This window comes from Trematomus bernacchii, unplaced genomic scaffold (assembly GCF_902827165.1).
Source record: "Trematomus bernacchii unplaced genomic scaffold, fTreBer1.1, whole genome shotgun sequence".
Classification (NCBI taxonomy): Eukaryota; Metazoa; Chordata; class Actinopteri; order Perciformes; family Nototheniidae; genus Trematomus; species Trematomus bernacchii.
The window spans coordinates 4,231,062-4,291,324 of NW_022987607.1; the positions used below are offsets into that span (position 1 = coordinate 4,231,062).

A 60,263-nucleotide genomic window follows, 5' to 3' on the forward strand; every position below is an offset into this window, starting at 1 on the left:
TCAGCAGACCTTAAAGCTCTGGCTGGGGTGTAGCACTGGAGGAGTTCAGCTATATAGGCCGGAGCCAGCCCATTTAGTGCTTTAAAAACAAATAAAAGGAGTTTGAAAAAAAAAAGTCTTATTTAAAAAAAGCAGGATTTGACTACGGTGCTGACCTGCTTGTCGAATTTAAAAGTGCTAATGAAGGTCACTCCAAGGTTCATGACCGAGGGGAGGATGTTTTTTTTGAGAGAGCCCAGAATATCAACCGGATTGATCACAAAGACCATTAAAGTGCTTTCTGATCTCCCCAGAGTCTACTAGTAAAGATAATTCACCGCATTACAACCAACAAAACTGATAAACTTGAAGAAAATGAATGCCCGATTATTTTAACAATATACAAATTAGCTTATAAGGGCGTCTGGCAACTTGTGAAGCTTTTACTGCTAGCTACAGTTACTTTAGGTTGTTCCAACATCCGCCAATGGTGATAGTGACATTATTCTAATGCCAATATATTGTGCAATCAGTGATTACTTTATAATTGTATGTCAATGAGTAAAATCTGAGAGTTTAGGGTTAGGGTTTTCCCTTAATACAAATCATTTAGAGGGAGTGCTTACAGGATAAAAACTTCTGGCTCATGCTGGCATGAAATGTGAATTAAATGTATTGTATTTCCTGTTGTTTTTTGTATGTTTTCTTTCTTTCAAAACCAGGTTTGTTCTTGTATAAAAAGAAATATTATAGGCTGGCTCTCAGACAGAGTAGTTGTTTTCATCCTGTGAGTTCCTGTGTTTAAACACCAGTGTGTTTCCCTTAGTGGTGACTGACATTGAGAACGCCAGCAAGCTGAAACACTCCCATCAATAAATAATGAATTCAACTGATTTTGGTTTCTACCCTTATCTAAAGCAGATCCCAATGTGTTGAAGTAGGATAATGACACTGTCCTTTAGGGAGTCGAGCTCCACCCACAGTGTGAGAATACTCTTTCTCGATTACTGAAATGAAGGTCAGTTTTCTGGGCCAATGTTTCCCACAGTGACCATTGCGCCTAGGGAAGAGGAGATGGAGGATGCAACGCAACACGACCGCTGCACAGTTACGCAAGACCAGAGAAAGTGCAACAACAGCATTGAACCCTGGCTCAGAGGAGGGAAAGTGCCAACGGTACACAAAACACATAGGATAGAGGAGAGAGAGGGAGAGGGAAAGGAGAGGGGATGAGAGGAGGAGGAGGGGGTAATTCAATCACATCAGTGTCCTCATTCACAGGACAGAGAGACAGAGTTATGAACAACTAATGAAATAAGTAAAAGCTGAGTCAGATATTCGCCCCTGTCTCACCCTCGGTGAAACAACAGAGAGGTGAGACAAGGAGAGGGATGAAGGTGTGTGCAGAGAGAACACCAGGAACAAAGCGGGACAGGGACACAGTGCTTGTTTCTCTGCTATCGAGACACCTTCAGGTCAAAAGGTCTGGAGTATAAACAAGGGAAAAAATCTGTATTGCAACTTCCAAACCAGCTCATCCCTCTGAGCTGAGGAGTGAATGCATTATTACTCTCACACACACAGTATGGGGCTTTGAACACACATCTATCAAAGCCTCAACTTCAAGGCTGTGCTATCTTTCTCACTTCTTTCCCCTTGGCTCATCCCTCTGAGGCTTTTCTCCTGCAGATACAGCAACACTGACGCAGCGTCCACACGGCGGCGTGCGTTGAAGCTTGCCGGTGGGCGTGTCTGAAACTCGACCAACAACCAATCACATGAATCTCCCGCCCCGGACACACAAGCACGTGGTTTGATTGGCTAGAGCTTGTACTGGCATTTTATTTGATTGGCTGACGGTTCCGTCGAAGCTTCAAAAGTTGAACATTGCTCTACTTTTGAAGCTTCAGATCAAGCTTATGTCCAGAGAAGAACATCAGTACTGGACAGAACCTCAACCTAACTTTTACATCCATTGCAGTCTTTCTACAATATCTTCCCTTAGTATCTGGAAGACAAAGAGTACACAGCCATGCTAGTGTAGTGGGTAATGCTCTCAAAAAAAGTGCAGTGCTCTTGAATGCAGCTCAAGGCCTGACTCCTTCCCCAATCACTCCCCTCATTAGGGCTGCTGATAAAAGACACCTGTTGGCCTTGGGCTCTGTCTGTCATGGTCGCTGGTAAAGATAGGTTTGAATTCATGGATCATTTGTTCTCCTCAATCTCTGCTGCTCACTAGTGATGGCGAGATGAAGCCTTATGAAGTTCCAGACAATTGGTTCTCAAAAGGCTTCATCTCATGAGGCTTCATTTGAACACAAACCCCCCTGTTGGTCAACGTGTGTAAAACAGGCAGATATGACATCTCAACAGTGAGATCTTTCTTGTACCGAGTTCCCAATGAGTAAAGCCTTAGAATAACTCTAAACAATGAACATACAATCATATTCTCATGTAATACATTTGTGTAAATATTGTAGGCTATATATTCCTGTTGAATGATTGTGATTGAAACGCCTAAGGAGGCTGGGAAACATTGCAAAGTGGGATTTTTATTCCTTAATAATATTCGTAAACGTAATCATGTGCCTCAGAAAGGCTAAACAACATCAAGGAATACATGTGTTAACTTCATTACTACATTAAGCTGTAGGTTTTATAAACCAAATAAATACATATTGACAGGTCATTGAACCAGTGACCCTGTACTAGTCTAGTCTTAATATACTATATTCGATTCTCAACACGCTTCTGCATTTCTTTTTGTCACTCGTCGTCTCTCTTCTGCCTGTAGAATGCTTCAATTTGGATGTCTAGTTTGGTGCTAAACTTTGATTTAAAACCATGAAAAATAAGCAGGTTATGAAACCAAACTAAGTGATGTGTAGTCCGATGCGTTACTGCACACACACCACAGCACTAAACAGTACAAACATCAGCAAGTGACAAAACAAACAATCTTCAGAGGGGGTTTAAGTGTATGGAGGACGGAACATTACATAAGTATAAAATGCATAAATAAATATATGAATAAATACAGGAATAAATTAATAAAAGAATACATTAATTAGGAAAAAAATACAGAAATAAATAAATGTGGAAATAAATACAGGAATACATAAACACTAGAAATATTCTGTGGATACGACAACATTTATAACAATTGTACTTTTAATTGCTCTGAAAGTTGTGCATGTGTCTTTAACAATATCTTTGAGTTGCTATAATATTTTATATCACTTCCTCTGACCAGTCGCCCTTTTATTTGGAAGCTGTACACAGTGACTCTTCTCTCTTCAATACATGTTTTAAAAGAACCGGGAATCTCCGGTGTATTCATGTTCTGTATAAACTGTAAAGCCCCCTGAGACAAAAGTCTTGTGATATTGGGCTGAATAAATAAACTTTGATTTACTTTTATTGAGGTATTTGGCACTCGAAGTACTCTTCACTTCACGCTTACGTCGGAGGCGGGGGCGGGGGCGGGGGCGGGGGCGGGGGCGGGATCAACCTCTAACAACAACAAAAAGCCCGCATTTTATCCAGTTTGTACACAACGATGGAAAACCTCAAACTTAACAAGCAGCAGTGGTCCACTGAAGAGACCAGCTACCTCCTGGGAATCTGGTCTTCCGAAGAGGTACAGAGGAAGCTGGAGGGGAGCACGCGGTCCAAAGCAATTCTATAACAATTGCAGCAAGAGATGGCAACCGCTGGTTTTGACCGTACCGTTGAACAGATTGGCAACAAATTGGAAAAAGTCAAGAAGGATTATCGGGACCAAAAGCGAGACCTCGGACGGAGTGGCGGTTTGGCTTTATGAAGCAGGCACGCAAACGGTTACGTCATGACGCAAACGATGACGCAATGACGCAGCACCAGTCGGGCTCTGAGCGGCGTGAACAGAGCGGGAGCTGAACCGAAGAACCGGTTCCGAACCAGAAAAGCTCTAGCACAGAGCAAGGCGGGAAAAGCCTTGGTGTGAAAGGGGCATCAGCCACAGCCTAATCATGGGCTGTTTCTCTGTTGTTTGAATGGAGGGTTTTTTTTAATGGGAAAAAAAGTTTGGTCAAGTTGGAAAGGTACCGAGGCTTAATGCCAATGTTTCTAAGGGACATATTAAAGAAACCTGACTCCAGACGCCCTGGCAGCCTTGTGTTTTCTGAACAGATGGGAGGGATTGGACTGTCACTTCCCGTGATGAGTTTCAACAAATGTTTTTACAATATCTCCTCTGACAAGTCCTCTCCTCCTCATGTCAAAGTGTACAATAGTTAAAATGTCATTTTTGCATTGTAACGGACATGAACTTAAAAGGTAAAATACCAGTGAACAGATTATAAAGCTCGAAGGTAGAAGCTTTTAATGTAAGATAATGTTATAATGTAAGGTAATAGTAAGATGTTAATGCAATATGTGGGTGTGACTTTGGCTCAAGGGGCTCAAGGGGGTGTTTTCATAGTAAACCAACTGGGATCTTTTTGTTTGACTTTTGTTCAAGTGGTTCCCTTTTGATTTGAGTAGAGCTGAGTGCCGGTCATTAGGGGTGGCTAGTCACCCTCACTGTTTGTTGAGTGGTTTGCTGGGACTGCACCTAGTGAGTGTATGGTAGCACCCTAGTTTCACTTAAAGTAGTCCGCCACCCCATTTACCGGCCGCAGCCCACCTTAGTTCAGTTTTTCATACATAGACTTTTTAATATTAGATTTTAAGATCCTATTGGCTAGCGGTCCAACACTAAGGGGCGGGACATCTCTAAGCGGTCGACCAATCACAACAGAGCCGGCCAGCTAACCAATCAGAGCAGACTGGGCTCTGGTTTCAGACAGAGGGTGAAAAGAGGTGCTGCAGCACAGACAGTATGAGACAAATAAAGAGCTTTTTGAACATTAAAGGAGACATGTTCCAGTAGAGACACTACATACAAATATGAACCTGAACATTTGCAGGATAGGGCCCCTTTAATGATATTATGATTTAGGTTTCACTTTGGCTCTCAATGTCGAAGTTTCAAGGTTTCACAGTGGATTAAAACACAAAAAAGATCAGCAAGAAAATAAAACGACTGTCGCTGTCTTTCATTTATACTTTAGTCTTTTTTAACTAGACACCCTGTGAGCCATGCATACACATCAGAGACTTTGAACGCACTAACCTCCCCTTTGCACATGATAGGAAGCCCATGCTGTGCACAGACATTGTAATTCCATCTTCCGGTTGCTTCTAACTCTGCATTCAATTAGTTCGACCCCGCTGTGATTCCTTCTGCTCTCAGTGGAGCAGATCTTAGCAATAATCCATCTATGAATAATTCCTTCTCATCAGACACATACAACTTTTATCTTAGTATTTAAAACATCCTCTACCTTTTTTGGAAGTTTACATAGGTTGTTAATGAGGAAATGACCAATATCTACTCATGTACACATGTATCTACTTAAACACGCACACATATATATATATATATATATATATATATATATACACACACATGCACATACATAGATATATATATACATATATACACATACACCTATATATGCACACACACATACCTATATACATACATCCACATACATACATACATATATACATACATACATACATACATACATACATACATACATACATACATACATACATACATACATACATACATACATACATATATACATACATACATACATACATACATACATACATACATACATACATACATACATATACACATATATATATGCACATACATACATACATACTGTACATACATACATACATACATACATACATATACACATATATATATGCACATACATACATACATACATACATACATACATACATACATACATACATACATACATACATACATACATACACACATACATACACATTCAGGCGGTAGAAGCACAGTCAAACAAGAGATTGTCGTCTTTGGGATATCTAATTTCTCCACTTTTTCCACGTTTCCTCAAATGTGTTTTCCTGAAGCCTCATCATTGAGAAAGTGATTCTTTCCATAAAATATATCTCATGCATTTTGTCATACCAGCTGTCAAGTGAATCCTCTACCTTTTCATTCAGCACTCTGCCCTCTCTGAAGTTAACATTGACTGTGATTTTTGGGATATGGTATTTCCAATTGGCATGCATCTGGAGCTTTCTAAGGAGGTGAACGCGGTGAGAGCACTCACTGCAGACGTCATCAGAGTACGTGTTGCCTAAACAGCCGAAGGCCAATGAGACATGATCATCACATGCTACCTTGGCTGATTAAGAGGCTGACCATCCTTGAAACCTCTCTGCGTCACATTCCTTGTCTAAAAATCCATCCTGGCACACGTTGTCTGAGGAAATTGTTTCTGCTGCTGAACGCTCACATGCTCCCTTTAGGGTTGTGTCGTTTTAGATTTTCCTGTTCGGGCAGCGCTGGTTACGCAGGGCAGCTGTCCCTTCAATGAGCAATCAGACTTAGTCCAGTGAGACCACCGGCTGAGTCATCTACCTGTAGATGTAATGAAGAAAAAAAAACCTTGCCAAGCTCTCTAAAGTTCTGTGAGGTGTGACGAAGTCTGTGGCTGATGTCTGGCTCAGACGGCCAACCGCAGTGTGTGTGAGTGTGTGTGAGTGTGTGTTTTTAGGGTCTGGTAAGCTGCTCATCCCATCAATATCCACTGACTGCTGTCTGATGTCTGCAGGTATAAGCCCTCTGCTTCTGATGTATGTTGTCTGTTGGTGTGCTTCTATAATAAACTTCTATATGAGAGGTTGCCTGACAAAAGTAAAGAGTAACAGCTGCATTTACATCCACCTGTTTTATCCACATGTAAATTGTGCATTGAAAGTATGGAGTGCTAATAGTTCAAATGTTATTAAAAGAAAAAGTTCAAATATTGCAAACAACATGTTTTTATGCTTGGTTTGAAGTCACAATGTTTTCCCTTGCAGTGTAAACCCACCTATTGAAAAATATGTCCACTGAAGATTATGCCATGGAAGAAGCATAACAGAAAATCAGATCGACAGTATGTGGAGCAAAAAGCAGACTTACTGCACTCAAATACATCAAATAAACATAACGTAAATGCCAAATTTCTATCGCTATTAACCCTGTAAGGCCCACTGTTGTCATTTTACAACATTACTTTAAAGGTGGGGTATGTAATTTATTTCAGAAACACTTGTTGTTATATTCCATGGAATGCTCTTAACATCCCGATAGCAATGAATATCTGAAGTGCTTTGACAATAAATCCATAAATAAACATCATCTGTGGAAGCTGTAATACTGTAAAAAGCACGACCAATCATCTGAGCCGGCCCGGCTAAAATAACTGGATGGCCTACCTGCCTGTCAGCCTTCCATCTGTGCACAAACTTATCTCGTGCCCTCATTGGTCATGTGCGCGTTCGTGTGTGTTGGAGGAGGGGCTCTGTGAGGAAGTGGCAGATCTTTTCCGGTTGTGTATTTTCAAATTCTAGCACACTGGAGCTGGTTTCTCCAAAATTACCGACCCCACCTTTAAGCTATCCCAAAAAAGTTTTGTTTTTTTAAAGACTACATTTAGTCAAAAGGTCCTTTTGTTCAGCCTCACAATGCTATTGGGTAGCAAATGTGTTTATAGGTCCTGCCCTCTGGAGCATACACTCACACATCTTACGAATCCTCAAACGAGCAACATCTCTTTGTTTTATTGGACCGGATATGTCAGATTCAAGTAAGTAAAATGCCTCAAATATTTGTTGTGATTATTACAATGTCTAGAACATGTACATATTTGATAATAGTCTAAGCCAGACAGAATGAACACTTGTCCCACCACCCTATATATTCCTTCAGATAATCTATTACAATATAATAAGCATATGTATTATTGATACATATTTATTAATTACTTTGTCCACTTCAGAATGCCACCAGCAAAGAGAGGTCGTCGATTCAGTGTGCAGGATGGGATGCCATCCAAAACGGAGAAAGTGGGTGAGAACTGGAATCTCTGGAATGATCTGTGACTTTGAAGTGTACCAAGGCAGTGCCAATGGGATACGAGCCAAGTCTGAACTTGGATTGTCAGGTGACGTTGTGATGAAGCTTGCCTCCACTCTTCCAGAAGGTCAGAACTACAAGATCTACGCAGACAACTACTTCACCTGTGTCCCATTGGTAGTGAAGCTCCTTGATCGTGGGATTCATTATGTGGGAACAGCCAGGCAGGTGCGCTTACCCAACTGTAACCTTGAAGAGGAGAAGAGCTTGAAGAAAAAAGGGAGAGGAAGCTTTGACATCCGAGTGGAGGCCAACCACAACATCTGTGTGGTTGGTACCGTATGACAGCAGAGCGGTCACACTTGTGTCATCCTTTGCTGGACCAGACCCATGAAGTCCCGACGCTGGTACGTGTACATCTTCTGGCACACCATCATCCTTGCTGTGATCAACGCCTGGCTCCTCTACAAGCGGGAGTGCAACGCTCTAAAGATGCCAAAGCAGGAGATCCTGACCAGGAGACAGTTTCAGGCAGATCTAGCATCCTCTCTCATCCTGGTAAGAATGCATTTCTGCTATTTGCCGTTTGTAATATTTTTTTATATTTCACTGTAATATTTTTCCTAATGTATTTTTGACATTACTGTACATGTTACTTGTTAGACGCTTGTATCCAAAGCGACTTACATACTCAATACTGTGGGCAATCCTCACAGGAGCAATTTGGGGTGAAGTGTCTCAGGGACACAACGACATGCTGACTGCAGTGGGGTTTGAACCTGTGCTCCCCTGATCCGAACACCTACGCACAACCCACTGCGCCACACACCTCCCAATGTAGGCATGTATCTTGATTGATTCTGTTCTAATCAGGTGAACACAACTCCTCTGAAAACACCCAAGAGAGGACGACCATCTTCAGGCAACGGGAGCCCAGCACCGACGGTGACATCAAGGAGCCCGTTGAATGCTCACAAGAGACCATCCTCAGGTGATGGGATCCAAGAGATCACAACCTCCACTGGATGTACGCAAGGACTTAATGGCACATTTTCCAGTGAAGACAAAGAGAGGACGCTGCACACACTGCAGTAAAGGGTACACAAACACACAATGCACCAAGTGTGACGTCCGTCTCTGCTTTTCTGACGATAGGAACTGTTTTTGGGACTACCATTGTATTCATATTTAATAAATGACTATTCATAAAAAATATGACTGATGTGTGATTATTATTCATGCTATACTGATATAGGGCTAAGTAAGCAATCAATCCTGCAAATCAACCTTTAGTTGTTCAATATATTTATTTAGACAATATGAGTAGAAATACAGGAATTCTGCTCCCACCGAAGCCCAGCGTTGCATTATTACAACATTTCGCTAAAAACTTACAAAAATGTGAAAACTCTTTCATTTCTGCTCCATAGGCTCCCTACAACAACATCTGAAAGGTCAAAGACGGTGTCACAGGATTTTCTATAAAGTTGTTCACATCACAGGCTCCTGTTTTGGCAAATGCATAAAGGAAACTGTTTACAGCATTCGGGGCAAAGCCTGAACCCAGTTTGGCCCTACGCTAAATTGAACAGATATACAGTCATTTAAACGAGCATCCTTTTTAATTTCCAGATGTAATCGGACAGAATGATCGAACCTTTTTGAAATGATCGTGACACGTTTCCACTGATTTCCAGACTTCTCTTTTCTCATTTTAATCCATTGGATAAAATATGTGGCAGATCAAATCATGTGACTGTGTGGATTGAATAAAGTGAATTCTGGTGATAAGAATAATAACAGGCGTGTTTGTGACAAAGACATGTATTCACCAGTTTTACATCGGTTATTCTTTGACAATGTTTGTGGGAAATGCAAGGGGTTGCAATACCAAGTGGTGCCACTGGACAAAATTGCTTTGGAGTTCGATTTTTCCATCAATTGAGGTTTAATCTGTTTTTTTTTGTATTATTTCTTCTCACTGCATAACAAAAATAATTTGCACCTTATAGACATGTATATAAGATTTGAACTACAGTTAAATGAAAATAGAATAATATTAGCGTATCTTTTAACGTAACTTTCCTACAAAATAAAATTATTTTGGATATCTAGCCAAACTATGTAATATTCCAATTGTGTGTCAAGGAAAAAAGACAATGACCACGACTCCTATAATAAATAGATATTATACATATAATGCATACTACAGATAATTTATTCAAAAATCAGGACATTATATTCTCCACTGAGTCAATAAAGAACATTACTATAATCATGTTATATCATGTGCTCATCTTTGACATACAGTATGCATCATTAGGTACAGAAATATTGCGCAGTAAATTATAATATTACACACACAGCATGGTGCGCCATTGTTCCACGATGTGACACACGCACGCATCTATCTCTTGCTGAGAAGGAACAACAGATAGGGGAGGGAAGTAGGAGGAGGGCTGTGCGCAACCTCGGTGCCAATAGGCGCAGCGCTGTCTAATTAAAACCCTACCACGTAATCCCAGCGAACCATCCCCCCGTTTAAATTCACTCCACTGGCGCTCACCACTTACACACACACACTGTCCTCCGCCGCAGCTATCCTGTCCCAACCCGGCCTCTGGAGGAGAGAAAAAACCCGCCAGCACCAAGCACCAAAGCCCCGCACCGCACCGCAGCACCGTCACTGCTGCCTCTCGCCTGCACGGTGACATGGTTTGCAGGGATCGGCTGCTGTAGCCAAGGGCCACTTAGTCACTCTGAGTGTGTGTGTGTGTGGATGTGTGTGCATTAAAGAAGAAGCAGCAGCTGCACGGAGATCCAGCAGCACGACACATCAGGAACGAAGCGAGCCGAGCATCCGTGCATCTCTCCCCGGCTGTCCTGCACCCCGGCCCCGCTGCACCGGAGCAGGGACACGGTCCTCCTCAACAGAGACCCAGCATTATCGGGTAAGAACGAGAGTCTTCGTATATGTAGGAGTCGGAGATGTTTACCGAGCGTACATTAGTAATGTGTTTTGCAATGCTTTGGCAAATATGATGAATTCGGCGTCAGAAAAAGCGACGCTGACGCTTTTATTTACCCGGAGAAACTGTGTTTTTTCCGGCTGTGTGGGGACAATAACCCGGTGAGTAGTGTAGCATAGCACCGTGTGACCTGAACACATTCCCGTATACTCCCTGCAGTTAGTTTGATTAATTATAAGACTGATGTTTTGTGTGCATTCAATCTTGCTTTATTCCAGTTAGAATAAAAAACATCTTGTTGTTCAGCCAATAGGATGAGAGTGATATTAGCCTGCCATTTTTTTATGAATGATCTCTACTTGGGACAGGAGTGGAGGAAGGATGGTGCGCATGGTGGGGCTCTTGATTTCCTAGCTCTCCTCCATCTCCTCTGTCTAACTGCTTTGAGGTGCATTTATCTTCCAGAAACAGGCAGACAGGGACAAGAAAGAGATTGCATTTCATCCGCTTATTTCTTGCCTTATTTCTACCTTACTGATCATTGCCCAAGGCTGTAATATTCCTGTTGAGAGTGTGTGATGAACTACTCTGACTGGCACAGTTAATAACAACATTTTCTATAGCAACCAGAGATGCGAATGTCTATATATATATATATACATAAGTGTGCGTGTTTAAGTGGATACATTAGTCAATGAATTGATGTACTGAAAAACAATTGATAAGTCGTTTGATAATGATTATGATTAATCGTAAAATCCTACATTTCATTCAAATATGTCACAAAATGCTGAATACTATTGACATTTCTGGATTGATTTCCTATTAAAGTGAATATATTTTAGGGTTTGCAAAACAAGACATTTAAAGACTTCACCTTAAATAATTCACCATTTCCACATTGTTTACACCAAACAATAATAAGCGTATCAAATGATAATGACAAAAAAACATTAGTTCTATCAACATTATAGAGCGATTCTCCAATCAGGCAGTTGAAATGGGCTTTTATCCGTTCATTAGTAAGTTCACAGAGATTTCAATTGGATATTTACTGTAAGAATAGTAAGATTATAACAATATTCGTCGAGCAACCCTCTGCATAGTATAGTTATTGTCTCAAGTGAGTCTCAGGATACGGAGTATACAGTAAATAACTCAGTGACTGGTAATAGGTCGAAAGCAGCCTTACTTACCAAGCAGTGCGGTTATAATGGAGCTCCATCAGCCTCTTACAGCTCTCTGCTATAAAACCTCTGCATCTCATATATCAAGTAACCGTGATTTACAATTGTATCCATATTGGAAACCCCTAGCTGATTGATCTTAATGCTGGGGAACAAATCAATAAAATAATAGTCAGAGACCCAGGGCATGCCAGCTTGAATACACATATGTGTCGTATATAACAGCTGCTTGAGATAACAAGTCTGTTTAAGACTGATTCAGGTCGTGTCTTACAACACAGATTTGAAACCGTTGTCACCTGCATATATCTACAGAGGAATGTTCAAATGAGCCAGTTGAAGGGTCGAAAGGCACTGTGGTTACTCATTTAGGGCGGCTAATAGAGAAGAGAGTGATGAGAGGTCCTATAATGAGTACGGCGGTGGGTGTGACCCCGGGTTAATGAGAATGCGGTGGAGGAGTGGTCCGAACAAATTGATTTGTGTCGGGATATGTGTGCTAAGGAAACGTGCTAAACTCAATTTACTCCAGATTGTGAGACGGGCCAAATCCCTGCTGCTGATGTTTTGGTTTGGTTGAGCCTGCATGTGCTAGTACTTTTCCAGTTGTTACATAAGAAGATAAATGTGTGCTGGGGCCCTGCTGTCTCGCCTGCACACACACTCATGACATATACATATATATATTTATATATATATATATATATATATACAGATCAGACGAGGTGTTAACCCCAAGGTGTTACACACGGAGCATGATGCAGTCAAGGTCTGTTTCAATGGTGCAGGTAATGGTTTCATCATCTCTCTTCAATGGATCTTTCATGTATCTATAGTGTGTATTTCTCTTCTTGCAGGCTCTCACAGTAGCAGTGGTGTTGTGTCTCATATAGATGACCTTGCTCTCGTGCAACGCTGCTAGAAATTCTTTGCAAGATGCCCCTGACCGCATGTATGCATGGAATTCGTAAGCACGGCATCAAAGTCACTTTCAATTAAGGATTCAGTCTTGCCACGTGAGCACAGGTCAGTGGAGGATCATGGGATAGAAACACTCTGAGACCTCGGTGGTGCCTCCATGCCTGTGGTCGGATAAACTTCCCCATGCTGTTTGTACATCTTCTGGCAACATGATGGATGTGGAAGGCCAGAAGAATGTTCTCTGTGGATAACTCTTGAGGGGTTTAAGGGAACAAATAGACCATAATCATTAGGAGAAAAGCAAAGAGATGGACAGTTTAAAACACTTTCCCATTCAACTGTATCACCATCACTATCTGCTTTTAGGTATTCGACACAGGTTGAAGCACAGTTTACATTTCTTTGACATGCAACCTTCTTTTAGTCTGGCAAAATATGCAGTGGAAGTTGTACGGCGCTGTAATACTGCTGCAAGTGTGACTTTGACACCAAATACTGTAATGTGTATCCCTTCTTCTACTAAGAGTACACTTTGGTTTGGTTTTAAGACCCAGATTTGTCGTGTTTTACATACTTAAGACACAAAAAAACACGGAAAATCATTATTTGTATATCAATTACTCACCCAGTATGACCTTGAATTGTTTTTTTCTTTCTCGCATGCCACCACGGTAAACAAAGAAACTAAAAACCCTGCCCGTTTCGAACCAGTAAGAAAAGCAGGGACAAAAACAGAAATACAACAAATACAAAATTGGCTCAATATCTGGCAGACACTTTTGTATTCAGGTCAGAATATATGGCTCATTGTAGGGACCTAATTAACATCTCAGGATCATTAACTATGGCACAATCTTTCCCTCACCTTCACCAGGTTTACTTGGTTGCCTTAACTCATACAATATAAGGTAACACATTACCATTTGTGTTGCCTCTGTTGTGAAGACGTATGCATTAGGAGCAGATATAGGGCCTTAGCTAAATGCACTATTCACTGATCCCTGTAGAAGGTTTTCAGTCCCTTTGTTTGGGTAAAAAACACTGGATCGTTCGTTCCCATAATGCATCTCAGTAGCATCTTTCATCAGAGCCTCTCTGCATCCTAAATGTCCACCTCTTCCTCCTTGCTTTGTCACGCAATTTCTCAAGCCTGAGCCTAAAAATAATCCTGATGAAACCACTATGACGTCCGTGTTGGTTTTTTTTCTTCTCAGACTAGAGACACAGAGGACATTATACAACACAGGCTGAGTCTCATTCCTCATGACTAGTAAGGGAACTTAAGTCATGAAGCGAGGACACAGTTGCATATTTATCGTAGCCAAAAGAAACATATGCTTGGTAAGGCCTCTTTCTGTGTTTTCATGGGATGTGGGCTGCATGGTTTGACACGAGGTCTGTGTTTCCCATGTTTCCTATAATCTGCCCTGATCCTGCAGGGAGGGGCGTCTCCTGGCCGTCACACATCCATCCCATAAAGCCCCCAATAAGGCGTAGGCAGCAGCTGCTCTGGAGGTGGACGCTGAAACAAAGATATCCCAATCAATCCAGATGTGACGCTCCGTGTGACTTCACAGCTGGGGAGGAGTTGGTCCTTGTTAGAGCTTCCTGACTGTGTGACTCAACCTGAAGGCATGTTTCCAGTATTAGAGGTTATATCTGGATCATGAATCGTGGCTGCCCCTTTTGTTTTGCAGCGGTCCTGCCTGACACATGGTGTTATTTTTGGCAGCACCTGGAAGATTGGTGACATTTCATTTCATTTGTATTTGTTCCATTCATGGGGTGCACAACTTAATGTATAACAATTATTTACAAAACATGTCTCTATAAACACACCGTACCCGAAAAGCAGCAGGGAGAAGAAAATAATCTATATGACCTGCCCCTTTCTAAACAAATAAATAGAAAAATATGGTCTGTCTTCATATTTTCTTATTCACAGCCAATCATAACAGGATCGTAGGAAAATAAGAGAAACACAAAAACGTACAAAAACAATACTTAACATCACATGAACAAGGACACGTGCAACATCTGAGTTGACATTGACTCATATGTGCTGTCAATCGAATAATCGCGTCAATCACAAAAAAAATGTACGTTTTAAATACTACTGTTTACTTGTATGGTATAATATGAATGTATGGTGTTGTGGTGAGGAAATGTCTGACAAGCTGCTAAGAGAAATCAGCTGTTGTTTACTTTATTGTCACATGATTTCTGAATTATTGGCATGAAGTCTGAACATTTTCCAACACTTGGCAAAGCATTGACAAAGCTTCTGTCACGGAGAGCAGCTGTGATCACCCTCTGTGTAATGTGCGCTACTCATAAGCTAGTATGGTACGGTTGGTAGTGTTCTTGGTGTCTCTATCATACTGCGAGCACTATCTGTTCATACGGTGGTGACCCTGTCCGTTATCTCCCACTCATGTACAACTTCAAGAAACTAGAGCATGGTTCGGAAGAATGCCTTTTCACGGTTTTCAACACAAGTGCAGAGCATTTGTCATGGATCAGGTGTGTCGTTACAGTGAGGGTTTGCTTACTGATGTCTTCTGGTCTACAGTCAGTTCAACACATGTACGAGTCCTCTGCTTTGTTTGCCTTTTCACTACCATTCAATTGATGGTAAAAATTCACGCTGGAATTACAGGAGGAAGTTTTGCGATTGTTACCTCATTACAGGGTTCTTACAGTCATTAAAAACCTGGAAAAGTCATGGAAATTCAAAATGCTAATTGCAGGCACTGGAAAAGTTATGGAAACAATATTTTTCCCAAAGTTTTGGAAAAGTCATGGAAATGTAACTAAAGTTGCATCAAATATAATTTATATTTTATCTAATCGCCGAACTAGTAACACTATAATGATAATAAAAACTGTATCGTATAGTAATGAAACGTAAAATGGCTTTTAACTGTCGAGATATTTTGCTGGTGAGAGATTTTAGTGGCTTTAGCGGGTAGAAGCTAGTAAGCCTATTTGATTTGTTTCAGATAGGCAGAACATGTTTCAGACCTTATTTTCCTGTTCCATGTTCAAATAAACCATTTTCAGTGGTACCGCTGAGAGAGTAATTTCTTTGGTCATGGAAAATTAGGTAAAGGTCCTGGAGAAGTCATTGAAAATCATTGGTGAAAATGTATGAACCCTGTCATTAGCATCGACAGCCCTAATACCTTCACATTATCAGTGTTATCATTAGGATGTGTCTATGTTGTAAGCTTAATATATACATTTGTTTCTATGACAACTCTTGCACGTCTGTTTATCCTGGGGGAGGGATCTGTCCTTCGTTGAGGTCTCCTCCCTTCTTACCTCTGTTCATTGTGAGATTTATTTTGGAGTGTTTCCTTTTGCACCGCGAGGGTCAAATGCTGTAGAAACTGTAAAGAGGCAAATGTGTAATTTGCGATATCGGGCTATATATAAAACATTTGATTTATGTTCTGAACCTGGAGGAAGGAGGTTGTTGCTACTGCTACTGTGAATGTTTTTAAATGAGTCAAAACAAATCAGTTATGGAGCTTAAGCAACACGCTTGTTCAAATCCCTCTTTGTTGGGACATCTAGCTGCACTGAATCCAATCAAAACTCACTGGGTCAGAATCATTTGACACGGATGGTATTAGTCTTCTAATACAAATCTAATAAAGCAGGGAGAGAGAGGCACATCAAAAGATCAGAGGATTAAAGTTAAAATAAGTTTGGAGTGGATATTTTGAATATTTGACAGTAATGTTGCTTCGAGTTCCCTTGCCTCCTTTGAGTCTCCTCTGACTATAAGGAGGCTGAAAGGGAAGCCAATTACTTGCAGGACTCGCCATGTGTTTTAGCTAATGAAGTCAGAAGGGAGAAGTGTGTGTGTGTGTGTGTGTGTGTGTGTGTGTGTGTGTGTGTGTGTGTGTGTGTGTGTGTGTGTGTGTGTGTGTGTGTGTGTGTGTGTGTGTGTGTGTGTGTGTGTGTGTGTGTGTGTGTGTGTGTGTGGTGTGTGTGTGTGTGTGTGTGTGTGTGTGTGTGTGTGTGTGTGTGTGTGTGTGTGTGTGTGTGTGTGTGTGTGTGTGTGTGTGTGTGTGTGTGTGTGTGTGTGTGTGTGTGTGTGTGTGTGTGTGTGTGTGTGTGTGTGTGTGTGTGTGTGTGTGTGTGTGTGTGTGTGTGTGTGTGTGTGTGTGTGTGTGTGTGTGTGTGTGTGTGTGTGTGTGTGTGTGTGTGTGCTCTCAGCTGATAAAGACACACTCCATTGATACCTTTTGTTGAGATCATATCTCAGAGCAACCTTTTCCTCCACTGCCACATATCACTCCTCTCCAGACCAGAACATATTTCTCTCCCCCGTCTCACTCCTTGACGTCATTTAATTTCCCGCTTTAATTTGCCTTTCATCTTCTCTCGGTACATTTTCCTCGTATCTCTGTGTCCATTTCAAAGGGCTGAACTCTGACGGGGGTTTAATTAGTGTCTTTAGACCGAGAAGCATAACAGGAATATTTTTGTCTTCTTCTTGTATCTCCCCTCTGATTCTCCTCAATGCCGTATTTAGATGCCTCTTTTAAGCCTTTCTAACCTAGCATTAATCATGGACGACATGCAGCAGCAGCACACTTTGTTTCTTGTCTTTTTTAATTCTTTCAGCACAAAAACGGAACATTCGGTACTCCTGTTGTCTGACCTATTGCCATTGTAATATCATGGATGTCACAAGCTATTTCCTTCAATATTGGTCGCCCTGTTTTGGCCAAACCAGCCTCGCAGACTCGAGTACATCTGACAGTTTCTCATTCAGTGTTGTAACTCTGGCATTAGCGTTGTTTAAACACCTGTGGTTTTAAAAGAAGGCTGTAGAATATATCCCGAAGAAGGTCAAAGCTGCTGCCTTAGACTCTTCCTTTTTCATTTGCCAGGGGAATTCCTGTAATAATTTATCTCCGTTGATTCTTTCCGCCCTTTATTAAATGTTGACAATGCAACATCAGTCAGCATTAAAATGATGAAGTGACTGCAGAGCACCTAACGCTGTTACTGGGGGTTGTAATCACTGCTCTATAGGTAATTCCCTTAGTCATTTTATTCAGTATGTTACCTGTCCTATGAGACATCTAACAGGACATTTTGCAAAGCTCGACTCGGCCGGTCTGGTCATAACGCTGAAGAAACAAAAAACTGTTTTAAACTGGGACACGTTTTTTTGCTTTTGATGTATAGAGAACAGAGTAGAAGTGGAGAAGATAAAGACAGATGGGTATGACATGCAAACAGTCGTGGAAAGTAACCCAGTACTCTACTTAAGTACACATTTCAGGTACTTGTACTTAACCCAAGTATTTTCATTTTATTCTACTTTATATTCTCCTACTCTACTACAATTTGGATTCAAATGTTGTAAATGTTACTCAACTGCATTTATTTTACAGATTGATATACTAGTTCCTTTATAAATTCAGATTCTGACACACAATCGAAACACCTTTTTAAAATATGATTGTTTGGTATAGATCAAACCATCCAGCATTATATTTAAGTAACTAAAACCATGAGTTGGTTAACAGATAATTAAATGGCAGTCATTTTGCTAAGAAGTTTTTTGTTCCCGATTCTAAAATATGAAGATTTGCTGCTTTTGCTTTAAATATTTAAAAATATATTTTCTGTAATGAGTACTTTTACTTCTTATACTTTAAAGTGGACCTATAATGCTATATTATAATAATATAGTGTAGGACCATACCTATATAAGGCATATTTATACTTTTTTTTGTTCAAAATACCAAACAGATCATGCATTTTAGCCATGCCTCATTTTGCTCAATTTGACATTTTTTAGCTCTGTTTTAGCAAGGGCTGATTCAGTGAGAACAGCACCACCTACAGGCCTGGCATATGTACTACAGCGTCTCCAGCGCTTTCAAACGGCAATGGCCGTGGCTGTCTCCTCCTGATTGGTGGAGTTGGCCCAATAGCCGTAGCGCCACCGTCCTGACGTCAGGACAGTGTTCAAATCTGGATCAGTTTTTATCAGATCCGTTGCAGCCCCTTTTTTAGAGATTTGGGTATGGAGGAAAATAGAGAGGGTTGTGTTTTCTGACACTTGGTGAGTTCCCTGGAACACCGGGGACACATATTCATGTAGAAAAGACGTACACAAGTGCATTTTGCATGATAGGTCCCCTTTAAATACTTTACTTAGGTACTGTCAGTACTTTTACTTGTTGAGACCACTGCATACAATGAAGGTCCCAATGATGGAATCAAACCCGGGACGTTGCAGTGACATAGCATGAGCTGTAACCAAAGAGACGTTTTACTTTCTGTAAGATAAGGTCATTCCCTGCCAAACATGTACCATCTTGCACGGCCTTGGATTAAAGATGAAGACCAGCCCTCAAAAAAGAGAGGTCCATATCAAGCATGTGAAGAGGGATGTATAAGAAAGTGTGACCTGAGAAATGGAAATAGATAAAGCCTTGAATTCATGGGTGGATTGCAGGATAAAAGGAGGATGGAGGAACTGAAGTGTCTGACATTGAGTCGGTAAAGGAGTTATACACCGGACGGGATTTTTTAAGATTTGAAGCAGCAGTTTTAATCATTAACTGTCTAAGAGTCCAGACAGGGAAGAGCAGGGCTGGCGGATGAAGCTGCAGTGTGTAAATCTCTCAGTCGTATCAAGGAGAGTACTCGGGGTAAACTCCTGACAACTCATCGTCATGCCATATATCTGCCATCTTCTCTGAACTTTAGAAGGTCCCTGGACTTTGGAGGAAATCTACTATGGGTCCGGTATCTAAAGTCACATCTCTGGAGTCACTCAACGAGAACCTCGATTACTTTGAAATATCTGGAAATGAACAAAAACAAGATTGCTTTTGACTGGTGAATTGTCTTAAGCTCCTACACATTGTACGTGATAGGCTAAGGGGGCGGGACATCTCTAAGCTGTTGACGAATCACAACAGAGCCAGCCAGCTAACCAATCAGAGCAGACTGGGCTCTGGTTTCAGACAGAGGGTGAAAAGAGGTGCTGCAGCACAGGCAGTATGAGAAAAATAAAGAGCTTTTTGAACATTAAAGCCTGGAGACATGTCACAAAATACAGATATGAACCTGCAGATTAGTATAATAGGGATCCTTTAAAATGTAAACAACATTTTAACTGAGGAAGCATTTCCTGGACCCATTGGGTCTAAGGATTTACCCACATTAGTCTCACAAAATCCTGTGGGAGATGTTCATTGACTTAAGCATGAAACAGAACAATTAGTGACTTTAATGTGCTTCCATCAGGGAGGAGGGTTTGCCCCCGAGAGGTGACACAAACAGATATGTGAGTTGTTGTAATCCATCAGCTGGCCCTTTGTCTTTTGGTGCTTTTTCTGATGGTTTTGGTGACGAGTGGCGATGACAACAGCAATGCAAGCGTACTTCTATGTATTATATATGTACTTGCTGTCTTGATTCATTTGTGTATTGACTTATGTCTGTACGCCAAATTGTCCCTGTGAGACACTCAAGCTTCCCTCTGGAGCAGAATATGAATTGTACGGAAGAATAACCACCAGCTGTGTGTCTCCACTTCAGCCAGGTTGTTATAAACAGAGTAGTTGTGTCTGCATTTCTATTTATATGAGTAGAGCAGTATTGCCACAGTGACAGGAGCCAAGGAAAATGTTCTGGGTGAAGAATTATAACCTGTTTCTTACCATGACAGCATCAATTAAGCTCAGCGTTTTTTCCACCCGCAGCTCTCTGGGCAGAAGCAGAGGGCCAATCAGAAATAAAAAAATCGATGTGGCGCCGGCTGGCTTGGATGCATTTACAAGCAGCTGTAATGAGTGCAGACTCGCTGCTCCTGCTGCTCTGCAATCACAATGCAATCCCTTTTCTTCTGGAGCTGTGAGCAAAAGAGAAGTGTAATTCTGTATTCAATTAAATGTGCTCTCAGGGAATGGCAGATACTTTCATTATGTGGACTGCTGTAATGCCAACTATCTTTCCTTCATTCAACAAAGACGACTGTGGAGATACCTTTGACTTACATTTTAATCAGAAACTTGCACAAAATATTCAAATACGCCTTTTTAATAGCCTGTTTATTGTTTGCTGCTTTTTATCTGATATGAATGATTAACGGGGGCCGGGGCTGTTCTGGCGCTACACAACAGGCTACATATTTTAGATGTTTTTATCACGCTCATGTTGGTGATGAATAGTTCTGTAGAAGTCTTGTGGGGCCTGTTATGGTGTTGTGACTTCCAAATGAGAATAAATTACTGAAAAAATTGTTAGTAAGTGTGTTTTGGTGGATATAAGAGGTGTACAGGGTGTTCATCTTTTGATTTTACAATAGAACAATCCTCAATGGGCTTGTTGCATTCAATGGCAGTTACTTAAAGAGGCCATATTATGCTTTTTGCATTTTTGAGTTTGAGTTTTTCTCCCACACATGAACCTTTTAAGGGGTTTTCTTCTTAGAAGAAGAAGATAGAAGATACACTTTATTAATCCCTTACAGGGAAATTTCTTTCCCCACTCTGTTGTGTTTACACACATTACACACACAGGGGAGGATATACATGCACAAACACAGAGGATATACATGCACACACACACAACCACATGCAGATAGGAGAGGTGGCAGAGCAGAGAGGCTGCCAGGTACCCGGCGCCAAGGGAGCAGTTTCGAGGTTAGGTGCCTTGCTCAAGGGCACCTCGGCAGTGGCTTTGGAGGTGAACTGGCACTTCTCCAGCTACCAGCTCACTCCATCTTTTTTTGGTCCGATCGGGACGTGAACCGGCGACCCTTTGGTTCCAAGACCAAGTCCCTACAGACTAAGCCACTGCCGCCCAAGTCACAATCCCCCTGATTTGATTGGAGGTTATTCAGCTCACCTGTTGGCTCATGATTCAAAATTGAGAGCAGCTTGGTGCATTCCTCCTCTTGGCCAATCACGACGAGAGAAAGCCTTTTTCATGGCTTTAGTGAGGAAGAGAATTGCACTCTTAGGGCATTTTGATCTTTCCTTGGCCTCCAAGTATACTTCATATTTACTTTTTGTATGGTTCTCAGGCCTCTTCCTGATCAGTTTAAATCTGGGAAACGGTACAGCCACATATGTCTTGTCATCCTCACAACAATAAGCCCACACTTATGATTTAACACAGTTCTGTTCAATTAAACATCCAGATCTGGGAGATGTGCAGTGTCAGAATCCTGCATTCATTAAAAAACAACATGTCCAACACCTTTTTTCAACATTTTTCTCACAGCCTGGGATAAACAGCTTTAAATAGAACAGCCTAATGTCCCTTCACATATGGCAGAAAACATGACAATGAAGTAGCAGTGACAGTGATTACAGTGAAGCCCTCAAGGCTTATGTGCGACCTTTCACTCTCTACATGGAGATATAAGTAGAATATGTATTTTTACTCACACACAGAGAGAGGGGGGTTACAGATGAAGAATAACAGAGAGATGGAGATAAGAGGTAGAAAGTGAGAGAAAGCTCTGATAGCCCAGATGTGTACAGAACAGATGTGTGCTTCCAGAGACTATAACTCTCACTGATTAGCCGCCTCATTAGATGCCTCCTTTTTGAAAGATATACTAACATTAGAATTGAGTGTTTGTTTTACATAAGGGACCATAAGGCATGTGTTGTTACAGTCACATACATTTAGCTTCAAGTGTGATGGTGAAGGATGGTTAAAAAGGGTTGTAAATAAAACAAGTGGATTATTGGATGTTGCAATAGCAAAGTGATTCATGAAACATTACTTTTGTTATCATTGAGAAATATATTAAATGAACATAGAGTGATTTTATTCTAGGAGGATCTGTATTAACTTTATATGTTTGACGGGTTATCTCTCCAACTCCATGATACTTCATGACATTTTAACAATTAACAAATACTGTACCCTGCAATTTCAATATTGCCTTATTCAATATTGAAACTTTGATCAAATTTGGATTAATGGTGCAGCCAGAACAATCAAGAAGACATTATAATATGCAAGCTAAGCTTTACCTTTGTGAAATAATATACTAAATCATACCTTTTTTATTATTATTCAGAACTCCCTCATGTGAAATGAATACAAGTGCATTGTTTTACACTCTTATTTCCAAAGGATCTCCCCTAGTATTTGAGAGTGGAACAGGTTAATTATGCAGCGACAGGGTGTCTTATCACCGCTGCAGGTGTAGTAAGTCACTCTTCCGGCAGTGGCTCAGTCAGTAGGGGCTTGGACTGGGAGCTGTAGGGTCGCCGGTTCAAGTCCCCGACCAGACCTTAAAATGGAGTGTGGACTGCTACTTGGAGAGGTCCCAGTTCACCTCCTGCCCTGCCGTGGTGCCCTTGAGCAAGGCACTGGACATCCCCCTTCCCCCCTCACTCCCATTGCTCCCCGGGCGCTGTACAATAGCTGCCCACTACTCCTAGTACTAGACTCCTGGTACTAGACTCCTGGTACTAGACTCCTGGTTCTAGACTCCTGGTACTAGACTCCTGGTGCTAGACTCCTGGTACTAGACTCCTGGTACTAGACTCCTGGTGCTAGACTCCTGGTGCTAGACTCCTGGTGCTAGACTCCTGGTACTAGACTCCTGGTTCTAGACTCCTGGTACTAGACTCCTAGTACTAGACTCCTGGTACTAGACTCCTAGTACTAGACTCCTGGTACTAGACTCCTGGTTCTAGACTCCTGGTGCTAGACTCCTGGTGCTAGACTCCTAGTACTAGACTCCTGGTACTAGACTCCTGGTACTAGACTCCTGGTACTAGACTCCTAGTACTAGACTCCTAGTACTAGACTCCTGGTACTAGACTCCTGGTACTAGACTCCTGGTGCTAGACTCCTGGTACTAGACTCCTGGTGCTAGACTCCTGGTACTAGACTCCTGGTACTAGACTCCTGGTTCTAGACTCCTGGTACTAGACTCCTAGTACTAGACTCCTGGTACTAGACTCCTAGTACTAGACTCCTGGTACTAGACTCCTGGTACTAGACTCCTGGTTCTAGACTCCTGGTACTAGACTCCTGGTGCTAGACTCCTAGTACTAGACTCCTGGTACTAGACTCCTAGTACTAGACTCCTGGTACTAGACTCCTGGTACTAGACTCCTGGTACTAGACTCCTGGTTCTAGACTCCTGGTACTAGACTCCTAGTACTAGACTCCTGGTACTAGACTCCTAGTACTAGACTCCTAGTACTAGACTCCTGGTACTAGACTCCTAGTACTAGACTCCTGGTACTAGACTCCTAGTACTAGACTCCTGGTACTAGACTCCTGGTACTAGACTCCTGGTTCTAGACTCCTGGTACTAGACTCCTGGTGCTAGACTCCTAGTACTAGACTCCTGGTTCTAGACTCCTGGTACTAGACTCCTAGTACTAGACTCCTGGTACTAGACTCCTAGTACTAGACTCCTGGTACTAGACTCCTGGTACTAGACTCCTAGTACTAGACTCCTGGTACTAGACTCCTAGTACTAGACTCCTGGTACTAGACTCCTGGTACTAGACTCCTGGTACTAGACTCCTGGTACTAGACTCCTGGTGCTAGACTCCTGGTACTAGACTCCTGGTGCTAGACTCCTGGTACTAGACTCCTGGTACTAGACTCCTGGTACTAGACTCCTGGTTCTAGACTCCTGGTACTAGACTCCTAGTACTAGACTCCTGGTACTAGACTCCTAGTACTAGACTCCTGGTACTAGACTCCTGGTACTAGACTCCTGGTACTAGACTCCTGGTTCTAGACTCCTGGTACTAGACTCCTGGTGCTAGACTCCTAGTACTAGACTCCTGGTACTAGACTCCTGGTACTAGACTCCTGGTACTAGACTCCTGGTACTAGACTCCTGGTGCTAGACTCCTGGTGCTAGACTTCTGGTACTAGACTCCTGGTACTAGACTCCTGGTACTAGACTCCTGGTACTAGACTCCTGGTACTAGACTCCTGGTACTAGACTCCTGGTACTAGACTCCAAGTACTAGACTCCTGGTACTAGACTCCTGGTACTAGACTCCTAGTACTAGACTCCTGGCACTAGACTCCTAGTACTAGACTCCTGGTACTAGACTCCTGGTACTAGACTCCTGGCACTAGACTCCTAGTACTAGACTCCTAGTACTAGACTCCTGGCACTAGGATGGGTTAAAAGCAGAACACATGTCACTGTGTGTGCTGTGTGCTCTGCATGTGTGACCATTAAAGAGGGTTTCATCCCTCCCAATATATATATATATATATATATTCCAGCAGTTGCTGGAGCACCAGCTGGAGGTGAGAGTTTTCTCGGCATCAGCAGACTGATGTGTGAAAGAGTTGTCCGAATGTGTGATGTTTCCAACCGAGCCCTCAGCGAGGACAGTACTGTACAAGGCAAATGCATTGTGGGATATCTCCATCACGCTGCTTGTGGGCCTCTATCAGTGCGACATGATCGCTTGTGAAGGGTAGATTCTCGCTGAGTCGGCTGTTTCCTTTCCTCACCAAAAGGCAGGGGTCGCCGGTATTTTTAGACACTTTCTCTCTTTCCTTCACAAACAGCGCCGGAAATATGAAAGTTAGACCGCTATAATGTGTCCAGGCAGTCAGTGGACATGTTGTATTCCCACATGTTGTATTCCCACCCTCAGTGAAACATAGCTTGTTTCTTAAGCGTTCTACACATAGCCTCATTAGAAAGGAGGGGCCTTCTGGGAGGCATATGTATATTGACATTGTATTTCCTTAAATCAAATCTTCCTGCGATAGAGAGAAGTTTGATTATGTTTGAGAGAAAGGGATAAATCCTCTTTATGTAAGTACAATCTCGGTGTAACACCCCGGGGATTTGCTGATCTTTTCAGGACGACATTGCATTATGTAAAGATAACAGGATTGATGTACCCTGGACAAAAAAAGCTGCAAAATACTTGCAGGAACAGGGAATACCTTTACGTGACATTTGCAATCCTGAGGCTGTGAGGATGAAGCAATATGTGCACCGACACGATCTGTAAACACAACTGGTGCCAGAAAAGGAAGCCATTTCTACATCTCCATTCAATATGTTAAAGATGAGTCACACAACTTGAAGGATGTGTGTAGGAGGAGAAGTGAGATGAGGACTAACTGGGCGGGGTGGGTGGACGGACGCATGTGTTGCTGGTGTTACTCTCTGGGTGGCAAGGAAATGTCATTCAGTGCAATCTGTAGGAGGTAAGAGGAAAGTGATGAGGAAGGTGAATATGGGAGGTTCATCCAAATGTCCCACCAACACATGACCTGGAAATTGATGGGCACGTGACATATTGAAGGACGTCCCAATTGCTTGAATGCTACGGCAAAGTGTTATTGCCACATGCCGTCTACATACTGCCGCTGCCAAACAAGGTTTTAGGACGGACCTGGGGTGCCAGAAATTGAAGTGGAAATGCAAAGAGTGGAAGCCAGAGGGCTGCTAACCTTGTCGTCAGTGTGTGTGCCAGCAAGCAGCTGGAGGGAGGGACTGATGCTCCTGCCTCTCACATCCTGAATCACCTGAGCTCCACAGGATCAAAGCTTTTGTTGACTTCCGCTCTGTACAACCTTTTATGGATTTTTTACTTAATTCCAATCTTTTTTCTCAGTTCCATTTGGCCTCAAAAACCCTTGATGGTAGTCCTGAACGACACTTTATATATCCAAATTATTTTAAGCTAGTAAGTGCCATATCCTGCCAAAAATAAAGTGATCATTTCTCAGAACCATCCTTGACCTGATTCAGAGAGTGATTGCCTCGGGCTACAAAGAAAGGAAGTGATGCGGGGAGAATAATTACCATCTTCATCCTGGGAAGTGTGTGTCCCTGCTGTGTGTGTTTTTGTGATTGCAGAAGGGTGTGTGATTCCCGCACGTGGCAGTAAATAGGGCTCATGCTGCTGCAGCAACGTGCTTCTCTAGGACATGAACTAAAATATGCTCCGGTGCTTCTAAAAGCCATTCACTCCGGAGGCCTCCTGCGGTAAGGGATGTCCCCTTTTATAGAGCCCTTTAGAGATAAAAAAAACACTTTAAGGGCAAGTGGGACAAACACCTCCCAGGTAACGTGACACTGTTGTTGTGTGAGGTTGAAAGGAGAGCGGTTTGATTCAGTGTCCTATTTAACTTGCCCTCACAATATAATTGACAAACCGGGCTACAACTAACCCTGACCGCAAGCTTTGCACACTGTCCAAAACAGTTTCTCTCCCGATGCATGCTGGTTTTTACTTACATCAACTTTTTCCACGCATGCATTGTAGTTCATGGGTATGAATGTAAGAACTCCAAGTACAAGAGTTTGAAATTGACTGCTCTCAGAGTCCGCCTGTCCTTTCAAAGAAACTAAACCAGGACACAGCCACACCAAGACGTAGCTGGAAAAAACGTTTAGGTCATTTAGTAACAAGGACAAAAGGCCACAGGGCTTTTGCGGTACTTTTGCTAGTTTGGGTTGGCAGGAGTATCAGGAAAAGATCTAGAGCAACGATACCAGGGGAGCGAGCGAGGCGCAAAGCATTTAGCAAAGATCAAGGACTGTTAAAAAAACGACAAACTGACATTGGAGACTGTTGAGAAAATACTGAATGTCCTCTTCCAATATGAGAGTCCACATGATAACAAAGGTATCCCAACTGTAGCTGTGTTCATGACAGGATGTATGATTACCTAGAAGAGCATCAGGACTGTTTGAGGCATATGATAGCTATGTGATTAACATGATGATTCAGCCTCTATGGAGATAGACATATGACAAGCATGCTCATTTCTGACGTGGAGCGAATCTGAAGTAAACATTGAATACTGCTTTCTATTCCTCCATCTTGTGACTGTGTAACTCCCTCTCTTGGATATCAGCATGTGAAGGACACTGTTCAGGAACTAGTTGATGCTCTGTATGTGATGACTCCTTCCATTCTGGAGAGGATCACAGATACATGGATCCTGATATTGAAGATCAAGCCGGTGACGAGTGATACTTTTCTAACAGAAGTAGTAGTAGTTGTATTACTAGTAGTAGTTGTAGTAGTATAAGTAGTTGTAGTAGTTGTATTAATAGTTGTATGAGTAGTAGTGGTGTTAGTAATATAAGTTGGAGTAGTAGTAGTAGTAGTTGTTGTACTAGTAGTGGTAGTAGTATAGTAGTTGTAGTAGTTGTTGTTGTACTAGTAGTAGTAGTAGTAGTAGTAGTAGTAGTAGTAGTAGTAGTAGTAGTAGTAGTAGTAGTAGTAGAAGTAATTGTAGTAGTAGTAGTAGTAGTAGTAGTAGAATAAGTAATTGTAGTAGTAGTAGTAGTAGTAGTAGTAGTAGTAGTAGTAGTAGTAGTAGTAGTGGTGGTAGTAGTAGTATAAGTAATTGTAGTAGTAGCATGTGAAGGACACTGTTCAGGAACTAGTTGTACCAAATGCTCTGTATGTGAAGACTACTTCCATTCTTGAGAGGACGATAAATACATATATCCTGATTATTGAAGCTCAAGCCGGTGACGAGTGCGATTTTTCTAACAGAGACGTTTTTTGGACAGAAGGGGGAATGGATGGAGGGAAATAACAAGAAGAGGCAAAAGGATTGGAAAGACAGGTGTTGTATGTCAGCAGATCGATAGCAGCTAAGGATAGAAGTGTATCAGGATTCTCCTCCACCTCAGCAGCAGGAATAGAAACTGTGACCCTGAGGGAAATCTGTGGACTATAGATTGGTTTAGGGGCCAGTTTCTCATCGATGGGAATTCTGTATATTATTTTGGTCTAATAAATAGACTAAGTGTTTATTTCTCAAACCAACACATGTCTCTATTGGCTTACTTGTGAAAACAGAAACTATTGTAGGTCTGGGGAATTATGAGTCTGTGACCTTCTCCAAAAAGCACTGAAAAGTTGGTTTCAATCTGCAAGTACCCTCAAAAACAATGTTCATATATGCCTTGATTTGTACTTAACTGAAAAAACCCACAAAGTGACGGACAGTGGAACACAATTGACAAACACTTGTTTATGTTGACACTTAGGTTAGATTTAGCGTAAGATAAATGAACGATTTGATCAGAAAGGGTTAAACAATGACTAATATGGTCAGTGAATGTGACTTTGAACTCAATGAACCAGTTCAAATTGAAAGCAAAGTGATTTATAATGTCTCCCTATAGTTCATGTACTGTACATGATGTGCATGCTATATCGTTGGTTAGAATAGCTCCAATAATCTGCCTATAATCCTTAGTTTATCCACAGGATTACCCCGATAGGAGATAGCGGTATAGCATGCCATCCCTTAGCATGTTAGCATGTTAGCATGGGACCAAAGGGTTCAACCATGGATCAGGTTGAATTCCTAAAGGGTGTCTTCTCAGTCTGATTTGTATTTCTGAGACATTTAGGTACCATACCTTTTAAAAAGAGAAACTCTGCAGACCATTTACATGCACACACATTTATATAACACACTACAGGAAAGGGAAACCAAAACAAAACATTATAGGTTCCCTTTGATAATTTTCATTTAACCGTTTATTTGAACCGGGACAGTGCACATTAATGAACATTTTAAACAAAATAATGCTTTGAAATGTAAATGAGCCGGATTTGAGCTTTGAGCTAATTTCCATCCGTAGTCCCGTCACATACAACATTTATGAACATAACATTTATATACATGGCAAACAGAAATACATGATATGCAGAAAGAGCATGAGCAGCATATAAGCATCAATAACACCTGTGACAAAGAGGCATTTCAACTGAAAAGCCTCTTTCTTTGAGAGCATGGATTTCTGCGTAGTTGTTCTACAGCAGTAGTTCCCAACCTGGGGAATAATTGATTAATTAATTTGAATAAAAATTCAAGTTAGTAGCTATTATAGGCATAACAAGACAGAAATGTATAATTCTTTCTTTAATAGAAATGTTTCTTTTGCCCGTAAAGTGTCCAAACCAGGCTTTTCTGGGTAAGTGCATTTTTAAAACATAGTCATTGTCCATGCCGGTTTCACATTATTTGTCACAGTTGCTCCGATCAGATCGGTCTCCTCCATTTTGTAGATTATTTACGACTTTTGAATCCACATAAACACATCGGCAAAATCCGGCTTACTTTGAGCATGTGTTTTAAACAGTTTAATCCCTTTGTGAATTGTTTCCACTTGCGCCGTCCTTTCATTTCTTCATACAGCGGGAATCCAAATGAATTAATCCTGAGTCCAATAACCATCAAAGTCACTCCAATAGTGCTCCTTAGTTACGCTGCCATCCTCCTTTAACAACATACTTCACATTCAAAGATGTAGTATTCACATACTTGTGACAGTAGTTGTAGCATTTTTGAGACTTTTAAACTTTAATTACCGCTGTTGCCCCCCCCCCCCCCCCCCCCCTTGTGTGTGTGTGTGGGGGGGCGCAACTTCCAACAGGAGTCAATTGGAGGGGCTCTTGGGAAAAAAGGTTGGGAACCCCATGAATATCTGTCATAGTTTCCTGACAATCAGTTTGATTCTTGATTTGAGAGAGCAGTACTAAAGTTATGTCCTAAAGTTATGTCCTAAATATATCATTGTGCCCTCGTGGAGCTTGAACCTGGCTTCTGAACTGCGTTGAGCTCAGCTGCTGGGGTCACGTTGTCTCCAAGAGGAAGAGGAGCTAGCTTGCGGCTGCTCTCCCCCATGAGAGCCAGGCTGATATAATACGCCGTCTGGGTGAAGGACCACGATCCCGCCTGTCAGCATCCAGCCTGCTGTCTTCTCTTTGCTCCATGCGCGGCAGACGCTATGGATTTTCATATATTATTATGCCCAGGCCCCGTGCTTAAATTACACCCTCGCTAAAGGTCACAGCGCTGCACGGAGCAGAGACAAAACTGCAAGAGAAGAAGTGGCATCAATAATCCATCAGTTCTCCTCTTGTCTTCTCTAATCTTTATTTCTTCTTGTTCTCTTCCCTTCCCTCGCAGTCCTTTACTTAAAGATCTCCTATCATGCTATTTTTGGGCATATATTATAGGTCTCAGATATATAGAAATATACACAAAACATGTCTATGATGTGTTTTGCTCAAAATACCAAACAGATCATGCATTTTAGAAATCCCTCATATCCCTCTGTTTCTGTTAGAGAAACGCTGATCTGGGTCCTTAGCTTGAAATAAAGAGGAGGGGTGGCTTGTGCCTGCTCAGAATTCTGGGGAGAGAGTTTTATTTTCTGACACTTTGTGAGTTCCCTGACACACCGGGGACACATATTTATTTATAAAGTGTTAGGGAATCATTTGCTTAGGTATTCAACCTTTGACCCAGTTCATCATGTTCTCTTCTCACTGTCTCCTTTCCCCATGGCATAGGTCTACGGCCTTGGGTATTGCTGCTATCTCTCTTAAGGAGGAGCAGCTTGGGTTCTGCTGCTATCTCTCTTAAGGAGGGGCAGCTTGGGCGCGTTGTTGTTGCCAGTCTATGACCGAGCACAAGCCGCCAGGAGGTAGTTTACTGTTCAGGGACGTAGGTTCCCTGGCGCACATTCTTTCCTATGGACGAGAGCTCTAGTTAGATTCAGGGTCCATAATTGTTTAGTCTCACTGATAAAGAATGTTGATTATTACACTCTGAACTAGTTCAAACCTCGAGCTGCAGAAAGAGTTCTTCAGACTTGGTTTGTCAACTCGTGACACACCACCTGTCTCGTCAATTCTCCGGCCGTAACTCCAAATAGACCCTCAGTGTTTTCCATCAAAGCTCCAGCTCTCCTCGTGTCTCTCTGAGTCCTGACTCTCCATTGAAGTTTCCCCCACATAAAGGACATTACAAAGTGCATCTTGTATGGTAGGAGACCTTTAATACATGGTCCACCCATGTCCTCTCTCAGAACAACATATTGTGTAATCAACAAAAGTGAGAGCTCGACTCCCTTCGATTCGCCAACTGTGCAGACACTCGACTCGCCGTCTCCTCTAACCTGGACCTTCCCACACAAACACATGGTGGCGCTTTATTCGGAAACTCAGATCCGACTCGCTCCTGCTGTGAATGCGGGACAGATGCATCGCTGACCTGAACCATATGCTGCTGAAAAACAGGCTTCGAGAAATAGCGACAAGTGCTCACAGCTCTCGGACTAAATGCTTGATTTACTGCCTCCATCAAGTGTTTCCTTAGTCATTAACCGAAATAAACAACACAACGGAAGCTGCTGCGGCTGCCCACGCTTTTCTCTTTGTGATTGTCACCTTGCTCTATTACCGACGTGCACTTTATTCATCTTCAAGTGGGAAATTGCTGTTGTAAACACAGCAGAGTGCCTTTAAAGGATTGCCTTGACTGTGTTTTGTGTCATGATTTTTAAGTGGATGCCAAATTTTAATTGCCTGACCAGCACATCATGATTGCATATTGTTTTTGGTTTTCACTCAATGGGACAAATTCATCAGAGTTCACAGTGTACTCTGCACATGACCAATGCAATAATGTCTCCTTCATGTAAACAGGGAACAGTGAAGCAGCTAGGCAGTAGATCCTAAATGTGTGCTCGCTACATGGTGAATTTTGTATTTTCTACCCACTGTGAAGATGAGCCTCCCAGTGTAAATATTTCATAAGGAGATGCGGTCTTGAAAAACAAGTCTTGACATAAATATTATATAAATGAAATATTCTTCGGTGTTTCTTTGTTGATATCAAATGGCTCTGCCCTGTGAAGAAAGAGGAAAACATCTCTGTGGATGCTTTCCCGACATGTTTGTGCAATATCCTTTTTTCTTTCTGATTAAAAATGAAACAGCGAGAAAATGAATGTGAAAAGCATCGTTAGACGAAGAAAACCGATGTGTGCTTGAGAGTAAACAAGAGAAATGGCTTCTTATTCAACAGGAACAGGAATAGGGGTGTCAGTGTTTCTCGAAAATGAGATCGATGTCCAGTGTGAAGAAAACCATTATCACGAATGGCCTTATTCTCCATGGAGATGTTGGAAGAGGTTAACCTGCATGACTCAAAGGTCTGAAAATAGTCCCAGATTTCATGGCAGAGGATTGATCTGTTTTTGTTTAGAAGCCAAGTAATGGATACATGGAGGCACTCAGGTTGCTTGACGGTTGCAGTCACGTAAACCCGATTGTTACCTCTAAATGGAGCACGTTATTTCTTGTCTCGGTGACCTAGATGGGAACGGCATTGCCCTCCATGGATGTGTTTTTAAATGAGGTCAGACTCCTCTCAGATGGAGGTCAGAGATCCTCAAAAAGAAGTTTTGCGGTGCAGTGACAAAAGTTAGAAGCTGTTAAAGCTCCGTCAGACAGTCAATATTCAAGATTCAAGATTCAAGGCTTTTATTGTCATGCGTACAGAGGTATAGTGTAGTTATGTCGATGAACATCTTAGGTCCCAGGCTCCTCCAACAGTGCAACACAATAAAACAGATACAATAGTGCAAGTAAATACAACAGAATAGAAGTAGTGACATAAGAGTCTATATTCAAGTGATGAATTATGTGTAAGTTGCAAACTGGTGAATGTTATGGATGTTCTTCGTTCAGGTGTTGAACAGTCTTATGGCCTGTCGGGCATGATGTTGACTAAAGAGTGGCAGAGTCACATCTGTCTTTGGAAATGCACCCAGCAGGTGGCAAAGGTTGACTCCAAGTGTCAGCTGTTATTTAAAGGTCACCTATCATGTTATTTTTAGGCAATAGCATAGGTCTCAGATATATAGAAATATATAAAAAACATGTCTATGAAGTGTTTTGTTCAAAATACCAAACAGATCATCCATTCTAGCCATGCCTCATATCCCTCTGTTTCACTCCCTGTTTCTAAAGTGCTGATTTTGGGTATAAAGCTTTAAAAAGGAGGGGTCTGAGCTCATGCGGGACCCGGCAGCTACTGTCTAAACTAAATGTTGCCGTGATGAAACGCCATATCATGGATTATCAAGGATTGTCTCTGAAACAGTATGGAGCTCAAAGGCTTTCTCTCTTGCCGGTTATACCACAAGGTGAGTTCCTTTTGATTTCCTGCTTCTTCACACACATGCTCTCCAGTACAGGTTAGCTCTGAGTGTTAGCGATGCTAATGTAAACACCGACCATATTACGTCCAAAACAGTCGGGCATTGTTTCTGATAGCAACGTTTCTGATAGGGCCGTGGGTCCACATTTCAGATATTACGTCATATCGGACGCAAATCTGGATCAGCTCCGTTGTTCCCCCGTTTTTAGAGATTTGGGTACGGAGGAAAAGAGAGAGGGTTTTATTTTCTGACGCTGCGTGAGTTCCCTGACACACCGGGGACACACCGGGGACACACCGGGGACACATCTTTATGTATACAAGACATCACAAAGTGCATTTTGCATGATAGGTCCCCTTTAAGGAGAAAACCTTCAACCAAGAGCGAAGAGCCCAATTTTGTTCAGTGCTCATTGCTGCTGGGAACAGGTTGTTTTTCTGTTCTTATCTTGAATCCAGGGCTGGACCGGCCATCTGGATGTTTGTTTTATTTTTGTTCTGGTACATGCGTGTTGGTAGTTTGATTGTTGTTGGCCGGTCTGGGCCAAAATGCCAGGGCCGATTTTCTGTCCCAGCCCTGCTTGAATCCAAAAGATGTTCTACCACAAACTCCTGATCATATATATATATATTGAACTTTTTATTTATTGCACAAATATATAACATACATGGAGATGTACATAAAAATCACCCTCGCCTCAGTTTACAGTCCACTCAAATCTACACGTTATGCTCACATACACATACATTACCCCTTTCCTTCCAAGTCTTGGCAAGTTATACATAAATACAGACATTCATTTAAATTCTCCGACCTTTCCCTGGGTAGTCGGCTGATCATATTTTGATTTGGACACATCTTGTAAACGTAAGTGGTGGGATTGCGATTCTCAGCTTTGTTGTGGCCCCTTTTTGTAACTAATGATGACAAGACAATTGTATTTCTATTTATTATTAATTATATTATTTTTGGCATTGCATCATAAAAGCTTACATATAAAAAGTTGCAAATTAAGTTGAATACAATATTTGACATATTGTTAAGACAATTGCCATTTTCCATAGTCCTCCTGGATTTTCACTCCTATAGTCACTTATTGTGAGAAATATGTTTCGCAGCCAGTTTGATAATCGATTAATCTGGTTTGTCGTGAAAATTGGCTAAAATGTGCTGCTTCCAGGTGCTCAAATGTGTTGTTTTTTTACATGATACATACACTGAATGTCTCTAAAAAAGAGGGACATAAAAAATATCTTCCATTTAATCGCTAATGGAAATAATCAGTATGTTCAATGTCCATGACTTGATGAGCATTTTCCTCCATTGTGAACTATAACAGATATTCAAAATGTTAATGCATATTCAGGCAAATATGAAATAGTAAAATCCTTTCGCAGTCTTCTGAATTGTACTCTGATAATCCCTGTAGTATGATTTTCTATCATAAATATGTATTTTACCATGGGTTCAATCAGAGAGAGATATCCTCTATCTTTCTGTCTCTCATCCTCTCCCTGCAGTCAATACGTGACCTTTATTACTTTCTCATATCCTCACTTTACTGTCTTCCCTCGCTAAATCCATATATTACAGAGAACTATATGGTGTGTGTGTGTACACGTGTGCGTGCTCCCTCTTCGAGTTATAATCAGGATTTGTGCATGCTCTGAAAGCTGTGGAGCTCCACACCGAGGACCAGCCCTCATTCTTATTTTTAACCACTCCATTAATGTCTTTTTTCCTTCAATACCTCCATCAATCGTCCCTCTGTTCTCCCTGTTCTCTATTCTTTGTTTCTTGCTGGCTCTGACGAAGGAGAACACGTCATGAAGACTTGATTAATTGATCGGTATTGATCAGCAGACTTTACCAGCAGTGGCAGAAAGGGCACAATATGGAGCGAGAAGATAAAAGGCACAGGATTGATGGACGAATGAGTCTTTAAAGGCCACATTCTGATCTATATGTATATTTAAAGAACACTTTTAGGCAGTTTTAGGTCAATTAAATAGTCAATTATCAATGCTTTTGTATGAACACTGGATCACATGGCGTTAGTTATGTTAAAGGGGTCGCTCATAGTGAGAAACCAGCAGTTCACCTCAGCTTTCCAAGGGATTTAAGAATCGTTTACAGCTTATTTATTTTAATTTTATGGCCCTCAAATGTACTGGTTTGGTTTCAACAGAGCTAGAATCAAAGGTCATATTGGACTTGTCATGTTAACACAACCCGTGCCCAAAGCAATGAGAAGCTAACAAATGCAAATAAACTGATAAACCTGTACGCCGGTGTGCCTTACTGAATGCTGCCAAAAACATTTGCATTCATGAGCCGACTTGCCCTTCGGCGAAAGCACCATAATATGCTATTGTGGCGACTGAGTCTTGATGTAATGAAGCTATAGGTCAGAGGTTTAGCAGAAGAAAAGGTTTTGGATGAACGGGGACATGGAGAGGAAGCACTTTTGGTAATGAGGTTTGAGAAACAATGAATACAATGTTCTGTTATGATGAGAATATTTGCTGTTTTTCATAGACCTCTCTGATGGGAATATCTTTACATCTTAGACACATTTGATAATGTGTCTTTGGGCTCGAGGAACTTGTGACCTTTTTCTTGGTTCTGCCAACTATTTTATATCTCAGACGAGACATTGAGAACTGGAGAACGTTATCTGACGATGAACTGATAATGAAAATATTTTAGGTGAGCCTTAATCGGATTTATCGAAAGCTGGTAGTTGGATGGTGAGGGTTGAGTGAAGATGGAATAACTGGAGAGCAATGACAACAATGTGACTCAGGAATAAGATCTAAACCCAAAGATTAGTAAGCATTACCTGCTTCCCTCATCTTGAATACGGTCTATGGTTGAAACAAGCTTTTTTTGTTTTACGACATAAAATCCTCTTCTTCATGTCTCTTCTTCATCAACATGTGTCCCCTCTTCTTCATGTCTCTTCTTCATCAACATGTGTCCCCTCTTCTTCATGTCTCTTCTACATCAACATGTGTCCCCTCTTCTTCATGTCTCTTCTACATCAACATGTGTCCCCTCTTCTTCATGTCTCTTCTACATCAGCATGTGTCCCCTCTTCTTCATGTCTCTTCTTCATCAACATGTGTCCCCTCTTCTTCATGTCTCTTCTACATCAACATGTGTCCCCTCTTCTTCATGTCTCTTCTACATCAACATGTGTCCCCTCTTCTTCATGTCTCTTCTACATCAACATGTGTCCCCTCTTCTTCATGTCTCTTCTACATCAACATGTGTCCCCTCTTCTTCATGTCTCTTCTACATCAACATGTGTCCCCTCTTCTTCATGTCTCTTCTACATCAACATGTGTCCCCTCTTCTTCATGTCTCTTCTTCATCAACATGTGTCCTCTCTTCTTCATGTCTCTTCTACATCAACATGTGTCCCCTCTTCTTCATGTCTCTTCTACATCAACATGTGTCCCCTCTTCTTCATGTCTCTTCTACATCAACATGTGTCCCCTCTTCTTCATGTCTCTTCTACATCAACATGTGTCCCCTCTTCTTCATGTCTCTTCTACATCAACATGTGTCCCCTCTTCTTCATGTCTCTTCTACATCAACATGTGTCCCCTCTTCTTCATGTCTCTTCTTCATCAACATGTGTCCCCTCTTCCTCATGTCTCTTCTTCATCAACATGTGTCCCCTCTTCTTCATGTCTCTTCTTCATCAACATGTGTCCCCTCTTCTTCATGTCTCTTCTTCATCAACATGTGTCCCCTCTTCTTCATGTCTCTTCTTCATCAACATGTGTCCCCTCTTCTTCATGTCTCTTCTACATCAACATGTGTCCCCTCTTCCTCATGTCTCTTCTTCATCAACATGTGTCCCCTCTTCCTCATGTCTCTTCTTCATCAACATGTGTCCCCTCTTCTTCATGTCTCTTCTTCATCAACATGTGTCCCCTCTTCTTCATGTCTCTTCTTCATCAACATGTGTCCCCTCTTCTTCATGTCTCTTCTTCATCAACATGTGTCCCCTCTTCTTCATGTCTCTTCTTCATCAACATGTGTCCCCTCTTCTTCATGTCTCTTCTACATCAACATGTGTCCCCTCTGTGGAAAGAGACTCTGAAAGTGTCAGGAACAAAGATTCTCTCTCTTTTTGATCCATTTCTATAAAAACCTGTCTGAAAATGAGCTGATCAGATTTTGGCCACTTTATGATGTCATAACGATGTTTTGTCTTGTGTAACCATTAGCCAATCAGCAACCAAGGTAACCCCCCCCCCACCTTATCACCTGAATCTCCTCCTAGAGCTCCATTGAGTTCTTTGTAACCAAATGTCTCTCAGAGGGGCGTGGGGAGGGGCTCCTTATTTTCATCTAAAGTAACAGACAGAGAATCAGCACTTTGGAAACAGGGCTGAAACAGAGGGGATTATGGGTAATGCTGCAATGATCTGTTTGGTGTTTGGAGCCAAACACTTCAGAGACATGTTCTGTATATATCTGAGAAAAACAGTATAATAGGGGACCTTTAAACTACTACATGTCATCACACGCAACATTAGCTTAGCGGTAGTGACCTGAAGTCGTTAGCTACTTACTTCTGGTATTTACGCTTTAACCAAACGTGTAAGTATCATACATGTGTGTTTTCCACAGATGCCTTTCACCGCAATATTTCAAAATGCATTGGAAAAATCCCATTGCTCTTAGTGTTGGGACAAACATGCGTCCTCACCTCACCACTTTATAACAAACTCCTAAATTAACCATGTCAGAGCTTCCTGTTAGACCTTGAATGCGCCAACAGAGAACACATTTGAAACACTATTTGGTTCAATACCTACACCCAACATCTGAACACAAGTCATCATCATAAGACTGACAACAATGTGTCTGAAAGAGGTTAGATAATAGAGCGCTGTGTGTGTGACAGAGAGAAGCCACAGGTTAACAAGATGGAAGTTCAAGGAGGAGAAAAGGAGAATTGCTTGGCAGAAATTACAGGAAATAGAAGGTATGAGGATCTGGAGAGGGGAAGAAAGAAATATGGATGAAAGGTAGAAGCAGCCGGCGTCTCAGGTGGTCTTTCAGATTGCTGAGAGAAGACGCAGCGGGAGGCTGAAAACAACTCAAGTGAAGAAGAGAGATCAATGGTGCTTGTCATTTTTTTTCGAATGATTTTTTTTTCATGTGGCTTTGTCTGCTTTATTCTAGTGCCGCATACTTCAACCCCTCCCTATGTTGTCTATCTTCCCTTCTGTCTGGCTTTCTATCCTCTCCCCCTCTCCATCCCTCTTCCTCCCTAATGACTGAGCTGTTGGCAGGCAATAAGAAGGCAGCATTTCCTGACTTATAAGCACATTAGACAGCGGAGAAAAGGACTGGCTCGCTAAAATGTTCAATTGGACTTTAGACTTATCTCTAATGCCTCCATTCCAGCTTCTTCCAATCTGAGTCTGCTGTCTTTCTCTTTCAATGTATTGCAGTTAAACTTGGCCTGACGTATTGTAAAAATATAGATTGTTGCTGCAGGATATAAACTGATATATACAACTCAGTGTTTCCCACAGAATTTGAATCTCTTTGTGGGGGCACCGCCAAAAATATAATTTACAATTTAGGCATTTAGCAGACGCCTTATTCCAAAGCGACTTACAATGACCAATCACAGGGACATTCTCCCCGGAGTAACTGAGGGCTAAGTGCCTTACTCAAGGGCACACTAGTGGTGGTGTTCCAGGCGGGAACACAACTATCCATTAGACCACCAAAATAAAAAAAAATTAAAATATTTGTATGAGATCCATTTGTGGTGGACGATATTTAATTGTGGCGGCCAGCCACAAATAAATCAATATATGGGAAACACTGCAATTGTTCTAGTCTATTTCCTACTCGACACACAGCCTGGAGTGCCTTATCTCCGAGCTCAGTCTGCATGTTAGCTTTATTTGTTTGTATGTTTCTCACGTCATACACAAAGGTTATATGTCATTTCCAATAAAGGCAGTATTGATCAAGTTTCATGAAAAAGTACTAAATAATGTATTCATTTTTACTGAATTAAAAAGTATGACTTTATTATGACATTACTCAATCAGGGAAACAGATTCAGATTCTGTTGGTTTCAAATCGTTTTCATTTTCCGGGCTTCAAACATTGTCAGTATTGTTCCTTCTTAAAGAGGCCCTATTTTGTCTTTCTCTTTCAATGTATTGCAGCTAAACTTGGGCTGACGTATTGTAACAAGACTTTTTATTAAAAACCTGTTATCGGCCAGGGAGTCTCACCAGAGTCATCTCTACCTCGGGTGATGAGCCTCCCAAACCACAGCTAGTCAATATGCTTTTAATATGTCTTATTTCACATTGTCCGCCCACAGAACTCATCCCAGCCTGCTGTGGGAGGATTTCTCTCAACAGTCTGCAGTGAAACCTGCTCCAATCCTCCTCAAGGAGCGTCTAACCCCAACGCAAAGAATTAAATTACTTTTAGTGCACGCTGATGTGCCATAAGGTGCTTCTGAGGGCTTTAAGGGCAATAAAAGTGGCCTTATAAAAAAATCCAATTATAATGTTGGCACGAAATATCAGCCACGAGCAGCTGAAATGAGGCATCCCTCAAAGGTCTTATTCTAAAGGTTTACCATGCAGATTCATCGCCTCATCTGTGCCCCCACATATTGGCATTACAAGTCATGGACCTAGTGTTGTGTTTATGAAATACAAACCTCTGTGATCTTTCAGAAAGTTTAACGCACTGAGACTTTTATAGTAGCATCGAAAAATCCATCGGGGTGAAAACAAAATCTTAAATATATTGTTTTTTCTTCATGGTATATAAAATATAAATGTCCTTATCGAAACATATACTGTAGCCTGAAGTGACTTATCTCCTCGCTCAGTTTGCATGTTATTTGTTTGTATGTTTCTCACGTCATACACAAAGGTTATATGTCATTTCCAATAAAGGCAGTATTGAGCAAGTTTCATGAAAAAGTACTAAATAATGTATTAATTTTTACTGAATTAAAAAGTAGGACTTTCTTTTTGCATTACTCAACCAGAAAATACATTTGTTTCATTAGTTGTTTTTTTTTAAATCAGAGAAACAGATTGGTTTAAAATCGTTTTCATTTTCTGGGCTTCAAAGATGATCAGTATTGATCCTTCTTAAAGAGGCCCTATTTGGCTTTTTCCCCCCTTTCCTGTAGTGTGTAATGTGTGGTCCTGAGTCTCGCCTGAATCACAGGGTTCAATCTTACAGTTAAAGTATTAATAATCGCTAAAATCTGTTGTTATGCCTGTGGTCTCCCTTGGTCTCGTGTGCGCTAGGCTTCACGAGCATTGGGCTCTTGGGCTGGAGAGATAGATGAGTGATTAGTGTCTGAAGATGGAGGGATGAACGATAGAGGGTTCGGATGGAGGGTTCAGATTTTGGGGGCCACAGGCGGTTTTAAACAACTGTCTCTGGCGAGGAAATAATCATTTTTACACGTCTGTGATCCTCAGGCAGAAAGAGAGGCGCATGGTGAGCTTTCAGCGGTCAAAGCTGGGTTAATGAAAGAAAGAAAAACACCACGGTGAAAAGGTCAAAGTGTTGGAATAGCATTTGTTGTAGCTCGTAGAAAGCACTGACAGCCTTCCTGTGAGTTACACTCTGTCGCTTTCGGAGATTTGGTTCTCCAGGGCTTTGTCCAAACCTGTAGAGGACTGTCGTTTGATTTAACCCCTTCTCTAGCAGACGTGTTGTTGGTCCAATAGAGGCTAAGTGTGTTTATAACCAACAGGCATTAACACTAAAATGGCATGGTTAGTTACGTAACAATCTAAGAGCTTTTTTTCCCAAGGTTTTTCCCTGCTCTGTTCAATTTGGGATCAAAGTCATTTCAAAATATTTGCTAGCAAGAGGTTATGTAGTCGTCTGTCAAGTTATCAGCAGAAAAGGTATCTGCCCGGTTTTCATGAAACTTGGTGGAACCACAAAAGGCAATTTGGATTGTTAGGTTGAGACACAATTTCAATATCTCTGGTACTCTTTGTGCCATCGGGCCTCTCTAGTTTATTCATGTTATGTCGGGATAGTCGAGAATTGTTTTTCCTGGAAATTCCCATGATGCCCCTTGAAGTCGGAATAGCAACTTGAGAACTCCTATTGACCTGCTGGTGAAACACAACGCATCTCCTTTGAGGCGTCCATGTTGATTCTGCATTTTGACTTTAATGAAATTAAGACTTTTAAACTTGGGAAATAGGACCATCGGAGGAGTTTTTGGATCCACCATTGGCCTTGGTGGCAGTCTGCATTCCCTCAGTGGGATTCAAGGTTCCTTTCAGGATTGATTGCATGGCCAATAGGAAAGGTCAAATGTCATAATTACAAATAAATCACATAACTGAGCAATTGTTTTCTTACAGACCGTTCTGGGAACTGTTTGAACTCTGCAAAGTTATGCTCTCTAAGGATGTCTGAGAACTGATTCTGAATTATTGAGTTCATTAAATTGCAGTTTGGAAAAACAGTTCCAACGACAGTTTCCGGGGTTTTTAACCATATCATTGTTTGTTTGTAGCCTTTATTTAACCAGGTTAAAAAATCCCATTGAGATCAACGATCTCTTTTTCAAGGGAGACCTGGCCTTTTCCTGGCTTCAAAAGAGAAACAGGACTTGTTTCTGAAAAAGAAACCTCGCCTAACCATCAGCTGTTTAAGCAGATTAATGACCTGAAGTTTAAAAGTAAGTCAATCATCAAACCAGATACCACGGTATTTATAACAGGTAACCACTTCGAGTACTTGTCCTTGCATAGTAACAATATCCAAAGCAGTCTTTTTAGCTTTAGAAAAGAGCATTACCTTGGTTTTTTACCTTTCATTATTTGCTCAGTTATCCAGACAGTATTACCTTTGTTGTCATAAACCCATTTGACCATACACACATTGATGAGGACACACTTCATATACTTTTAAACTTCATTGTACTTTCTGTTTTCTTTCTTTGTATTCAATTTCCTTATTAACTTTTGCTACAAGCCAATTAGGGGGATAGTTTGCTCTGTGAGTCTGTGTGTCATTTGAGGCACTTGCTGCTTTAATTAATGAATCTTTATCTATCCAATTAAATCTCATCCTCTCATTAAAGCCCTTTCTTCTTATTCATCTCCTGACCCACACGTCCAGACACACCGCTTCAGTTTTCTGTGTTTGCCTATTTGACAGTGTGGGCAGCTAAATGTATCTCCACAGGTACTAACAACTGTGTGCGTCACTGCCTGTAAGACAGGTGTGTGTTTTCCAAACACTCATCTTGGACACAGCGGTGCATTTGCTCCGTTCTCTGCCTGCTCAACTGAAACACACAAACTAATGTTTTATAGCGAGACATAGTTGTTTCAGCTTTCAGCACTGCAAACACCACTCAATAACTCCTCGAGGAAAAGCTATGTGTTTGCTTTTGTCCTTAGATCGTGTTTGGAGGTAAAGACTGACTGAGCTGTACTTGGTGGCGTATCAATTCTGTCACATTAAAGTAAAAACTTTTTTTTTATTTAAATGTGGTTGTATGAGGTTGTTCTTTATACATCCATAGTCGGTGTATAAAGAAGAGTAAATGGCGTTCCAAACATCCCCAGTTTCACAATTTCAGGTTAATTGTACTCCATCGTACATTTTTACTATCTACGCCTTACCTTGACATGAAACAGGCCTTTTTGGAAAGGAACCAAAGCTTTTATATCTATCTCTGACCTCACTTAAAGGGGACCTATCATGCAAAATGCACTTGTGTACGTCTTTTCTACATGAATATGTGTCCCCGGTGTTCCAGGGAACTCACCAAGTGTCAGAAAACACAACCCTCTCTATTTTCCTCCATACCCAAATCTCTAAAAAAGGGGCTGCAACGGATCTGATAAAAACTGATCCAGATTTGAACACTGTCCTGACGTCAGGACGGTGGCGCTACGGCTATTGGGCCAACTCCACCAATCAGGAGGAGACAGCCACGGCCATTGCCGTTCTAAAGCGCTGGAGACGCTGTAGTACATATGCCAGGCCAGTAGGTGGTGCTGTTCTCACTGAATCAGCCCTTGCAGAGCAGAGCTAAAAAAAAGTGCAAATTGAGCGAAATGAGGTATGGCTAAAATGCATGATCCGTTTGGTATTTTGAAAACAGAAACGTATAAATATACCTTATATAGGTATGGCCCTACAATATATCATTTAAATATAGCATGATAGGTCCACTTTAAATGGTAAATCTGAATTAAAGTCACACAATAACACAAACTACCTAACCAATCAAGGCAGCCATAGGGTAACATAATTGTTAATGTAGGATTTTATGCAGTTATGTCCCCTAAAACACCACGTATTATTATCCCCCCTGAAAACACACAGAGCACCTTCGTTGTTTCCATGAAGTTCTGAAATGTTTTCCACTAAAAACTCAAGACATTTTACAAACAGTATCCCGCTATAAACACCTCGAATAAGGAGCTCAGGCCACATACTGTTAGCTAATAGTCTAGTAGTAATGAAAAGTAATGGCAGTCTTTTGTGTATTAGTTCTGACACATAAACATTTCTGTTATATTTATCATTTAGTTAAACGAGTCATTATCCTGTAACTGCCATCTGTCGCCACAGTATTGTTTTTTAAGGGGTAAAATTCCCTTATGATGTAATAAACAACATTATGTGACTATATTATACTTCAAAAGGATCTTTGTTTTTCCATTCAGTCATTCAGGGATAAACCATTGGTATTCATATATTGAGGTGTTTTATCAGATCTGCACCGTATACAAACGCCTTAATGTTTAACAGTGAATTTTTAAAGGAATTTAAGGTGTAAAAACTTTATAATTGGACGAGTTCTGAAATACAAGCCTGCTTTTTCTCTTTCACTAAGTAACACATTACGGTTGATGTTAGGTAAACTATACATTAAGGAATCATTTTTGTGATTTTCAATTTGCTCCCTTAACCACCGTATGAACAACACATTTAATCAATTAACCTTAATTACATTGTACTCAAAGGGTACAATGCTGGAATGTGAAGGTAAGACGTGTATATTGACGATGGCATGACGTAGTAGCATCTCTGAAATCGTTTTCTGCCAGGCAGGGAGCTCAGAGCTGAGATGAAGATTAGGAGATCTGGGCACACACACACACACACACACACACACACACACACACACACACACACACACACACACACACACACACACACACACACACACACACACACACACACACACACACACACACACACACACACACGGCACAGCTGATTTGACACACAAACACACAGCTGGCCAGATAAACCCATAACTTTGATCAGTGGGCTAACGCTTGACGTCACAGGGTGTGTTTGGGATTATTTACTGTTTAGCAAATGTAATTCATCATTTAAAGACTTGTAGCGTTGCATAACATGGCGTGTCTAAGGGATGGGACACAATACCGTGACAAGGCTCACTTTGATTTCATTAAAGCAAGTCATGCACAGTCATTTTACCAATGTGTCAGCATGTTGTAGGAAACAGCCTCTGGCATCTTCCAGTGTTTGCTTTGTGAGTCAATTTGTAAAAACCTAATTCTGTGTATTTCAGCTGTCTAGCCATTTACTAAATCTTGGTTTTCGGGTGCTTTTTCTACCTTCAACTGTCACATATTTCTAATCTTGCTCAAACAAATCCTACTTTAATAGTATGTACTCTTTATCTTCTGTGTTTTCAGTGACATGTCGCTGTTTGCTGACAGACAGCATTTTATTTGTCAGGTCCTCCTCCTCTCTGGGTAATTGTTGCTGACCTGTTTCTTTCTCTCTGATTGACAGGTGGGAAGAGCAGCCTGGCTCGTGCTATAGTCACTGTTGTTGTTAAGAAAACAAAGCGTCCAGTCCCGTTGCCATGGGTAAACAAAACAGCAAGCTGCGGCCCGAGATGCTGCAGGACCTCCGGGAGAACACCGAGTTCTCCGACCACGAGCTGCAGGAGTGGTACAAGGTACGGAGAAACTCACACGTTTCATTACAAGTCAAAGTCAACTGTTTTTTGTCAATCTTCCAGTTTGTGTGACAGAGAGATCGAAATACCGTTTCCCACAATCCCGAATACAACAAATACAAATATATATAAAAATATGTATCAAAATATGTATATACCTATATATACACAATCAATAGACACATATGCACACATTAAGACAGGGGTGTCAAACTCAAGGCCCGGGGGCCAAATCCGGCCCGCAACCTCATTTTCTGTGGCCCGTAAGAGCTTTCAAAGAATATAATACGTTTATTATACGGTTACATGCCGCTTTACAGAGGCACGTTGCCCATAAACTACATATCCCACGATGCATCTTGTTTTGTGACATGCGCACTGAAGAGACTTGCAATTATTTGCCCCAGACTTCTGCTTTCAGACGTAGTTAATCATGAAGTTATTACCCTATCCGATAATAATCCAATGCAGAGGCAATAATGTAATATAATACATTATTTTATATATATTATATATTTACATATGTATTTTTACATAGTCTTAAAGTTACAACCAGCCCTTTTAGTGCAACCCTAATGCTGATGTGGCCCGCGATGAAATTGAGTTTGACACCCCTGCATTAAGACATCAATAAAACAATCAATATATACAAAATAACAGTCACTTCAATATCTTTGGGAAATGTACATTAGTGCAAGAATCTTACTGTGTAGAACCAAGCCATTTGTAATGTAGTGCTACTACTTCTGTTACAAATTCAGCAATGAAAAGCACCTTAATACTTCTGCTCATGCACTATATTATACTTTCCACTTTTGTGTATGTGTAAAGTATAAAATATAGTAAATCCCACCAGCTGCAAAGTCAAATTAGGCCAGGACAATGGCTTATTATACCACTTCATGGACAAGACACTTGTGGCTGTGTTGCCTGGGCCACACCTATCTTTAAACTCAGCCTTCATGTTGATCTAAACTACACACTTGTAAAGCAACATGATGTCAAATCAGGTTGGAGACGTAGGGAAGCCAATGGTAGAGAAGCCGAAAGCCACAAAGCCCCACTTGATCAATTCATGCCCATTTTTCAAACCAGGCCATGAGTTTGAGCTCATCTAACCATCTGCAATGTTTTCTAACGCTACTGTGTTGACAAAATCTGTACACATCCAGATAGACAGAGGTATAAACACCAGGTAGATTATTCTATACTTCCTCTGTGGTATCTCCAGCTGCAGTAAGTCTCTCCAGGAACACATGTTGCACACACAGAGAACACTATCAGCGGCGAGGCTAGTTATTATGTAACGCTGAGAGGCCCATAATGCATAAGTACCTTTTACTTAAAGTGGACCTATCATGCTATATTTGAATAATATAGTGTAGGACCATACCTATATAAGGCATATTTATACTTTTTTTTTTTCAAAATACCAAACAGATCATGCATTTTAGCCATGCCTCATTTCGCTCAATTTGACAATTTCTAGCTCTGTTTTTGCAAGGGCTGATTCTGTGAGAACAGCACCACCTACAGGCCTGGCATATGTACTACAGCGTCTCCAGCGCTTTCGAACGGCAATGGCCGTGGCTGTCTCCTCCTGATTGGTGGAGTTGGCCCAATAGCCGTAGCGCCACCGTCCTGACGTCAGGACAGTGTTCAAATCTGGATCAGTTTTGATCAGATCCGTTGCAGCCCCTTTTTTAGAGATTTGGGTATGGAGGAAAATAGAGAGGGTTGTGTTTTCTGACACTTGGTGAGTTCCCTGGAACACCGGGGACACATATTCATGTAGAAAAGACGTACACAAGTGCATTTTGCATAATAGGTCCCCTTTAAGTACATTTGGCAGGATTTTTACCTTTAACTAACATGTTATTCAATATTGAAGTGTTTCGACTTTCACTAGAATCTGCTATGACAACCTAGATGTTCGCACATCATTGACACACATCAAAGTTGTTGTGGTGAACCTGGTATTCAACTGTAGTCTATTGCAAAATCTAGCTGACATGGAGCAGCATTACAATTAAACTAATTTGTGTTGCTTGTGTCCGCAATCTCATTATTTGATTAACTTCCCAAAGCCCATAACCATCGATGACGGACAGATTGAAGAGCTTTGCCTTCTGGCTCTGTTCCCCCTTTAGTCCCAAGATAGTTAACCCCTTTGCTCGGGGTTACCTTGGTTGGTGATTGGCTAAAGTGGCCAAAATCTGATCAGCTCATTTTCAGACAGGTTTTTATATAAATGGATCAGGACAAAAAGTGATCAAATGTTTTTTCCTGAAACGTTCAGAGTCTCTTTACCCAGAGGGGACACATGTTGATGTAGAAAATACATAAAAAAGTGGATTTTGCATAATAGGTGACCTTTAAGGGTCACCATGTTGGTCTCAGTATAAGTGAGAGCAACACCAGTCTGTTAAGCCTCTGCATGATGAGGTGTCCTGACGAAGGGGTTATCTCATCATGTGTGTATGGATAGTGTGTTTGTCTAATGGCTATACGACTAGAAGCATGGATTAAACCTATAGAACAGCTGTGAGCCGTACTGAATAAGAGCTGCACATGTTAAACTGGCACCCTCCTGACCTGGGACTTAATCCTTGCTGACCCCGGGTCTCTTCACACTGTCCTGATGGTGCTCACTCTCAGCAGATTAACAGCTCCAGGATGATGGAGATGTCGCATACAGTAAACTGCACAGTAAACACCCCTGGATGTCTGGTCGCCTGAGGTCTCGGAGACGTTTTATTAGAAACAGAAACATGTTGGCTTTCCACCCCTCACTTATGAGAATATTTCATAAAATGATCCAAAAAGTAATTCCAGCAATAAAATGGTGACGATGACTTTGTCACCTTTCTGATTTTATCTCAAAGGCCTTTAAAAAAGAGAGAGCTTTATTTCGGCAGAACAAAAGTCTGAGGCTGACGTGACTTTTACCTCCCTCTTTTTCTTGGGAACAATGCTGCTTTATCAAATGTGAAGAGAAATGTAACTGTCTCCAACTATCCAAGACTAAGCCCCTTTTTAATTCATACTTCAGTTTTGTTACATAAATGTGGTTCTTGATTGTTCCAGCAGGCTTTTATTTAGGCCGGCTCTCATCTTGTACTATACAAATGTTTAATATTGTGTTAAATCATTATTTTCACCCTTGTCTCACCTCATGTTGTCTTTTTACCTCAGGGTTTCTTGAAGGACTGCCCCAGTGGGACCCTGAATGTGGAAGAGTTCAAGAAAATCTACGCCAACTTCTTCCCTTACGGAGACGCCTCAAAGTTCGCTGAGCACGTCTTCCGAACATTCGACACCAACGCAGACGGGACGATAGACTTCCGGGAGTTCATCATCGCTCTGAGCGTGACGTCGCGGGGAAAACTGGAGCAGAAGCTGAAATGGGCCTTCAGCATGTACGACCTGGACGGGAACGGATACATCAGCCGCCACGAGATGCTGGAGATTGTACAGGTGAGGAAGGGATAGATAGATAGATAGATAGATAGATGGATGGATGGATGGATGGATGGATAGATGGATGGATGGATAGATGGATAGATAGATGGATAGATGGATGGATAGATGGATGGATGGATGGATGGATGGATGGATGGATAGATAGATGGATAGATAGATGGATAGATGGATGGATAGATGGATGGATGGATGGATGGATGGATGGATGGATAGATAGGGAAATGTTTGCGTTGCAGCAGCATAAAAGACAAGGAAATGTACATAAGAGAAATTAAGACACTAGAAATACACAATCCAAAATATTTCTGAAATTGAAATGAAATAGCATTAAAAAGTTACAAAATATACTTGTGGAAATACAAATTTCCAGTAACAAAATATAATGCAGGATATTATACATGATTGGTACTAGGTGGTACGCGGTCACACAACTCACACATCAGAGGGGTGTTCTGGCATTTTGATAAGTGATAACAGAGTGTTTTGGGTTCAGCAGAAGATGAAGGTCATACTGTTGGTTCACACAGATTGTGACTGACAACGAAAGGACATTTCTCAAGCTTGAGAACGTGAGAGCCAGTGAATAGAGAAACACTTTGAAAATCACACAGGAATTTCATTTATGTAAATAAGTGAGTCATTTTCTGTTACAACGTTTGACAACTTTTCCGCTGGTTAGTCTCGGCACCCGACACTCAGCAGGACTCTGGGGTACTTTTTGTCTTTGAAATGTTAGTTTGTCGTAGCTGTTCCTCCTCTGGCATCAGGAGCCAAGATTCAATGGAGTTTCTTTGTAAAGGATTGCATTTCCTTTAAGATCAATATAGGCAAAGATCCCACAAAAGGACATTTTTAACATGATGCATTCTATAATAGTGTCTTAAATCTCCTATTGACCAAACGTAGCTTAGCTTTTAGCCAGCAAAACAATCCTATAGACGGAGAGAGCGCTTATGCTAAGTGCTCAGTTTAATGATGTAAGTTAAAACATTCCTCTAAGTATGTGTAAAGAGGCTCAAGCACAGATATGCAAAGACTCTAAAAGCCATAGCCTACTCAAATTAATGTGGCGACTGCACCAGGCAACAGTTGTACAAAGGCTGTTAAATACGGCACTACATTAGTCTGTAATCCTGTTGATCCTGAAGAGAGGAAGTGGAGACTCGTGTGTGTGTGTCTGTCTGTCTGTCTGTCTGTCTGTCTGTCTGTCTGTCTGTCTGTCTGTCTGTCTGTCTGTCTGTCTGTGTCCTGCTGGGTTCTCATAGATTAGCAAGTTAATTTTAACCAGAGTTTATCCCTGAGTGTGCAGGATATGGGATTATCCTCAAGATCATTGAGGTTACACACCGTTGGATGAGAGGGGAGGGGCCTATTGGGTCATTTTATAGAGTGATAGAGAGAGAAAGAGATTTGTTTTCACACCACATTATCCTCACCATTCACATCCAAATCATAAGGGTTAGGGTTTGGGGAAATAAAAGCCTTAAATGTAACCTCACAAATACGGTCAAATTAGTTGTTAATAGGGATTCATCATACTTTTGTCATTTGACAAGCACTGCGGATGGAGTGCAGGTGACTTGCAGGAGGGATTTCTAAATTCCATAAATTGGGCTACGGTTTAGGACCTGGACACTACAAACATTTTTACTGTGCTTTAAAAATTCCACCAGGTGTCGCTATAGATCGCTTTCCGAAAAATCCATAAAAACCATAAAAACAACTATTTATTTAGCACTTTTTGTCGCTCCGGCAGATGAGCAACCTGATTTCAAGCTCATACTTGAAACCTCAGAATGCTCCAATCCATAATTGTAAAATAAGCCAAAATGGCAATGTCGTTTTGTCTGTCTAACACATTTGTCAAACTCAAGGCCCGGGGGCCAAATCAGGCCCTTGGTGGATTTAATTTCGGCCCGCAGGATCATTTCTAATTACTATTAGATCTGGCCCGCTGGTATATTGCACGCACACCTTCACTCCATCCTGAGGGTCTCCTCAGCTCAGAGCCTGACCCCAAACATTGATGACCTTGCACCCAAGATGAGATGCCAAGTATCTGAGCTAGCATCACAGAGCAGCAACCTGAGTTTACATGTTTCCTTCTGCACTTTCTCTCTCACGACAACAGGGCATGTTTGGTTTGTTCTTTGAGGGAAATAGTTTTGTTGAAGCTGTTGTTGGCCTGTGGAGAAATGTAATCATAAGAAATGACTCTGAGCTGCAGATAGAGCCATAAGAAATGAATGCAACTGATTATTTAATGTTTCATGTTGTTTTTATAGGCAATCATTTAAGCTTTGTTAGTTCCAGGTTTAATATGTGCAATAAGTTCATTTACATAAGTTCTGCAATAAACATTGAACCAGTCCGACCCTCCACTCGTACCCATTTTTTTATTTTGGCCCACTGTGTATTTGAGTTTGACCCCCCTGCTGTAGAAGATGGGTCAGGGTCCAACTACTGTATGTGAACAAACTAGACAAAATGGAAAATAAATATTTACCCCCAAAAAACATAACACTGGTTACATTTAGCTGAGGAGGTTAATATGATTTATTTTTTTAAATAATGATTGAATCTCTGTTTTTATAGTTGTATTAGATATCAATTTATAGAATGCTTTATATAAATGCCCGTCTTTTTTCAGATGAAGACATCAAATGATTTTATAGCGGCAGAGATCAAGTTTTACAGCTTGTACTATAATGCAATAGAGAGCTTTTTCTTGTAAGCTTTGACACTGATCTACAGTCATTTTTACGCAATAATTTCCCAACGGAGTGAATTGAATGTAAGCTGATGGTAGATCTGCGTCTGAGAGCGGCTGATACTCTGTATTGATCAACAGATAAAGGTGCATCAGATCCATACAGTAAGCTGACATGTGTGATCTGTGGTATGCTGTAAGATGTATATATCCTAACAAACAGTGCGTGGGTTTTTGCAGATGAGCTGACCAGGGATCAGCTCTTAGCATCAGGAGGAACACATGTCAGTGAATCACTTTGGAAAGCGTGTTTATCTTGAAAAGCCTACGTGGATGTATTCAGTTCTACATCTCTCAAGCTGAGTCTCCTTAATGGATTCCTGCTGGTTTGAATTCACGTATCCTCTCTTTTCCCCCACCCCCATCTCTCTTTTTCTTTCTCTCGCTCCGTCGATCAGGCCATCTACAAGATGGTGTCGTCTGTGATGAAGATGCCAGAGGACGAGTCAACGCCGGAGAAGAGGACGGATAAGATCTTCAGACAAATGGACCTCAATAATGATGGTGAGGAGGGAATGGAAACATGGAGGGGGGAGTGAGGAATGTGACAGTCTATTGAGAATAATCTTTGAAATGTGCTCATTAAACTGGACGTTTTTGAGAGAATCTAGCCCTTCTAGTCGTCCAGTTTACGACATGATTTATTCTTTTATATACTCTCAAATAAAAATGTTATGTCGAATTTGAGAGACGATTCAAGTTTTTCATCTCCCAAGCTTTTCCAAGAAGGTGTCTGATTTAATAAATAGGCTTCCCTTGTGAGCAGCTTTCATCCATGCAAACAGAAAATCACTTTATCCTTCTACCACACATCCCAGTAGAAGATTTATTTTAGTAAAATAATGCTCTTTTTCTTGTTACATTGAGTTAGCTGAACACTTTAAAAAAGGTGCATTCACAGCCATCACACCCACACAATATTGAGTATTTAATACGTGGAAATAAAAGTAGCCTGCTTAACTAAATCTTTACCAATTATTCTTCCCAAAGCTCTACCATCTGATTAAAGGGGCCCTATTTTGGAAATGTTCAGGTTCATGTCTGTATTCTGGGACATGTCTCCATGCTTTAATGTTCAAAAAAAGCCCTTTATTTTTCTCATACTGCCTGTGCTGCAGCACCTCTTTTCACCCTCTGTCTGAAACCAGAGCCCAGTCTGCTCTGATTGGTTAGCTGGCCAGCTCTGTTGGGATTGATCAACCGCTTAGAGATGTCCCGCCCCTTAGCCTATCACCAGAGATGGCAAAAGTACACACATCCTTTACTCAAGTAGAAGTACACATACTCGTGTTTAAAAATACTCTGGTGAAAGTAGAAGTACTGACTAAACTTCTTTACTCAAGTAAAAGTAAAGAGGGCTTTGAAATGTACTTCAGTAAAAAGTACCCATAACTAGCAGCTGTTTTAAAGAGTACCTGACCTCCCTTTATATTAATAGAACAATAATGTCATTGTTAGCTAATGAATGTTTCCATGCTGAACAACGGCAACATGACAACGTTTTCATTGGTCCCTCTTCTTTAGAGAAGACCAGGAAATGATGGATACACGGATCGTGTTCAAATCAATAGGCACGCAATGACTCTAAATAATAATGATCACGCCACCAAACACACATTCAAACTAAAGGAACCAGCCTGTTTGGGAAATGTGAGAAGTAGAAAGTACAGGTATTTGGGTTCAACATGTAAGAAGTAGAAAGTACAGGTATTTGGGTTCAAAGTGTAAGAAGTAGAAAGTACAGGTATTTGGGTTCAACATGTAAGAAGTAGAAAGTACAGGTATTTGTGTTCAACATGTGAGAAGTAGAAAGTACAGGTATTTGGGTTCAACATGTAAGAAGTAGAAAGTACAGGTATTTGGGTTCAACATGTAAGAAGTAGAAAGTACAGGTATTTGTGTTCAACATGTAAGAAGTAGAAAGTACAGGTATTTGTGTTCAACATGTAAGAAGTAGAAAGTACAGGTATTTGGGTTCAACATGTAAGAAGTAGAAAGTACAGGTATTTGTGTTCAACATGTAAGAAGTAGAAAGTACAGGTATTTGTGTTCAACATGTAAGAAGTAGAAAGTACAGGTATTTGTGTTCAACATGTAAGAAGTAGAAAGTACAGGTATTTGTGTTCAACATGTAAGAAGTAGAAAGTACAGGTATTTGTGTTCAACATGTAAGAAGTAGAAAGTACAGGTATTTGTGTTCAACATGTAAGAAGTAGAAAGTACAGGTATTTGTGTTCAACATGTAAGAAGTAGAAAGTACAGGTATTAGGGTTCAACATGTAAGAAGTAGAAAGTACAGGTATTTGGGTTCAACATGTAAGAAGTAGAAAGTACAGGTATTTGGGTTCAACATGTAAGAAGTAGAAAGTACAGGTATTAGGGTTCAACATGTAAGAAGTAGAAAGTACAGGTATTTGGGTTCAACATGTAAGAAGTAGAAAGTACAGGTATTTGGGTTCAACATGTGAGAAGTAGAAAGTACAGGTATTTGTGTTCAACATGTAAGAAGTAGAAAGTACAGGTATTTGTGTTCAAAATGTAAGAAGTAGAAAGTACAGGTATTTGAGTTCAACATGTAAGAAGTAGAAAGTACAGGTATTTGTGTTCAACATGTGAGAAGTAGAAAGTACAGGTATTTGGGTTCAACATGTAAGAAGTAGAAAGTACAGGTATTTGGGTTCAACATGTAAGAAGTAGAAAGTACAGGTATTTGGGTTCAACATGTAAGAAGTAGAAAGTACAGGTATTTGTGTTCAACATGTAAGAAGTAGAAAGTACAGGTATTTGTGTTCAAAATGTAAGAAGTAGAAAGTACAGGTATTTGTGTTCAACATGTGAGAAGTAGAAAGTACAGGTATTTGTGTTCAACATGTAAGAAGTAGAAAGTACAGGTATTTGTGTTCAACATGTAAGAAGTAGAAAGTACAGGTATTTGTGTTCAACATGTAAGAAGTAGAAAGTACAGGTATTTGTGTTCAAATGTAAGAAGTAGAAAGTACAGGTATTTGTGTTCAAAATGTAAGAAGTAGAAAGTACAGGTATTTGTGTTCAACATGTAAGAAGTAGAAAGTACAGGTATTTGTGTTCAACATGTAAGAAGTAGAAAGTACAGGTATTTGTGTTCAAAATGTAAGAAGTAGAAAGTACAGGTATTTGTGTTCAACATGTAAGAAGTAGAAAGTACAGGTATTTGTGTTCAACATGTAAGAAGTAGAAAGTACAGGTATTTACAAAATATTGACTTGTTCCCCCTCATTTCCCTTTTCTCCGTCCCCCCTGCAGGCAAACTGTCCCTGGAGGAGTTTATCAAAGGTGCCAAAAGCGACCCCTCCATCGTGCGGCTACTCCAGTGCGACCCCAGCTCGGCCTCCCAGTTCTGAACACCCCCCCCGCCCCGCTGAGACCCTTTTTCCTCCTCACCCTCTGTTGCTATTGAAACACTCAAATCAATGCATGATGGTTCTCGTCTCTCATATCATTTTTTTTTCCGTTGTGTGCAAGAATGGAGGAGGGATTTTGAGGAGGATAAGAAAAAGCCATCACTATCATTTGACATCATCATTTTTGTATATTTGGGAAAGCTGAATGGACATGGATATGTTTAATGAGCGTGCAGAAATGTTCCCGAATATCTGTCGGATTTCCAGGAGAGCTTTGTGTGGATTTTTTCGCAGAGTGGGGGAACGCTCCTCCAACACACATGTACATCATGTATATACTGTACGTCTATGTATATCACCAAATGAAGTGTATGGTGCACACTCTATGGCATTGAAGCAGTATTATGTAGCGTAAATTCCTGGTGTGATCTGAATGGGGGGGTCGGGGTGGGGGTTTATTGGGATTTTACTGCTATATGATCTTTCGCTGAGAAAAAGAAGGCCTAAGATCCCATTAGCTTTTTATTATTATCGATATCTCTACTGGCATTTTGTTGATTTTTAAATAGTTTGTACATATTTTTTTTCCTCCGTCATGTCGTTTTATTTATTCATTTGTATTCTTATTATTATTGTACTTTGATATGTTCCAGTTTACAGTGACAGAGAGAGAGCTCCGATGGATCTCTTTGTGGGTGTGTTAACTGTGAAGAATATAAAACACTCCATAATGCATTTGATCAATCACCAGTAGCACATATCGTCTCAGCCTCCATGTGGTTATGAAGTAAGGCTGTGTCTGAATGTGTGCACGTGGACATGCAATGAGGCTTTACAGTATTATCACGTTGTGTTGTTTCTAATAAGTATTCTTTAACACAAGCAGTAAACTTAAGATAGTCGTTAACCTGTCACACTATACTGCATGATCCTATGAACTGATAAAATCCACAAAAAAAAGTGAACGCACAGCAGTATCTTTTTGTAGCGCTGCTGCAGCCTGCTCAGCACTGCACCAGGCAGAAATGATTGAGTATTTGTCTTGCTTTTGGGACAAACCCTCCCTTCCTCCTCCCCCCTTTTCCTCTCCCTCTGACAGACAGAGAACTCACTAAGGGCTCGTTCATCACTCTCCAGCTGAATGCTTTTATAACCTCCTGGATTAGTCTGCTTACAGAGCAATTAGATGAAGGGACATGTTTCACCAGGTACTTCTTTGTGGTTAGCAGACTGAAATCAGTGGCTGTGTTTACATTAGCACTGATATACAAGCTTTACTTACTTACTATTTGGAGCACCAAGAAACTGGAACTTGTCGAGACATCACATCAAAATGCACCTGCAGCAACGTATCCTCATACAATGGTTCCTATCACCCCTTTTCCACTGAAAATCTGTTTGATTCTAGTTTGGTTCCACGTAATGACGTCAACATCTACGTCACTGATTTTCTCACTAACGCCGTTTTCAACAACAATTATTTCTACAATCGGGCATCAGCTCCGAACCGCTTTGGTGTAAAAGGGGTATTTTTGCATATGAATATCAACCAAAACGTTATAATTTCGGACCTGAATAAACTTCCGTCTTGCAGGAAACAACTTGGTTAGGTTTAGGAAACACAACGACTTGATGAGGTTTAGGAAAAGAGCGTGGGTTAGGTTAAATGATCTACGGAAATGGCTATATTAACTCTAAGAAAAGAGTGGTCCCCTATGGGTGTAAGTTTGATGTTTTTAGACCAACTTGCATACGGTACAAACTCATTGTATAGGATATATGTGAAGTATAGAGCGTATGAGAACAGCCTCAATTTGGTCTCTCCAATTCAAATTAAAAGACTTCAATCTGTGATATTACAGTTTTAAAATACGCTTCAAACGTACCGTGCATTTTGTAAACACAGCCACTGGTTGCAGTACCAGCTCCACCATGTATTGAGTGGAGCGATGTAAGGCCTCCATTGTTTTAGAAGTTCAACATATTCTGTTTGTGAAGAAGCTAAATGTTGGGCAGACTGAGAACACGCTGTACAATGCATCATTCTGTTAAAGGGACCTGCAGGTTCTTTACTTTAATAGGCTGATAGAGATCAATGTATACAATATATAAGTGTTTTTGAGGTTAAGAAGTGATGAAATGTAGTACATATACTCGTTTACTGGACTTAAGTGCAATACTAACATACTTTACTGGAGTATTTTCACATTTTACTACTTTAATCTTCTATTCCACTACATTTTAGAGCGAAATATTAACATAAATATTGATATACACTCATTTACAACTGGAGTTAATTGTTCAGATTGATTTAATTTTAGATTTAAGTAAGACTTGATCAGTTATTGTTAATTTATCGTTATTATTGTACGGAAGTATGAAATGACATGAATTAAATAAGAAAGACTCACAATGTTTTGCAGATGGACCTTATGATTTATGATTTATGATTCCTTTGTTTAAATGTGATTGTGTTTGCAGTTGTTTCCTATCTGTGATGCAATTAAATCGTTTCTGTCTTTACATTTAGTTTTTAAGTTTTAGTGCCATTTTAAGAGCATATAATAATTATAATCGGGATAAAATCGCAATTATTTTGACCAGGACAACCGTGACATGACATATGAATATCTAACTATGACTAAGTGTTATGTATGACACTACAAAACAAGTCACATTTAGCTCCAACTTGAAGTGCTTCAGTACTTTTCTCATCATTTGATTCTTTTGTTAGAAAATCCTTTTGAAATCACTGAAAGGCTTCACTGACACCAGACTAATGCAGTTATTTCAGGTGGTTGAGTATTCCTATCTAAGTGCTTCGGACAGGCTTCACTGACTTTAAAAAATATAAAACCCAGCATATTGATTTCTCTGTCTGCCATGTGAGATAAAACGTAAGACGATTCAAACCAGACTGAACTGGCAAGAGTCAGTTTCTAAATGTGTGTTGCCCAACATTTCACTACCTCACAAATTGAATGACTGCGTGCAGATGAGAGCTGCATGCACCTGACTTTAGGATGGGAGTGTAACTTGAACCATTTGCACAGGAGCTTCCTAACCTCTGCTTTTGGGGATCCTATAGTGTCACTGCCTTCTGCTGGTAGGATAAGGAACAACAGTTGCTACCCCCTGATCTAAACTACAGATGAACCCTTTTCTATTCTCACTGCCTCTGATGAACTGGTACCTTATGTTGGATAAATGCACCCCCTTTCTTTCTTTCTTCCCTTCTTCCTAACCTCCCTTCATTTCCTTCCAATTTTTCTGTTGCATGAAAACCTCACGTGAGGATGTCATGTTTGTTCAGTTGGACCTGAAATATACCTATGTGTTTCAAAGCTGCTCGTGTGGACTGTTTCCTTATTTCTGGGTATTGTAAGGGACGACTTAAAGGAATATTTCAGTGTTGTTAAAGTGGGGTTGTACATGTATGAGGTATCCAAAGTCAGGTTGAAGAAACAGACAGGAGTACTAGCAAGGAAGCTAAGCAAAGTACTGCTGTAAAAAACTGTATTTGAGCCACCCTAAAAAAGCCCAACTACAAGGTCAATATGTTTAGAATTGTAGCTTCCGTCTTCTTGGAGGTAAAATTACCGTTTGAGTCCTGTTCTTTTGAGAAGAGCATAATGATACTGACGTCATATTAAGGTGATGAAAATATTGCAAGTATAACTCAATTAAAGAGGCTCTACTCTGCTCATTTTCAGGTTCAAATTTGTATTTTGACTGTGACATGTCTCCAGGCTTTAATGTTCAAAAAGCTCTTTATTTTTCTCATACTGCCTGTGCTGCAGCACCTCTTTTCACCCTCTGTCTGAAACCAGAGCCCAGTCTGCTCTGATTGGTTAGCTGGCCGGCTCTGTTGTGATTGGTCAACCGCTTAGAGATGTCCCGCACCTTAGCCTATCACGTACAATGGGTGTTTCTCAATCGCGAGTAAAGCTGCTTCAGAGCCACTATTTCAAGCATACTACGTCATCGAGTGCCACCGAAGTACTGTTCCAATGTCCAGCATACTTGGAAATCTACCGAGCCCGGCGTACTTCATTTGGAGAAATTTCGAGGCTGCACATGTGTAGACTCCGCGGTCTTAAAATCCCCACAATGCTTTGCGCACGGACCAATTTCCCCAAATCTGTGGCGGAAAATGTAAGAGGCGGGGCCTCTCATATGACGCACACCTGCACACTTGCTAGTGCCACTCTTTGTTTTCCGAATGCCAGGAAGTATTCTTGCCTCGCTTCTGAAGCAAGATGCTCGGCAGACATGTGCTACCAAGCAAGCGTACTCGACATTGAGAAACACCCAGTGTGTGGGAGAGAAACTCCCTCTGGAGGGAACACAGGGATTTTAGCCTTTGAAGACCATTTACATGCACTAAAAACTATATAACACACTACAGGAAATGGAAAACCCTGTAATAGGGCCCCTTAAAAAAAAAAAGGAATATATCATTCCCAGGTTCAGTGATTTGATTCCCATCGACATCAACATTATACTGAACCCCTTATTTCCCCAGTAGGAAGACTACAGTATTTAGTATGCTATAAATGGCTTTGGATAACAGCAT

The 60,263-nt window shown here is 41.0% G+C and overlaps 1 protein-coding gene across 1 annotated transcript; it reads left to right on the plus strand.

Annotated features, from left to right (window-relative positions):
• The first annotated feature begins 10,540 nt into the window (after nucleotides 1-10,540).
• Nucleotides 10,541-59,034, plus strand: hpca (hippocalcin). The gene is made up of 5 exons (XM_034131175.1): nucleotides 10,541-10,917; nucleotides 45,886-46,054; nucleotides 49,250-49,531; nucleotides 52,706-52,811; nucleotides 55,590-59,034. The coding sequence occupies exons 2-5, from the start codon at nucleotides 45,959-45,961 to the stop codon at nucleotides 55,685-55,687; spliced, it is 582 nt and encodes a 193-aa protein (XP_033987066.1). The 5' UTR covers nucleotides 10,541-10,917; nucleotides 45,886-45,958; the 3' UTR covers nucleotides 55,688-59,034.
• The last annotated feature ends 1,229 nt before the right edge of the window (nucleotides 59,035-60,263 follow it).

Excerpts from the sequence above, each read along its gene's own strand:
- hpca (XM_034131175.1), top strand. The coding sequence starts at position 45,959 with ATGGGTAAACAAAACAGCAAGCTGCGGCCCGAGATGCTGCAGGACCTC. Across the intron at positions 46,055-49,249 it reads AGCTGCAGGAGTGGTACAAG|GGTTTCTTGAAGGACTGCCC; the intron begins GTACGGAGAAAC and ends TTTTTACCTCAG. Across the intron at positions 49,532-52,705 it reads AGATGCTGGAGATTGTACAG|GCCATCTACAAGATGGTGTC; the intron begins GTGAGGAAGGGA and ends TCCGTCGATCAG.